Raw genomic sequence first — 72,089 nt, 5'->3', positions numbered from 1 at the left:
ACCATGTCATCAGGGCCACCATATTTAATAGTAAACTTACACTAGATCGGTGAAAGATATATGTAGATATGGAGATAATAATTTCAAAACCACTTTCTTTAAGTCTATGTATTGTATCCAAACGTGGCAATTACTCTGCACATATAAAGATAGGCATGACATTCATTGGATTAGTAACTCTATTTCACCACCCCAGTGGATACTACACAGTTTTTTAATGAAAGTATTAATGATTGTTCTTGCATTATTAACAATCATATACTTAACAATAGCCCTCATGTGGTTTTTGTAAAAGATATTCTTAGGGAAGGTACCTACTAAACTAAGAGGCTACTAGGAAATTGCACAACATGTGTTGTTTCTATATTGCATCCTTTCCCAAATGTCACTGTTGTGCTTGTTTTGCAATTATATACTTAAGTTCTAACATGTATTTGTTGTTAAATGTTGTTGGAAAATGGGCTATTAGTAAGGGCAGGTAAGTACCTACACTTAGCAATAGGCCACTAACCTCCACTTAGGTCCTGTTAGGTCTCAGTAAATTAAAACTAGCTCAACCCTTGGAAGCTTGGCAACGAGCGACATTGCTTAACTTAGGAGACAAAGTGTAAAGAATTCAAATATCATAAAACAGTAATTAAAACACAGGAAACAGTTAAAAAATATAAAACCAATTTATAAAAATAGGAAATAATTTTAGCTTTAAATTGACACCAAAATGAATAAAATCGGATAGAGAGGAACCGGAGATATGGATTTTTAAAGAATTAATGCTTTTTAGCGCTTAGAAACGAATAGCCCCAATCTGGTCATCTGGTCGCACCTTGACCGGGGCAAAGTCAAAGTTTGAGGCTGACCGCAATGGAGCCCTGCTCAGCTACAGCTCACAGGAGGCCTCAGTCAAAAGTTTACCTTCAGACTTAGTCGTTTTTCTGGAGATTTTCTTCAGCAGGACAAAGTCTCCAGTCCAATCTGACAACCTGGAACTTTTCCTTGGATAAACGTCACGGTAGCCATCGGTGGAGATTTTTACCTTTGCACGTAGTCATTTTTACCTTGACTCTTGAATCTTGATCCAACATCCCTGGAGCCCTCTTCGGATACACTGCCTGGGAGGTCAACTTCCTACATTCGGACTTAGTCACTTTTTCAGAGATTTGCTTCACCGGGATGAACCTGCAAGTCAGGCCGGGTCACTGCTGAGTCAAGCCGGCTAGAGTTGCCGCTGCGGTTCGGTCCCTTTATGGAGCTATTTTCCAAAAGTTCGCCAAACTTCTCCAAACTTCTGGATCTTCTTCCAGATATTCCTTTAAGGTTCTTTTGAGGTCCACAGCTCACCCCAAGGTTCCATAAGCTCTGAGATGCTCATTGAGGGTGCAGACTACAACTCCCAGAATGCACCTGGCGCAAACCCCTTTTTGGCCACTGGACAGTGGTCAGCTGGTTAGTTTCTTGAGGAGTTGGTGCAGGGGACTCTGGTTAGAAATGTTTCACCTGTAGCAAACAGGGTGTCCCTCCTTGAACCAGTTGAAGCCAGGAAAAGTCCTTCTTGTGGTAAATACCAAGTGTGCAGCGGGTGAAGACCTCTAGAGTACAGTGTCCTGGTGGAGGTCAGGGGTCCAGCAGGGCAGTCCTTCTTCTGTAGTTGTTCCTGGTAGGGATCTGAGGTGTGAGTGCACGTCTGCCAGTTTAATCCTTGCTCCTGGGTGAAATGGAGCGGTGTACTGGTTCTTCAATCAGGTGCAGGGTCCTTCCCTCTGTGATGACCCCTTCCTGGGAAGTGTGGCAAAAATCAATCGCAGGAAGCAACATTCCTCAAAAATCATTCATGCCTGAAAATGATTATTGAAGGTTACATTTGGCTGAGCCCACCCACTGGTGTGGCTAAAAATCCTAAACACACCCCTGTCCTGCCCTCTCCTAATCAAATCAAGGGGGCACCTAATTGTCTGGGTTTGCAGGATGTGAGGATGTTGCTGGGTTGCTCCAAATGTCCTTCCCTGCCTTTTAAGACTGCTTTGGCAGCCCTCCCCCTTCCTGTTTCCCCATCTGCGGAGGGGAAAGCTCCTCCCCTAGGCACATCTCTTTGTGTGGAGCCAGGTCACTTCACACATCATCAAGGAAGCCTGGCCAGGCTGCCAGAGGCTGGCCAATAAGAGCAAAGCAGCAAAAGCACTGCAGGGCTAAAGTTGGCAACTTCTGAGGTAAAGTTTAAAACTCTTTACCTGAACAAGTTATATTAAATCCAACAACTGGATGTTGTGGGATTTATTATAACAATTATTTTGATACCAATCATGAAGTATCTTTGACTTAAGGGGACTTATTTAGAACACTGCAAATTAATTTTAAATATTTTTTTCTACAGTAACTTTTTATATATGTTAAGTAAGTAATACAGATTTATTGCAGTTACAAACCTTACAAAAGCACATACAAGCATTTCATATAAAATACAATACATAATTGTACTATCTAAAAGCAATTGCAATCCTTTAAAATAATTTCCATGGTTCCTTAGCATGAAACAATTATTTTAAAAGCCATTATCAAATAATAAAATTTAACCAAAATTTCTAAATATCAATGTTGACCAATAAAACATCCAAGAAAACATTGTATATCAATAGTAATAGAACAGCTTTTACTGCTGGTCATTGCAGGTGAAGACTACCTTAAATGTTCCTGGCTTTCTTTTTCCGAACAAACCCAACTGCAAGCATATAGTGGCTTCCACTAAAAACTACGCAAGGAGAAGTAACAGTTTTTAAAATCCCTAGTGAATCTTGGTACTTCCTAAATCCCAAATTATAGTATTTATGACAGATCTATTTCCTCCTTAGGTTTTCATAAGTTGGGCAGAAGAAAAATATGTGTGCCGTGTTTTCTTTAGTGTGTAAATTACACAATTTACAGTTTATATTCATCAAACCTCTGTTATCAGTTATCCATCTTGATGTGTACTCTCTTTTGTGAAGAGTGGCATAACCAAATTTCAGATAAAGTGATTTGGCCAATAGAGGTTGGACTTCATCCAAAAAGGATTCAAAGTGAGGAGTGGGCTTGAATACTAAAAATTGCTCAGTCAGCCCAGCAGAGGTCTAATGGAATAAGTTGGGTACGAGACCCCAAAAAATCTTCTTTAACTGCCAATTCAAATGTGCTGTCAAAGCTTGAACGTGACTCCAGAAAAAGTCAAGACCCGATCTTACAAGCAAAGTGTCAACTGGTGAGGTCCAAGGAGAGCTACAAAATTAATCTATTTACAGAAGTTCCATTAATCCTTCCGTATAGCAGCTAAAATCCTGCGTGTTCCATAGTGTCATCCACAATATAAGGGGTCTCAAGGCCGCTAGGTGCTCAGTTCTCTTTAGATCAGAATCTTGGTGTATAGGAATGAGGGGAGTACTGATAGGAAGGCACCTTAACAATCTCAAAAACCGTGTTCTTCCCCCGAGTCAGCTTGTCTATTTTATTCAATTCCCATAAATCAGCTCCATAAAGAACATCTGTTTGGGCTTTGCATCTATAAACCTTGATTGCCACAGAAATGTCCCTCCTTGATATAGTAGCTTTTTGCTTTTTTAATATTGCCATGGAGCTGGGTGCCTGGGACAGTGCTGTGTTGTTTATATGAGGACCCAAGACCAGTTAGGTTCAAGCATAATGCCTAAATAGTCAAATCTGGGCACACATTCATACTTTTCTTGATAGAGCCCAATGTTTCTCTTAAAAGACATATGTGGATAAACTACCTTATATATTGTTGTAGTTGAGTTTAGTTCAAGGCCCTCATCAAAATAGGTCTTAGGTTTGTTAAGCGGGGACTGCAGACCCATTATGATCTGTGACAACAAAAGCATGTCATCTGCAATATGTAATGCAGGGACAAGGAGCCTGTTGAGCATCAGTGAATCATGTCTACCTTCTTTCAGATATCCAATGACAGGATTAACATAGATACAGAAAAGGGTGAGCACGAGCACACAAACCTGTCTCACTCCCCTGTCAATGGGTATTTGATCAGTAAGCTCGCCCTGAGGCCCCAATGTACCTCTGCATAACTGCCTTCATGCAGTCTTATTATCTGTGATAGAAGATCCTCTGGGACTCTTGGTTTCCCTAGGGCCGCCCACAGGGAAAACCTTGGGACCAGATCAAAGGCTGCCCTAAGATATACTAATGTGACATATGGATGACCCCTTTTCAAGTTAACATACTTTCGTAAAATATATAAAAACCTAAACACCTGGTCCACTGTACTGACCTGTGACCTAAAACAAGCTTAACCCCTTCGCAGCCAGGCTTTCCCCCCCCCCAGGTGCCAGGCCTTTTTTTAGCTATTTGGGCCAGGGCACACATAGGCCCTCATAACATTTTGTCCACACAAGCTATCCATGCCAAATTTGCATCCTTTTTTTCCAACATCATAGGGATCCTAGAGGGACCCAGACTTTGTGGGTTCCCCTGAAGGAGGCCAAGAAATAAGTCAAATGACAGTGAAAATGTTGTTTTTTAAAAAAAAAATGGGAAAAAAGGGCTGCAGAGGAAGGCTTGTGGTTTTTTCCCTGAAAATTGCATCAACAAAGGGTTTGCAGTGCTAAAATAACTAGCTTCCCAGATTTCAGGACCAGGCAGACTTGAATCAGAAAACACAATTTTTCGACGCAATTTTGCCATTTTACTGGGACATACCCCATTTTACGATTTTTTGTGCTTTCAGCCTCCTTCCAGTCAGTGACAGAAATGGGTGTGAAACCAATGCTGGATCCTAGAAACCTAAACATTTCTGAAACGTACGCAAAATTCAGCAATGGGTAATGTGTGTAGATCCTACAAGGGTTTCCTACAGAAAATAACAACTGAAATAAAAACATATTGAAATTGAGGTGAAAGAACTGTCATTTTTCTCTACGTTTTGCTTTGATAGGAATATACAGTTACATCTGCTTGACTCTTCTGATTGCGGGGATATATAGGGCTTGTAGGTTCATCAAGAACCCTAGGTACCCAGAGCCAATAAATGAGCTGCACCTTGCAGTGGGTTTTCATTCTATACCGGGTATACAGCAATTCATCTGCTGAAATATAAAGAGTGAAAAATAGGTATCAAGAAAACCTTTGTATTTCCCCAATGGGCACAAGATAAGGTGTTGAGGAGCAGTGGTTATTTGCACATCTCTGAATTCTGGGGTGCCCATACTAGCATGTGAATTAAAGGCCATTTCTTAAGTAGACGTCTTTTTTACATACTGTCTTATATTTGGAAGGAGAAAATGTAGAGAAAGACAAGGGGCAATAACACTTGTTTTGCTATTCTATATTACCCCAAGTCTCCCAATAAAAATTGTACCTCACTTGCGTGGATAGGCCTAGCGCCAGGGACAGGAAATGCCCCAAAACACAACGTGGACACATCACATTTTCCCCCAAAAAACAGAGGTGTTTTTTTGCAAAGTGCCTACCTAGCTCACTCAGCACCTAGGGAAACCTACCAAACCTGTGCATTTTTTAATACTAGAGACCTAGGGGAATCCAAGATGGGGTGACTTGTGGGGCTCTTACCAGGTTCTGCTACCCAGAATCCTTTGCAAACCTCAAACTTTAGCAAAACATAACTCTTTTTCCTCACATTTCAGTGACAGGTAGTTCTGGAATCTGAGAGGAGCTGCAAATTTCCTCCCACCGAGTGTTCCCCCAAGTCTACTGATGAAAATGATAACTCACTTGTGTGGGTAGGCCTAGTGCCCGCGACAGGAAATGTCCCAAAACACAATGTGGGCACATCACATTTTTCCACTGAAAACAGAGGTGTTTTTTGCAAAGTGCCTACCTGTGGATTTTGGCCTCTAGCTCAGCTTCACCCTAAGGAAACCTACCAAACTTTTGTGCATTTTTGAAAACTAGAGACCTTGGGGAATCCAAGATGGGATGACTTGTGGGGCTCTCACTAGGTTCTGTTACCCAGAATCCTTTGCAAACCTCAACATTTGGCAAAAAACAAAACACTTTTTCCTCACATTTCAGTGACAGAAAGTTCTGGAATCTGAGAGGAGCCACAAATTTCCTTCCACACAGCATTCCCCCAAGTCTCCCGATAAAAATGATACCTCACTTGTGTGGATAGGCCTAGTGCCCGCAACAGGAAATGCCCCAAAACACAACATGGACACATGACATTTTTCGAAAGAAAACAGAGGTGTTTTTTGCCTAGGGCCTACCTGTGGATTTTGGCCTCTAGCTCAGCCGGCACCTAGGGAAACCTACAAAACCTGTGCATTTTAGCAAACTAGAGACCAAGGGGAATCCAAGATTGGGTGAGTTGTGGGGCTCTCACCAGGTTCTGTTACCCAAAATCCTTTGCAAACCTCAAACTTTGGCTAAAACAAAACACCTTTTCCTCATATTTCGGCGACAGAAAGTTTTGGAATCTGAGAGGAGCCACAAATGTCCTTCCACCCAGCACTGTCCCAAGTCTCCCAATAAAAATGGTACCTCACTTGTGTGGTTAGGCCTTGTGCTCGCAACAGGAAATCCCCGAAAACACTATCTGGACACATCAAAGTTATCAAATACAAAACTACCAGTTTTTGTCAGCAGCCATCTAGGGAAACCTACCAAACCCAGGCATTTCTGAAAACTAGAAACCCGAGGGAGTCCAGGGAGGTGTGACGTGCATGGCTCCCCCAATTTATCCCACACTTTTGTGTGAGATCACCGCACCGGGACAAATTTCCCACCAACCAACGTTCCCCTCAGTCTCCCGGTAAAAATGATTCCTCACTTGTGTAGGTGAGCCAAGTGCTTGTGACAGGGAAGAGCCAAACACATGTCAAAATTGAGGGGGAACCAAAGTGGGCCCAAAGGGCAGTTTGAAAAAAAATATTTTTAGGCTGACAAGTGCAGCAGAATTTTTATCGGTATAGATGAGACAATGATGGGTGGTAGAAATTTTATGGATTCCTGCAGATGCCGGAAGGTTCCATCACAAAAAATGTGGGAACAATGTGTGCTTTCCAGCAAAGTTGCAGGTTTGCAGGGCAGTGTGGATAAGGAAATGGTGCAGGGTTTATGTGAAGCACACTACCCTGGAATCAAAAAGATGTTTGGTTTTCAGATGTGTATAGGTCTTGTGGATTTTTAAACATGGCATAGACCCAAAGTAAAAAAAAAGTGTAGCCCTCACAATTCCAAGTGGGACGATTTTGAGAGTTACCCAGCTCTCATGGCCCAAATGAAAACAAAGAACAAAAATAATCAAATGTCCTCTTGCTTGCCATGGGATAAGATGTTTTAGTGTGCGGGGGAGAGCTGAATGACTGTTAGCCCCTTCAGTTCAGGTGAGGGCATACCCAGGCCCATACTGGTTGGTAGCCACCACCCCACTATTTTATTTTTTTTATTTTTTATTCCCTGGCATCTAGTAGACTTTCTGTCCCCCCGGGGTGTTAATCGTGGGTAATTGCCCAATCTTCCCACTGGTGGGCAGAACAACTTTGGCCCCATTCATTTGGGGTGGGGGTATGGCCATACCCCCAACCTCCTATTTTAAAACAAAATATTCCCTGTTCTCTGGTGGGCTTTCTGCTTCCCTTGGGGGCAGATTGGCCATCCCTAAATACGCCAATCTGCCCCCAAGGGGGGCAGTTATGGCCAACAGTAATGTGCCACCATGTGGAGCGACCCTTGCCCAAGGGGCTGCCCCCCAAACAAAACACACACATATACACACACCAATCCATGGTGTCTAGAGGTTTCTGCCCCACTTGGGGCAGATTGACCTAATAAAAATAGGCAGATCTGTCCCCAAGGGGGCCAGAAATGGCCTAAATAAAATGTACCCCCAGGGGATCAACCCTTGTCTAAGGGGTCGCTCCCCATACATAAATACATAAAGTAAATAAATAAATATATATATGTCTCCCTGGTGTCTAGTGGTTTCTGCCCCCCTATATTAGGCCGATCTGCCTCCAGAGGGGGCAGAAAAGGCCTAAAAATATTTTGCCCACCTTGGGAAGTGGCCCTTGTCAAAGGGGCTGCTCTCCTTATGAGTTAGTATAAAACAAATACAAATTCCCTGGTGTCCCTGGGGGCAGAAATGGCCTAAAAATGATTTGGCCCCACGGGAGCGACCTTTGCCTAAGGGGTCGCTCCCCACACATAAAAAAATAAAAATAAATAAAAAAAATTATCCCTGGTGTCTAGTGGTTTTCTACCCCCCCTCCCGTGGGCAGATCGGCCTAATTATGTTATAAGTTTCAAGGACTGTATTTACAAGTACGGAGTCTCCCCACATAAAGAGGTAGGAATGTACTCTCTTTTTATGTGCAGAGACTCTGCACTCGTAAATCCCTTTGTGAATACCAAACAATCATAAATGTACACAAAGGTATAAGTTTACCTTTGTGAATCAGGTCCTACGTGTATTATATTTGGTAAATGGTTGGTGTGCCTGTTATTCTATTGGAGAATTTCAGCATGTTGTTTGACATAAGACTCTGGATGATTGTCAGCCTGGTTTTGCAGGAATAATATGTTTATTTACACAACACATTTTCTACAACCACAAAGGTATATTTAAGAAACTACAAATTATATCTAGTAACTGAAAAAATTATATTTATAGAATAAAATATGTTTATTTGAACCTGGTATAGAGTGAACAAAATAAACTTTGTTTTCATTCACAAATATGATCAACGGGTCAAACACAAAATTGACAATCGTGGTGTATATGATCTTTAAAGTTTTAGCTCCAAATGCTTGAGGTAAATTTACAGTTTACAAATTCTCCACATAACTCACCTCTCTAATATGAACAATATTTCTACAAATTACGTGATTTGTGATTAGTGTAATTGTAAATGCCATTATTTTAGAAACAATAACTAATTGTTAACCCTGACAGCATTAGGGTGGTCTCTCCCCTCCAACTTTCTGCCTGCCTCCGTCAATGGTCTGACCTCATTTTGGGATGTTTTAGTACTCTCTGTACTTTACCACTGCAAACTAGTGCTAAAGTGCTTATGCTCATTCTTCTGAAGCATGATAACATTGGCTCATATTCAAATGACACATTTAAATTACCTTTAAGTCCCTAGTAATGTGCACTACGTGTGCCCAGGGCATATAAATTAAATGTTGTTAGTGGGCCTGCAGCACTGATTCTGCCACCCACTTAAGTAGCCCCTCAACCATGTCTCAGGCTTTCCATGGCAGAACCTATTTCACAAGTGTAAGTTCTTCAGGAGCAGTACCCTCAATATGCCCACCTTCAGGCAGCTGCAACTGTGTATGAATTGTTTGCAGAGGTTCAGAGTGGCCAGACAAGGGGAAGGGTTAGGGGGAAGGTACTGTGGGGAGGGAGATCTGGAACAAGATGAGTATCATTGTTAACTAGTATCTCTCAAACCCATGACACATGTATCGGTAGCCGATTTGAAGGGAACCTCTTTTTGCAGGAGTTTGGTTAATGGGGTTATTGTAGATGAAAAATGACCAATAAACCATCAATAGAAATTTGTGAGTTCAAAAAACCACTGAATGTCTTTGACGTTCTTAGATTTGGGCCAATCCTGAAAGGCTTGTATTTTTCTTTCAACCATGGTAATTCCTTGGGTTTGATAATAAATCTTAAAATCATCACTGTGGTTATATGGAAAGACATTTTGATCATTTACAAAACAATCCATGTTCTCTTAGGGTTGCTAGGATCCTTTTAACATGTGCTTCATGTTCAGACTGAGATTGAGAATAGATAAGGATATCGTCAATATAGAAGATCACAAATCTGTCCAGGTACTCTTGTAGTACATCATATACAAAAAACTGGAGTGCCGCCTGTGCACTACACAATCCGACTGGCATTACACAATATTCAAACAAAACATAATGAGCGCTGAATGCTGTTTCCACTCATCTTCTGAGTGAATATGCACTAAATGATATGCTCCTCTAAGATCTAATATTATGTAGATTTTTGCAGTTCGTAAGTGCTAGAAATGGGTTCTTTGGTTGGAAGTCAGGTTGTCACCTGTCCAAGCAAGGACCCTCATTCTAGTCAGGGTAAAGGAGACTCACCCTCAGTTAACACCCGCTCACCCCTTGGTAGCTTGGCACGAGCAGGCAGGCTTAACTTCAGAAGCAAAGTGTTTGTACCAACACACAGAGTAACTCAGTGAAAACACTACAAAATGACACAACACAGGTTTAGAAAAATAGATCATATTTATCTAAACAAACCAAGACGAAAAGGACAAAAATCCAACATACACAAGCCAAGTTATGAATTTTAAAAAGAATAAGGGTCTTAGGGCGAGATGTATCAAAGATCCGTTTTGCATTTCTTAAATAGCGAATTTCAAGAAATTGCTATTTAAGAAATGCAAAATGGGATGTATGAAATTTGCGATTCGGTAATAGCGATTTCTTAAATTTTGCAATCACTATTACCGAATCGCAAAGAGAGAGAATGCAACACCATTCATCCCTATGGGCCTATAGGCCCATAGGTGCGAAAGGTTTTGCTTTTCCCAATTTGCGAATTCCAGTTAGGAATTCGCAAATTAGGTAATGCAGCCCCCAGGATGCTGGGGGCCTAAGGCCCCCTCTGATGCACCCGAAAAAAATATTTGCGGTCATGCCCTAGGGGCATGTGTGTGCCACATACCATTTTAAAAAATGTATTTATAATGCATTTTTTAAAATTGCACATGCTTACAACTAAATTGGATTTGGTGGTAATTGCATTTCCTAAATGTCCAATTTGCATTTAGGAAATGCTTGATACATGTGCTTTGGAAATCACAAATAGGAATTTCCTATTTGCGATTTCCTATTTAGAGAATTGCAATTTGTGATTCTCTAAATGGGTTTGCAATTTTAAGGAATCGCTATTTTAGCGATTTGTTAATATTGCACAGCGAATGCCTTTCACAAATCTTGAAAGGCATTTTTGCATTTGAAAACGGCAGAATTTTGCGAGTCTCACTGTTTGCAAATGCAAAATTGCTTGATACATCTGGGGGCATATTTATACTCCGTTTGCGCCGGAATTGCGTCGTTTTTTTTTACGCAATTCCGACGCAAAACTAACTCCATATTTATACTTTGCCGTTAGACCCGTCTAGCGCCAAAGTCCATGGAGTTTGCGTCATTTTTTTGCGTGGACACCTACTTTGCGTTAATGAGATGCAAGGTAGGCGTTCACGTCGAAAAAATTGACTCCGAGGCATGTGCGCCGTATTTACACTCTCGAGCAAAATTCACGCCCGGGAGTGGGCGGGTCCAAAAAAATTACGTACGGCTGCTTTTGCGCCGTTTTTTAGAGCCTGCAAAAGGCAGCCGTTAAGGGACCTGTGGGCTCTGAAGGAGCCCAGAGGTGCCCTCCCATGCCCCCAGGGACACCCCCTGTCACCCTTGCCCACCCCAGGAGGACACCCAAGGCTGGAGGGACCCATCCCAGGGACATTAAGGTAAGTTCAGGTAAGTGTTTTTTTTTTTTTTTTTTTGTGGCATAGGGGGGCCTGATTTGTGCCCCCCTACATGCCACTATGCCCAATGACCATGCCCAGGGGACATAAGTCCCCTGGGCATGGCCATTGGGCAAGGGGGCATGACTCCTGTCTTTGCTAAGACAGGAGTCATTTCTATGGGGGTTGGGAGTGAAAACAAATGGCGCAAATCGGTTTGAGGCGAAAAATTTGCCTCAACCTGACTTGCCCCATTTTTTGACGCCCAAGCCCCATATCCCCCTACGCCGGCGCTGCCTGGTGTACGTCGTTTTTTTCCACGCACACCAGGCAGCGCCGGCGGCTAACGTCATTGATTAAATACGGCGCCCGCATGGCGCTTCAGAATGGCATTAGCCGGCGCTAATTTTTTTTACGCAAAACTGCGTTAGCGCAGTTTTGCATCAAAAAGTATGAATATGGCCCCTGGCCCTTAATCCTTAGAAAATAGTGAAAACGCTCTTAGCTCACAAAGGTACCTGGGTAGTGTCAATATAAAGCTGCACGTGTGAGTGTGAATCCGAAAAGGCCAGCGATGCGTCGATTTCTAACTCGCAAGCAAGAACGTGCACCATTCCTCCTCTGGTCAGGTTGGTGGGTGTCATTTCTTCTCTCCCACAAGAGAGCGATGCGGCAATCCGGATGGGCGCTTCAGGTCCGGGCAGGCTTTGTGTTGATTTTCAGCACCCAGGAGTGTTGTGTTAAAATCCGGTCGCAGGGGGTCAAGAAACCGTGCTGCGGGGGGGGGGATGTGTCATTAACAGCAGCCGCTGTGGGTGTTGCATGTCATTTCTCCAGCTGCGTTGTGTCAATCTCCCATCCGCGGTGCAGGTAGAGTGTTGATTTCAGCCACGAGGCTGCCGTGCATCATTTATCAGCTGTCAGGTGGGTAGTGCGTCAAACTTTTCCTTGCATGGTTGTCTTTGATTGGATTTCTGTCCTTTTCCACCAGCTGCACCTTTCAAGGGCCTAGAGACAGGTTAGGGCACCACTTGGTAGGCTGGACTCTCAGCAGGAAGCCCAGTGGTGGCAGAGAGAATCTTTGTTGCCCCTGAGACTTCAACAACATGAGGCAAGCTCAGTTCAAGCCCTTGGAAATTCTTCACCAGTGAGAAGTGACACAAAAGTCAGTCTTTGTCCTCTCTCAGGCAGAAGCAGCTACTGCAGTCCAACCCAGCAAAGCACAGTCACGGGCAAAGGGGCAGTACTCCTCCTCCAGATTCTCCATCTCTTTTCCTTGGCAGAGTTTCCTTTTGGTTCCAGAAGTAATCTGATTTTCAGGGGTTTTGGGTGCTCTTGTTATACCTCTTTCTGCCTTTGAAGTATGCCTACTTCAAAGAGAAGTCTCTGTTGTTTTCAAGATCCTGCCTTGCCCAGGCTAGGCCCCAGACATACACCAGGGGGTTGTAGACTGCATTGTGTGAGGCCAGGCACAGCCCTTTCAGGTGTGTGTGGCCACTCCTCACCTCCCCTCCAGCCCAGCTGGCCCATCAGGGTAAGCAGGCTACACCCTAGCTCCCTTTGTGTCACTGCCTAGAGGAGAGGTGCAAACAGCCCAACTTTCAAATTCACCCAGCCAGGGAATCCACAAACAAGCAGAGTCACAGAATGGTTCAAGCAAGAAAATGCCTACTTTCTAAAAGTGGCATTTTCAGACACACAATATAAAAACCAACTTCCCTAAAAGTTATATTTTCAAATTATCAGTTCAGAGACCCCAAACTCCACCTTTCTATCTGCTCCTAAAGGGAACCTACACTTTAATAATATTTAAAGGCAGGCCCCATGATAACCCATGAGAGAGATAGGCCTTGTAACAGTGAAAACCAAATTTGGCAATATTTCAATGTCAGGACAAGTAAAATACATAAGTACATGTCCCACATTTAACATACACTGCACCCTTCCCATGGGACCACCTAGGGTCTACCTTAGGGCTGCCTTACATGTATAAAAAGGAAAGGTTTAAGCCGGGTAAGTGAGTACACTTGCCAAGTCGAATTGGCAGTTCAAATCTGCACACACAGACACTGCAGTGGCAGGTCTGAGCCACGTTTACAGGGCTACTAATGTGGGTGGCACAACCAGTGCTGCAGGCCCACTAATAGCATTTGATTTACAGGCCCTGGGCACCTCTAGTGTACTGTACTAGGGACTTACCAGTAAATCAAATATTCCAATCATGGAAAGTCAATTACACATATATTTTACATAGGAGCACTTGCACTTTAGCACTAGATAGCAGTGCTAAAGTGCCCAGGGTACCAAAAACATCAAAAACTGAGTCCAGCATACATCAATAACCTGGGAAACAGAGACACAAAGTTAGAGGAGACCACACCAAGGATGTCAAGTCTAACAGTACTTGATCGAGGAGCACAGGAATAAGTGCCAGAGGGTACCGATTTTTTACGGTGAAGTCATTTAGGCCCTGTAATCAATACAGGGTTACAGCTTGTCATTCTCCTTGGCAGAAATAAAGGGGAATGGCTGCAGGAGATTTTGATGGTCTGATAAATCTGTTTTTAAATACCTATCCAGATATTCCCTTAGATGTTGGTTCTTCTTTTCTGCTAAGGTGAAGATTCTGCTACATGGTGTCTTGGCTCCGGGTCTGAGATCGATTTGGCAATTGGACTTGTGGTGCGGGGGCAACGTGTCAGCACTAACTGGCTTCATACAGGGTATAGTAGTTCAATATCCTGTTCTGCAGCTGTAGCAGTACAGTACGTATTTTCATGACCTTTAGAAGGAGCTTGATCAAGAGTTAAATATTTATGTATACAACAATCTGACTCAAAGGTAACACTTTGTTTTGCCCAATCTATGATGGGGTTATGCTCTGTTAGCCAGAGCATTCCTATAATCACTTCAAGCTGTGTGGCATCAATTTGATCAAATTGGATGTTACCAGGACTGTGGAGTGGGTAATTAGTCCGGATGTCAACTGAATACTGTCAACTGCCCTGACAATTTCTGGTTTGCCTTTTCTCTGGATTGGTATGTTTGATTTGGATCAGATGGATGCATCTCTAAAGTTTCGTGTGGCTCCTGAATCGTGCCCATTAACATTTGAACATCCAGGGACAAGTGCGGGGCTAAGGCTTGTAAGGTGTTTACAACAGTTTGTTAAGGAGAGGCTTGATGTAGACTGGATGAATTTTCCTCTCTGTTCCTTGAGTAGGTTAGTTTCCCTGTTTCTTGGTCATGTCATTGGTTGAAGATAGGAGTCCAAAGGTTTTAGGGCAAACAGGGCACTCTTTGACAATAGTTTTTCTGCAATACAGACATTGCCCATTTTTCGGGCACTGTTCCTTTTCTTCCAGTGTAAGGGGTTTTCTTACACCACCTATTTCCATGGGTTTACTGACTTCATTAGTGGAGGTCACTGGTTTCTCATGAGACCTGATATGGGATCTGAATTCCAACCTCTTTTTATTACCTTTTTCTGCCAGAAAGGTGGTGATCAAACCTTAGTGTTAGTGCTATTAAGACCTCACAGACTCTGGGTTGTGGGTCTATGGGAGCGATCAAGTCTTTGAGCTCCTCGCATAGGCCCTGGTCAATTAGTTTTTGGAATGAGCCAATTGAATGGATAAAATAATGGACCAACTCTTAATTACCTTGATGGAGTTCCAATAATTCATGGTCAGCTGACCCTGTAATTGTTCTTTGATTGAAGATTTTCTCAAATTCCATATTGAACTGCCTCTGGTAATACAACAAGGGATCATCAGTGTTCACTAGTGGCACAGCTTACATGGCAACATCTCTATTTTGATAGGAAATGAGAAACGCAAAGCGGGACTGCACATCTGGAAATGCTGAGGGTCGCAGTATGAAGTGCAATTGAAGTTGCATTAAGAATGTCTTAGCCTTTGATGGATCTCCAGCAAAATGCTTCAGTGGAGCTAGATGCGCCGTGGATGGAACTGTCACTGATAGAGTGGAGAATGAAGGTCCAGCTGGGCTATAGATGGGTGCAATTGGGAGGACTGGTGCTTGCTGTCCTCACATTTGAGCCACTTCACTGGCTAAAGTGGCTGTTTCTACTCTTACTGCATTCAGGTCTTTCTGCATGTTGCCAATCATCTTGCATAAATGGTGAAGAGTGAACATCTTGTCAATATTGCTCGGAAGGAACAACATTTGTGGGTGGATTAGTCATGATGCTAAATTCTTCAGGAGCAGTACCATCAATATGCCCACATTCTGGCAGCTCCAACTCTGTATGAATTGTTAGCAGATGTTCATAGTGGCCAGACGAGGGGAAGGATTTTGGAGCAGGTACTGCAGGAAAGAAAATCTGTCACAAGACAATTTACACTGTTAACTATCTCTCAAAGCCATAACACATGAAATTAAGCGGTTTGCATTATGAGGAGCATTAACAACATATATATTTGCATGGAAGTTTCTAAGTTTACTGTCCAAGTGTCTCTTTAATAAGTCTCTAAGGAACACCTCTGGTGTCTATTACCTTAATAACTTGGTTTAGACCCAATAGTCCAGTCTTCTATGGCATACCATAATAATTCACAATGTATGCCTTTAATACACACAGATTGGCTCTAAAAACATAATCTCGGTATTTCCATAAGATTCCCAAATAAAAGGCTCTGTATAGCCAAATGAGTATCTAAATAATTTACTGTGACTGTGATCCAAGAACATGATTGCTTGGTAAAAATATGTCCTGTGTCATCAACTCTATGTGCTTAAAAGTGCTTACATATCAACATAGTGCTACTAACATGATGACATCTCCTCCCAGGAAGTTGGAATGCCTAGAGATGCAAATCACAAAGTCTGAGTGGGCCGTTGTAACTCCAGGTCACCTTCAGTACCAGAACCCTTGAAGCTGCTGAGAAGTGTGCTCTGTCAAATTCTCTCCCCAGGAACAAGTTGCGACTCGAGGAACGATGTCAGGAGACTGGAATTGAAGGCTGGAACTGAAGACCTCAGTAATCTGTAACTAGGAACAGGGTGTGGCATACCTATTCTCACTCACCCCTCTACTCACGCATCTGTGTGTCCACGATATTGACAAAGGAGACAGTCCCCCTGTAAAGAACAACATTTTCAGGTTGTCAGACAGGGTGAGAGGCAGCAGCAAGGAGGAAGTCCCTAAGATTCTGGCCTTAGGGGTGATTGACCCCTCTAATAGTCCCTAGTCCAGCCCTGATGTGTTGGTATCAAAAGCTGCTCCACTGGGCACCACTCCAAAACTCACATTCTGTGTAGACTACGGAGGACTCAACTCAGTCACCAGTACTGATGTGCACCTCATCCCTTGGGCTGATGACCTCAATGACAGGCTGGGCACTGACGAATTCTGCTGTACCTTTGCAGGGCAAATTTTGCAGATTGCCTTGACTGAGGGAGCTAAATAGAGCTCAGCATTTTCAACTCTAGAGGGCCACTTCCAGCTTTGGGTGATGCCCTTTGGATTGAAAGATGCCTCTGCTACCTTCCAAAGGCTGGTTAACAGGGTCCTGGCTGGTGAGGAGGCCTTTTGTGCTGCCTACCTAGATGACATTGCTGCCCATAGGTCCTGCTGGAAGGGACACCTGTACCACCTCCATGAGGTGCTTCATGCCCCGCAGGCCTGACCATCAAGGCAAGTGAGTGCCAGATTGGGCAGGATTCTGTGGTGTATTTGGGACTCCTGCTAGGTGCAGCCTCTTGAGGCCAAGATTAAAACTATTGCGGCCTGGCAACCACCTAAAACCCAGTGAGAGCACTCCTATGCCTCAATGACTACTACAGAAAACTTCTTACGGGTTATGCCACCATTGATGCACCCTTAACCCACATTGCTGATCTGGCCAGAGGCTTTACAGGAAGCCTTTGACATCCTCAAGGAAGCCATGTGGGCCGCACTTCTGCTCAAGGTACCTGATTTCTACAGGCAATTCATTGTACAAATGAATGATTCAGAGCATGGCATAGGGGAAGTTTTAACCCAGCTTATTGAAAGGGGCCTAGGAAACCACTAGCCTTAATTAGATGGAGATTACTTACCCGGTAACAAAAGGGGGAGTGCCATTGCCAAATAACCTTTGCTGTGGTCTGGGCACTGAAGAGGCTGACACGAGATCTGTTTGTGACTCACCTCCTGGTTCAGACAGAACGCAGGCCCCTCATATGGCTCATACAGATGAGGGATCAAAATCCCAAACTGTTGAGGTGGTCCATTTCCCTACAGGGAATGGACATTACTGTGGTGGATCAGACTTCACCAATGCTGTTGGTCTGGCCAGGTTTTTCTACCTTAGTGAAGAGAACTTCCAAAGGGTTGGGTAGCTCTCCCTACTTTCAGCTGGAGGGATAAGTGTTAGACCTTACAGTCTTAGAGTTGTCTTCCCCCCATTTTATTGCCTACCTCCTTCATTTTCTGACCTTGATTTTGCTGGCTTTAGGACTCTTTGTACTTAACCACTTTTGATCAGTGCTAGAGTGCTTGTGTTCTCTCCCCTAAATCATGGTAACATTGGCTTAACCTAATTTTCACACTTAATTTACTTATAAGTCTCTATTAAAGTGCACTACACATGTCCAGGGCATCTAAATTAAATGCTACTTGTGGCACTGCAGCACTGGGTGTGCCACCCGGTTAAGTAGCCCTCTAACCATTTCTCAGGCCTGCCACGGCAGAGCCTGTATGTGCAGTTTTACACTGCCATGTCGACCTGGCAAAATAACCCTTTTTCAGGCCCCAACCATTCCTTTTATACATATGCCACCCCTATGGTAGGCCCTGGACAACCCAGAGGGTAAGATGCAGTGTATTAAAAGGTAGGATATATGCTTCTCAGTTTTACATGGCTCGGTAGTGAAAAACTCCCAAATTCATTTTTCACTACTGCAAGGCCTATCTTTCCCATAGGATAACGTTGGGATTATCTTATTACATTTTATACCTGTAATTCCCAACCTGGAAGAGATAAGTTTGTCAAGTTTGCTGTCTCTCTGGGGAGCATTGCCAAGATGGCAGCCACAATGGAGGCATTTTTGAGAGCTCCATGCCTGGCCCACACAATAATGCAACATCCTGTTTATTCAGCCCCCCTTGTACCCTGTACTCAGTCTCTGCCTCCAAGAACTATACAATCTCACAAATTGACCGGCAGTGAGGTGCAATGCCTGGCCTGTGTCCTTGGACCCGAGCAGCCTGCACAGTGGAATTCAGTCCAGGTCTATTGCAGCAGCCTGACTGGTTCAGGTGTCTTTCCCCCGGCTGAGACTTTGCTGAGGGGCTTCTTCTACCATCACAGAGTAACTGCCTAGCCTGCAGCAGAAATTCATCCCCCTGGATGCAGTGGACCCAAGCGTTGGGAAAAAGTGAGACAGGAGGTGAAAGCAGATGGGGATGGAGGCAGAACAGCCCTACTGCACATTAGGTGAAGGTGCTGTGACCCCCATCTTTAGCCTGACCCACCCTGAGTGACATTGACTTCTTCAGGGCTGCTACATACCCCTGGGAACTGTTGTCTGCTAACCACCTTAGGGGACAGGTGCTGATCTCGCCTGCAACCTGGCACCTGCAGCATCTTGCTAGGCCCTTGTGGCGAATGCCTGACTCCCCACCGCCCTGTGATGTTGGTGGGCCCCTGCTAGACCAGCCGCTTCCTGCATGCATCAGCTAATCAACCCCTCTCCTTCCTGCCACTTCAAAATGCCTCCCTGTTGGCTGCTGCTCACAAACCTTGACAAAGCATTGCTGTCATATTGCCATACAGCACATGGTTGCCCTCATGAATTTAATGAATCAACCTGGCTTTTCCTCATCTGAGCAACAGCAATATAGAGGGATATTGGGGGTCATTCTGACCCTGGCGGTAAATACCGCCATGGCGGAGGTTGGCGGTAGCACCGCCAACAGGCTGGCGGTGCTCCGCCGGGCATTCTGACCGCGGCGGTACAGCCGCGGCCAGAAGCGGAAAGCCGGCGGTGTACCGCCGACTTTCCGCTGCCCATGGGAATCCGCCATGGCGGCGCAGCTTGCTGCACCGCCATGGGGATTCTGACACCCCATACCGCCATCCGGTTCCTGGCGGTTCGCCCACCAGGAACAGGATGGCGGTATGGGGTGTCGTGGGGCCCCTGGGGGCCCCTGCGGTGCCCATGCCAATGGCATGGGCACTGCAGGGGCCCCCGTTACAGACACTGAAATTCGCGACGGGTGCAACTGCACCCGTCGCACCTTCCCACTCCGCCGGCTCCATTCTGAGCCGGCTTCCTCGTGGGAAGGGTGTTTCCCGCTGGGCTGGCGGGCGGACTTTCGGCGGTCGCCCGCCAGCCCAGTGGGAAACCCAGAATGACCGCTGCGGTCTTTTGACCGCGGTACGGTCTTCTGGCGGTTCCCGCTTGGCGGGCGGCTGCCACCGCCCGCCAAGCTTAGAATCAGGGCCATTGTCTTTTTGTCTTGACAATGGGCCTGGATGCTGGATGGTGGCAGGGTTTGAGAGTCTGTGAGAATATTTATTCAACTGAAGCTCTATAAAGGATTTGCATTGGTGATTGCTGCCTGTTGTTTTGTGCCCTCCTGAACCCACATACGCTGAGACCAGACCATACTGTGCTGCCTGTTTTTGCCCTACCTATGCGTACCTAAGTTAATGAACATCTTCGACTGCTGGTTATCACTAGAGGCAATCACCATCGACTGTGACTTGGAGAGACAATAGTCTGTGGCCTTCTTTGTTCTTCAAGCATGCACACTGGGATGCATACTATTTAGCGGCCTTTGTGGGACTGTGTGGCCTTCCCCCTTGACCCTGCAACTGAGAGTTCGACATCCAGTCAACTACTTTGCACCTTCTGCCCGTAACCACAGGAGTTCTCCCCAGAAAAAAAGATAAACTTACTTGACTTGGCATTGGTTTCTTTGAGCAATGCATGCCTGCCCAGTGGTTAGTGTGCATGCCTTCTCCCACCGGTGGACTTGAGAACGTGTGACTTTGGTGTGACTGCCAGGCATTGGCTGCACTTGACAGTCATCGGATACCTCTGGAATTGACAACCTGGCATACAATGATGGGGAAATCTGAAACCACCAAATCATTGTTGAATGAGCTGGAGAGGCGATGACAACCTCTGCACCTGTCGTAGTTTGGACTCTTGCTCTGGGCAAGACTGCTGGTTAAAGGATGACAGTACTTTTGCTTGTAGGTGACTATGCCTTTCCTACAACAAGTTGTAACTGTTGTCCGAACCTTACCGGCTCACTACCAGCACCTCACCAGAAACACAATAGTAAAAGGTGATTTGTGGCAGCCTTTACGCATGGACTCGAGAATAAGATATCTCAGGGAGTGTTGTGGGTAAACGGAGATTGCCCCTTTCTCACAGATATATCATGTCTCATACGAACACAGGCAATGACAAAGATGCAGTACAGTTTCAATAGTTTTTATTTAACATAACTGCATTTGGCGATAAGTTGCATGGGCTGAAATGATTAAGATAATGAATAATGCAAGAAACAGAATTGTGAAGACGAGAGTCATTATTACAAAGACCCCCACCATCTTGAAATGCATAGAAAAGACATATGAGATTAAATATGCCCTAATACCCTAATGTGAAAGGCCTAACCTCCTACCTAAAGGAGAGCTGGGTTTGCTAAACCTAATCTGCCAATGCCATGTCCATAATAGGAGCCCCCAACCCTCGTTACCTTGGAATGAGGTCTCTATCTCAGACTCCGCAGGGACACGAAGACTGGATCAGCGTGAAGACGACTGCAGCATCGATATCAGCGATGGTGGCGATGCCCTCTGGTTGGAATCCCTCTGATTATCTGTCTAAAGTGTGATATATTTATACAGATCTGCAAGGACCCCTGATGTAGGTGTGTTCCCAAACAACAGATAAAAGACATGCTTGGGACGGCAATTAATATAAACAATCCCTCAAAAGTATAGAGATGGAAAATCCCTAAGTGTGAACACCTACTGTTTGTTTGTCTTTGTTGCTTGATCTTGACGCCTTAGTGGGGTGACACTGATAATGTAACTCATAACAAGTGGCCTAACTATAAACAAGGCAGCCATCTTAGAAGAATTAAATAATTAAATGGGCTAAGACAGAGCAAGCTAAGTAGGTTAAAAGGCACTAGGTGACAGGGGCACAAGTTTGCAAGCCAGAGGCTGAGCTAACTCCTGTAATCCCATTAAAACGAACTAGGATTCACTACACACCTGCGGACAGGACCCTCAATAGTCTACAACAGCTCAAAGAGACTGTCCAAACTCCCTGTACTTGGTTCGGCAAGGTGCTGCAGGCCATCTTGGAACCCAAAAACCTCTCTCGAAGTCTAAATTGTCACTGTCTCACTAGATGTGAATTTGCTACAAGCTGACCACGGCAAACTAATGGGTAGAGTACATGACATGGAGTTTACATTAGCCGACAGTGCAAAACTTACAGGTAAGACTTAAAGGGGTGGAGGAGGACATTGGCCACCTTCACCACAGGGCTGGGGATGCGGAGGGTCAATCAAGGGGCAATAAAATCCCCCTTCTGGACTTCCCTGAGCGTTCAGAGAGACCTAGTACGGAACTGGTCTTTGAGGAGTGGCTGAAGAGGATGGTACTTGAGGATAGGGTACCAAAGTTCTTCTCTGTTGAACAAGAGCATGGAACACCTGGCAGGCCTAACCAACTGCACTCCCTAACGCACCACATCATGGCCCACCTCCTCAATTATTGAGATTTACTGCTGCAAAGGTTCCGTACCAATGGCACTTGGCAATACAAAAACACAACAATCATGGCATATCCAGACTACAAAATAGAGATGCTGCATCACCGGGGCTCCTACTCCAAAGTCAAACAACTGCTCCATGAGGTGGAAATTAAATATGCCCTTTTATTTCCTGTGAAACTTAATGTGATTGATGGTGAAATTACTCACATATTCCTCTCGCTGGAAGATGTGTGGCCCTGGTTCCATGCTAAGGGTCTCGTGCATGACCCACCCAATGGCTTCAGCCTTGGAGGCCGGCTAGTGCTCACGACCAGATGGCATAAGCTCAGATTAATTACAGCAAATCAACCAAAGATCAAGTGGCGGCGGAGTAGGCCCGAGAAGTATCTGAAGCTTCACTCCACAACTCAAACTCCTTTGCCCTTCTACGTAGTGAACACTGATTGGAGTCAGGATCCAACTCGGGTGACTTGCGTTCAACAACTGTTGGGGTCCTCCAGGACCCAAAGATCACCCCAGGGTTGGAGGATGACTTGTAAAGGGGGATTTCCTGCCTATAGGGGAGGTGGAGGTGGAGAGCATTGACCACTGTTGGATTTGATTCTATGAGGGAATAAGCCCCACTGTTTGGGAGGGGGGCTGGATAACACGCCATCTGATATGGGCCTAACTGTGCGAAAAAGTCAACATTGACATTCCCACACTTCACAAGTTGACTCTAAGATTAATTTGTTTTGCCTGTGTTATTTTCTTTTTTGGTTGTTTTTCTGGGGCACTTGGCCTGGGACTTTCAACTCATCTGACTTAGGGGGATACATTTACTCTCTTATACCACTTTGTTTTATCTCTGTTTACATGAAGAAAGTACATATGTATAGAGATCTGTGAGAGGTGCCATGGGGAGGGAAGGCAATGAGGGTTGTATTGCTGAAACATTCTACATGCCGATCATGTCTGATTTATACACCACGATCCATTAAGGGGTACATCTCTAGTTGCACTTCACCATGGGTACACACACTGAAATGCTCCCGCCACAGAATAGCATGGTTATATGGAACATCTGAGCCATGGTGACCCCATTCAAGAGCTACTGTATCCAAGCCTACCTCAAACGCTAGTGCACACACATAGCTATCTTGCAAGAGACACATTATGCATTGGAACTATAGAAGGTCTGTGCTAAATGGAAGGGACAGGTGTATGGCACGTCAGCTTCATCATATGCCTGGGGCATGCTTATTTGGATTGCACCAGGGGTCCCATATGTAGTGGAGCTTCAGAGCGCAGATCCTGAAGGGAGGCATGTGGTCTTAGAGGGTCACCTTTACGAAGTGGCTAAGCACATGTAGGAATCTACGCTCAACCACATTTCTTTGACAAGTTTACACGCACACTCTTCCGCAGCCCTGCAGAGCTGAGTCTTTGGGGTAGACCTGATGTTACTATGGACCAATCAACGGTCCCCCTATGGGGTGTGGCGGGGACTAAAGTGACACAATCCTTTAGTCAATTGCTGACACAAGGGCGCCTATATGATGTGTGGCGATTAGGCCAACCAATGGACCATGAATATTCCTTTTCTTTTCGGGTCCACAATGTTCACACCCGACTTGACCTGATCCTCTGTACCAACTTGCTGTGGCTGATGATCACTAGGTTGGAATATCTGGCTCGTTGGCTTGTGCACCACTGTAGGTGAGCTTGTGATGGGGGAGGCCACGCACACGCATCCCCATGTGGCACCTACTAACAGAAGCATTTCTAGATGCCCCCTTTGCAGAGGATCTTTCTACATGGATACTCCACTCCGAACCACAGTGTGGGATGCCCTAATTGGTGGTGTGTGGCCACTGCATGGCAGCTGCATCGGAGCCCGGCACACACTGCATGATGACTTATCAAAGGTAGAGGTGGAGTTACAGCCCTTATAAAGAGAGATAGCTATACAGGGCGTTTGGATTGAGCGTCTTTGTCACTTGCGTGCACAACACGGAGAGGTGGAGATGAGATTGGGTAGGCACAACTACAAATACCTGCTCACTGGACAACATGAGAAGGGATTGCTCAGGTAGATTGCTAATGTGGTTACTTAAGGAAACTCAACAGCACACCCTGATTGGTGCCGTCTAACATGACAATGGGACACTGGCCACATCACAGCTGGACATCAACGATTTATGGTTTTATACCAGGTTGCAGCACTTTTCTCAATATCTACCATTTACTGCAGATTAATCATGACAGACCCTTGGAGGCGTCCAGTAGGGTTACGGCATCTCTTGACATTGAAACATTCTTCAATACCATATGATGGGATTTCTTGGTGGTCACGCTACACTGCATGAATTTTGGTGAGAGGTTCATTGGGTGGGTAAAGACTCTGTATTCAGACCCAGTTGCTAGAGTGTGAACGAGGCAACTGATATCTGAAAGTTTTCTGATTCTGTGAGGTATGAGGCAGGGCTGCCCACCGTCTCTGTTGCACTTTTGTGACCGAGCCATAGGCTTGGCATTTCTGACTACGGTTGCGGGTCTGAGGAGTCCCAGAACTTGACATCTAACATTTTATCTCATTGTACCAGACAATGCGCTGGTCTATCTATGCAACATTGCAAAGTCATTGTCAGACCCAATGTTTCTGCCAGATGAATTCAGGGCTGTGTCAGGCCTCAGGGTCAGCTGGCCCAAAACTTGTCTATTCCAGGACCTTATAAGGACACCTCTCCATAATGTCGCCTACAGCAGTGCTGTGACAAGTTAAAATATCTTGGTGTCCAGATTTATCACATCCACCCGGCACTGCAAGACTGTAATGTAGGGAGGGCAATGAGATCGATACAGGGTCCCTTCCATTCTGGTGCTCACTTCCTCTGTCCCCGATGGGATGCTTGGTGATTGCCAAAATGTTAGTCCTCTCCTGTCTATTGTATTTATTTGCTGCCTTGCCAATTGTTCTCCCCAAGAGCTTCTTCAGGGAGCTGAACAGGTTTCTGTCACACTTAATATGAGGTGCAGCATGACAACGGGTAGCATTATCTATAGCACACACCCTCTCCTGGCGGGTAGAATGGGTGCCCGTAATTTCTAACTATACTATGTGGCAACCCAACTAAAGTGGACAATCACCTTACCACTGAGTGAACTGTTGTTGTCTTGAGGCTTGGCACAGTGAGCGTCTACACCTGGCTATCAGATCACACTTGCGATCCCCGCTTGATGGTAGTAGCAAGGCAATATTGGAGGCATTTCACACGTGGCCGAGCACCCACCATCCCTTTTTCGCCTTTGATCTTTTTAACAAATCTACTAGGCATTTGGGGCCTAGCTGGTCATCATGACCTGATGCTGTGGAGAACTGCAAAGATCAACTCAGTGGGTGATTTTTTCCAAGATAGTATCCTGATGTCCTTTGAGGCCATAATGGACACATATATAATATGACAGCAGAGCATTTACTGACATATCAAGCCATTAAACATGTAGTGAGAACTACGTACGTGAGTGATTGGCGAGACAGAACCGCCCCACTCATTGCCCCTTCAAATCATCCTCAGATGCGGTGGAGTACACCGGGCCATCTTACTTACATGTGGGGCTCTGCTATCTGAAAATCTAGCTGATGTGAGCAAAGCACAGGCCTGATGGAACGTACTTCCCCATCCCCTGTTAAACAAGGACTGGACATGGGTGCTCCAAAGCACCAAAAAAGCCTCTCAGTATCCCAGATTCTGCTTCATGCAACTTAGTTATATGTAGCAAGCATATCTCTCCCCCATCACACCAACAAAATGTATCTTGCTTCTGTGCCGGAATGCCTGAGATCTAGACTGTCAGAGGCCGAGTTCTATCATATCGCATGGGACTGTCTCCCTTAACAACGCAAATGGGTCGAGATTACGACCACTGTGGCTGAGATATCAGACGATGCATTCGTCTCTGCTCCTGAGACCTGCCTCCTGGGCATTCATCCTCAAGCCAAAGGTGATAAAGAACTGCACCGCTTTATCAATTTAGCATTTGTCCTCTTCAAACGGCAGATTGCAATACAATGGAAAGTCCTGACAATTCTAGATATTAGCAAGTGGCTGAACACATTATTGCAATGGGCTCAAGCAGAATCAAGAGTGCTGCACTCCTTACGTGCCACAGGTGGGGCTAGAGAAGAAGATGGAATCTGGGATGTATGCATTATGAATTTTGAAGCCATGAATGATACGCGCCCACCCTCAAGTGGATGACTGAGACCTGCAGATGACGGCCTTAACACAGGTGGGCATGAATGCCTCATGCATACCTACCACTTGCCTGTAATCCCACATGAGAGAGTCATCGGTAACCTACCCATCCGCTTACACCTTTTGATCATTGTCACTACCTACTGACTGCTCCCTGCTGGACACCACCCAGACATTACTCGCCCTCAACCCCACGAATGGAACTGTGTCATTGATGCCACACCTTTTGCCATGTTGCTTTACAGTGATCTATGCATTGCAGTGGTGGTAATTATGTTTATTTATGGCACCTTTCCAGTCATATGCAATGTGTCACATGTCTGGCTTCACCTTTGGTTGTTATTGCAACCGTTTTTTTTAATAAAAGTTTGGTGTCTCTGAATTCATAATTAAAAATCACAACTCATGGTGAAATCGAATTGCAATTCTGAAAATACCACATTTAGAAAGTTGTCTTTTTATTATCTTAGCCATTTGGCCCATATTTATACTTTTTTAGCGCTGTGTTTGTGCCGCTTTTTGATGCCAAAACGGCGCAAACTTACAAAATATAATTGTATTTTGCAAGTTTGCACCGCTTTTGCGTCAAAAAATGACGCAAATGCGACGCTAAAAAAGTACAAATATGGGCCTTGGTGTCTACTGCTCATCTTAAATACACATCTTGGGTGGGGTGACAGCTGGGCTTGTTCATTCCTTCTAGAGAGCCACACACAAATGGGGAGCTTAGGTGTGACTGATAAGCCACCAACATCCTGAAGGGACATTTTGGGCAGGATGGGTGGGAGGGGCTGACATTTACGCCTGAAAGGGCAATGTCTTGCCACACACAAAGAGCTGCATACGCCCCTGTAGTGAGTCTGGGGTAAAGACAGGAAGGGATGGGGGACCTCTCTGCACTTCAGAGTGTCTTCCCTGCTTCAAAGGCACAGCTGGGTATAAGCACTGGGGCTCTGACATCATCACCTCAGTACCCTGCTGGACCTGTAGATACTTTGCCAGGAAGAAGGACTTCTGTGCTGCTATAAGGACTGTCACTTTGATGATCTGCTACTCTTCTGGACTCCTGCTTTTCTGAGCCAACCTGCTGCCCTCTTGCCTGGGAGTGAGCAGAACAGTACCTGCATCTCTCCATCCCAGAACCAAAGTGACTTCAAGGGCTTGCTAGCTTGCCTCCTGTTCTGAACTCATGGACATCAAAAACTTCCCTTCCATGTATGAACAGCACCCGGTCTTTGCTTGCTGTACGTCTTGCCCTGCCAAGTTGTGTCAACCCAGTCAATGGCCCTTGGAAGTGAGTGTAAAGTGCTGCAACTGCTAGAACCTGTGCATCGGAAGCGACGCATCGCCTTCTGCGAGATCCGGATCAATGCATCACTGCTGCTGTAAAGTCAAGACCGGTACATTGCACTCACAAATGCTGCATCGCCCTCAAACTACCACTTCAGAACCAACGTATCACTGCCACTGCTTGAAGAAGATCAGTGCATCACCCCTTCAGTGTGGACTGACACGGTGCATCGCATTCAGAACCAAAGCACCCAGAACTGGCACATCACCGCCGTTGCTTGGAGAATGTCCGGCACAACATGCTAACTGTGTTGGGATCAATGCATTTCATGCTGCAACAAGAATAAGGGTACTGTTGCTCAGTTGGCACCGCATGGGTTCTGTAGCCGGGCTGTGCTGGATCGTGGGTGGCCTGAACTCTTGACTATGTCTGTAGGACATTGGCTCTCTACATAGTGCAGTAAAATGAAGTACTATGTGCAGAGAGACCAGTGGATCCCCAAGCATTTGCAGAGGCAAAAATAGATAGGTCTAGTGATCTACTTGTGGTAGTGTGGCGACCAGCTAGGCTTATCAAGGTGTCATGTTATGCATTTGTTGTAATCATAGAGGCAATAAATGAGACACACACTCAATAAAAAAATCTGAGACCAATTTAAAAAAATAGCATTTGCTTTTATATACGATTTGAACCAAGGAACTTCATTATAAGGTAAGCAGTGTTTAAAATACTTTTCAGTTTCAAAAATCGAATTTTCAGAGTCTTTAATGTTAACCTGTGGAGGGAAACATAGATGCAGTTTTGCAGGTAAGGACATAAGTTACAGTTACAGTCTTCAGGGTTTTACAGCAACAATAGGAGAGGTTCAGATCAGCATCAAGAGTGCACCCACAGCAGTACAGTGGCAGCCAGGTGCAGAGATCAAATTCAGAGTCAGTGTTGGATGTTAATCAATGGAGATTCGGAGGGGACCGAAGATGAACTGCTCCCAGGTGAGTAAAAGAGACGCCAGAGGTTGGTCTCCGGGATTAAGGTGAGCTCAGTGGGTGGGCCATAAGGCAGCACCAAATGTACACCCTTAGCAGCACAGGTGTGGCCAGGTGCAGAGTGCCAGCACAGAGTTGGGCTCCCAATGTTAACCAAAGCAGGAGATCCCTTCCAGAAAGAGGCTGTAGGCTCGGCCGGGGGCCTAGGAGAGGTCAACTCATGTAAGGTAAGATGCCAGGGGTCATAGGGACACCAACGGTCTAACTTCCTCAAGGCCCAGGGGCTCCATGTGCAGGAGTGTCCTTTGGCGTTGGATGCAGATTAACCGGCAAGACTCGGTCAGGGGAGCCCTCGGATTTAGGTTGCAACTGTTGCTGTGGAGTCCAGCAGGGGCCAGCTCACAATGGGCTCTGGGTCGGAAGCACTGAGGAACCTTCACTGGACTGGTGGGTTACTTGGACTCGGGCCATGGATGTTAGGTGCACAGTTGGTTCCAGGCAGCAGTTTCACAGTTCCTCAGGCAGATATCTTCTTTGGAGATGTTTCTTTTGAACAGGTCGGCTGTCCACAGGAGTTCTTGTTCTTTATTGAAGGGAGGCAGTCCTCCCTAGGCTTTTGAGATCACTGGCCTGCAGGACAGTTGTCTTCTGGGCACAGGTTTCTTTGAAGGCTGCAGACAGGCCGGTAGGGTTAGGGCCAAGTCAGTTGGTGTCTTCAGTCTTCTCTGCTGGGAGACTTTTGTTTTGTCTAGCTGTTCTCAGGTCAACAGGAAAACTGATTCTAGCTTTCAGGGGGCCACCTAAATACCCCATTTGGGGAGTTACAGGGAGTGTCAGGCGGTATCCAATGGGCTACTCATCTTTAAGATGACTACACCCTTCCTATGACCACTTCCTTTGGAAATTGGCATAGCCCTAACCCTATTGGCTTAATTCCTTCCATGCAGGATGGAGGAATTTAAAAAGTAGCTGCCACTTCAGCTTGTCTACCCTAGAGGTGGGACTGGCATGAAGTGGGCACTACTCTTTATTTATCTAATTATCTTGCCAGTCTTGCTGCCAAAAGTGGGATCAGGACCTGGGGGTCGGCCTCCTCCACCATTTGGAAAGGCCTGAGTCACATTTCAAAGGCAGCAAGACCTTGGAAGTTCGTAGCCCTAGAATGTCCATCCTGCCTGGGAGAAGAGGTTGCATCTCTGTCCAAAGCAAGCTTTGTTCTTAGCCCTCAAGAGCATTGGCTCTCACATTAGGGTGGCAGAACTCTGCCTTAAAGTGGCTGTAGTAGTTTTGACCAGTCAGTACCCATACTAGAAATTGGTAGGTTTGCGGGGGACACCTCTAAGTGCATGAATTAATAAGTCCATCACTGGATTCAGTGAGGGTTTATTAATGCAAGATGCTTGATACCAAACATTCCTTTTGTCAGTTAAGGCATCAGGTAGCTATGGAACTCATAATGATCAGTGTCCAATGCATGTACCAAATATGGCTTCACTGTTCACCTACTATGTCTGAGAATAAACAAAGACATAGCAGGGGCATTTCTGCTCATGCAGCTATGCCCTAGCATGCAATACAATGCACCCTGCCTTTAGGGCTGGAAGGCCTGCCAGGGGGGGTGACTTACATATATTTTATCCAGTGTGCAGGGGACATGGCACACAGGCTGTGTGCCATGTCATGTTTGTGGCACTGGGTGTACTTAGTAATAGGGCCCCTAAGGTGGCGCAATCTGTCCTGCAGCCCTCAGGGGCCTTCCTTTAACATCTCATGCCCTAGGTGCCAGGGGTATCATTTTCATGGAATTTACAGTGGCATCTAAAGGTTTGCCAATTGGGAAAAGCAACTGTGCAGTTTGAGGGAAAGAGATCTGGCACTTTAGACCTGTTAAGCAGGAGCCAAGTGCACTTTCAGTCGAAATTGCACCAGAATCCAGGCAAAAAGTGGGATCGTGGGTGACCATGTCAAAAGAGGCACTTTCCTACAGTGTCCCAGTCGAGCGCAGCCAGATATCTCAATAGGGGCTTCTTGCTCTTAAGCGCTACGTGTAGCTTTCATCTTTAAAAATTCATATCTGGACTTGAATTTATTGGATTTTTGTTGTTTTGGTCTTGTGTTGCTCATTAAATTCATCTCTATTTTCTGAACCTGGTGTGGATCATTTTTGTATGGTACTTTCACAGTTTTACTCTTTGAAGTGTTGCACAAATACTTTACACATTGCTTTTAAGTTAAGCCCGACTGCTCGGTGCCAAGCTACCAGAGAGTGAGCACAGATTGATTTTTAGTGTGTATCTGACTTACCGTGACCAGGTTTGTGGTTCCTGCTTGGACCGGGTGCATACTTCTGCCAACTAGAAACACAATTTCTAACCCTAATATAATATAAAATTATATAAGCCGTGATGGAAATGGCCCTTTTTGCAGGGTCATCCCTAAACCTTTGCCTCCTTCCTCCTAGGTTTTCTGACCTGTTTTTGTTGGCTTTAGGACTCTGGGCACTTTACCACTGCTAACCAGAACTAAAGTGCATATGCTCTCCTTGTAAGTTGTATTATTGATTGGATTATCCATGATTGGCATATTTGATTTACTAGTAAGTCCCAAGTAAAGTGGGCTAGAGATGCCCTGGGCTTGCAAATCAAATGCTACTAGTGGGCCTGCAGCACTGGTTGTGCCACCCACATTAGTAGCCCTGTAACATGTCTCAGACCTGCCACTGCAGTGTTTGTGTGTGCAGTTTTAATCTGCCAAGTCAACTTGGCAAGTGTACCCCCTTGCCAGGCCTAAACCTTTCCTTTTTATACATGTAAGGCACCCCTAAGGTAGGCGCTAGGTAGCCCCTTGGGCATGGTGCAGTGTATGTTAAAGATGGGCCATGTACTGATGTGTGTTACATGTCCTAACAGAGAAATACTGCTAAATTCTGTTTTCACTGTTGCAAGTCCTATCTCTCTCATAGGTTAACATGGGGGCTGCCTTTAAATATTATTACATTGCAAAGTCCCTTAGAGAGCAGATAGAAATGTGGAGTTTGGGGTCTATGAGCTCACAATTTAAAAACTCAACTTTTAGTAAAGTTGGTTTTTAGATTGTTAGTGTGAAAATGTCACTTTTAGAAAGTAGCCATTTTCTTGCTTAAACCATTCTGTGACTCTGCCTGGTTTGAATTCCCTGTCTGGTTCAGTTTGACAGTTGGACTGTTTGTGAATCCCCTCTACATAGTGACACAAAGGGAGCTGGGGTGTAGCCTGCCTATCCTGATGGGCCATCTGTGCTAGAGTGGAGGGAGGAGTGGTCACTAACACCTGAATGGGCTGTGCCTGCCCTCTCACAATGCAGGACTTCCCTTTGAAGTTTACAAACTTCAAAGGCAGAAAGGGTTATAAGTAGTGGACCCAAACACCAGACTTTAAATTTCTTCATGATCACTTCAGGATTCAAGAGGAACCTCTGCCAAGGAAAAGAGCTGAAGAGCTGAGGAGAACTGCTGCCCCTGCCTGCGACTGCGCTTTGTTGGGCTATCCTGCAGTTGCTCCTTCTGCCTGTGAAAGGGGACAAAGACTGGACTTTGTTGTGCATTCCTGCTTGAGAAGAATCTCCAAGAGCTTGAACTGAGCTTGCCTCCTGTTTTGAAGTCTCAGGGCCATCAAGACTTCCTCTGCCAGCACCTGGACTCTCTGCTGAGACGTCTGCCCTGGCAAGTGGTGCCCTATCCAGTCCCTGGGCCATTGAAAGATGAAATTATCAGACCAAGAGCTGGAAATCCAGGCACAGAAGGGTGTGTAGGGCCATTTTTGACGCACCATCTGCAACACGGCTGATAAATGATGTGTTGTCGGCTTTGCGGCTGAAATTGGTGCTCCACCTGCATCACTGGAGAAATGACTCGCAGCACCCGCCTGTGCCTGCTGATAACTTCACAAACCACACACAGCGTGGTTTTCTAACACTGTGCGACAGGATTTTCCATACATCGTCCCTGGGCGTGCACGGATCTGAAGTGCCCCGTCCAGAAATCGGCGCATCGCTCACTTGCGAGGGAGAAAGACAACGCATCTCCAACCTGACCGGAGAAGAAACAACGCACATCCCCCCTTGCGAGGAAGGAATTGACGCATCGCTGACTTTTCCGATGGACGTTCACCCGTGCAGCTTTATTTTTTCGATGCAAACCAGGTACTTTGTGCAAATTTCCATTGTTTTCTATGGAGTAAGACTCTTAGGGGGTCATTCTAACTCTGGCGGGCGGCGGAGGCCGCCCGCCAGAGTTCCCCCGACAGAACACCGCTCCGCGGGCTAAAGACCGCTGCAGTGATTCTGTGTTTCCCGCTGGGCTGGCGGGCGACCGCCAGAAGGCCGCCCGCCAGCCCAGCGGGAAACCCCTTCCCACGAGGAAGCCGGCTCGGAATGGAGCCGGCGGAGTGGGAAGGTGCGACGGGTGCAGTTGCACCCGTCGCAAATTTCAGTGTCTGCTAGGCAGACACTGAAATTCTTTGTGGGGCCCTCTTACGGGGGCCCCTGCAGAGCCCATGCCATTGGCATGGCCACTGCAGGGGCCCCCAGGGGCCCCACGACACCCCATACCGCCATCCTGTTCCTGGCGGGCGAACCGCCAGGAACAGGATGGCGGTATGGGGTGTCAGAATCCCCATGGCGGCGCAGCAAGCTGCGCCGCCATGGAGGATTCCATAGGGCAGCGGAAAACCAGCGGGAGACCGCCGGTTTTCCTGTTCTGACCGCGGCCAAACCGCCGCGGTCAGAATGCCCTGCGGGGCACCGCCAGCCTGTTGGCGGTGCTCCTGCCGACCCTGGCCCCGTATTTTGACTTGTGTATGTTGGATTTTTGTCATCTTGTCTTGTTTGACTTAGATAAATATTTCCTATTTTTCTAAACTGGTGTGGTGTCCATTTTGTAGCGTTTTCGCACCACTGTGTGTGTTGGTACAAATACTTTATACATTGCTTCTGAGTTAAGCCTGCCTGCTCATGCCAAGCTACCAAGGGGGTGAGTGGGGGTTAACCAGGTGTGTTTCTCCTTGGATCTGACTAGAGTGAGGGTCCTTGCTTGGACAGGGGGAAACCTGACTGCCAACCAAAGACCCCATTTCTAACAAGCAATTCATAGAGAAGGCAAGTTATAGTTCATGTGACCATTAAGTTAAATACACTCTGTATAGAAGTGTGCAAGTTAAAATAATATGAAGGTTTTTGTAAAATAGAAATTTACAGTATAAGTATAAGTTTAGATTATATAAGTCATATAATATATATTACCTACTGATGGTTAAGTACTAGTTTCCCTAGGGAAAGCATTTTTTGTTTTGCCAATAACTTTGGCGCAGTTTGACAAATCCTCACGAAATATTCAAAATTAGTTTGCCACTCACTTCAGCTGCTTTTTTTAATGTTTGGGGTGATTCGTCAAACAGGGGCTAAGAAAAAGGGGGGTCCCAAAACACATTTCCCCCATGCAATTTCACATGGGGATTTTAGACATGACTAAAGCCCAGACCACGGCAGGGTATTACAATAAATTTGGCAGGAAGGTAGCTCTTGGTCCAGAAAGCACCCTTTTTGTTATTTGGTGTAAATCCATTCAGTAGTTTCTTAGATATTTAAAGAAAACGTAGGCCAAAATTGGCAGTGCTGCACTGTGTCATTTTCACAAAGCAGGGATGCACCGTATTTAAGTGAATGCAGAACACCCTTGTGTTGTCCCCTGCTCTGGCGCTAAATTTAGCTACCAGTGCCAATGCAGGCATCCTTGCGGCATCCTCGTTGTGCCTTGCTAATGCCACCCCCAGCGGTGGTGTTAGATTTTGGCAATGCCTTATGAAATCTTGCAAATCTGAGGCAGCATCAAAATGCAATCGGTGTTGCTGTGGCACTGGGGACTGCCACCTCCCTGTGTCACTAATGAAAACTGAAGCACCGGGCACCAGGCCCCCCGGAGCCCCAGGGACTTCCACCTCCCCTGGGCACCAAACTAAACCTAATGCAGCACAACCCTGGGGAGTACCACCTCCCTGGGGCACTAATCAAAAGTAATACAGAAGTCACCCAGTCCACCTCACAGCCCTGAGGACTGCCACCTCCCTGGGGTACTGATGTACACTAATGTGGAGGGCGGCCTGCTGCCCCCACCACCTGCAGCCCCCACCACCTTCAACCCTGGGGAACACCTGCAGCCCTGGGGATCACCACCTCCCCGGGGCACCAAGTGAAATGAATGCAGGGGCTCCCAGACCCTCCAGCCCCAGGGACTGCCACCTCCCCAGCCACTAATGAAAAGTAATAAGGGGGCCTCATGGTCACCCCGCAGCCCCTAGAGATTGCCACTTCCCCGGGTCTAATTTAAAAAGACATAGGGGGTTCATCTCAGACACCCAGGCTTCAGGTACACAACCTACCCAGAGCTATTGTATTTGGAGAGTAGCCTTATGGCCCCATTCAAGGAGCCAAAAGAGGCCCAGAAAGCACCCACCCCCCAAGGCTGGCTCCTGCTATGTCCTGGAGTGCCCAACCCTGGGACATAGCTGTTTGCTGGGATGTGGCGGGAGCTGACAGCTCCCACCAAGTCACAGCAAACACTCACCTCAGATGAAGTGAGAGCTGTCAAACAGCTCTTACTTCATGAGAATGGAGGTTTCCTTTGTTTCCCTGTCTGCAGAGATGGAGGCAGGGAAACAGAGGAAACATTGCTCTCACGGAGAGGAAGCTGTGGTGACAGCAGTGTTGACTCCCACAGGAGGAGGGGACCTGGCTGGGACTGTGGAAGCTTTCAGGCCCGCCCTGTTGTCCCCATCATTATCACTGGGTGTCCTGGGAGCACCCAGATCACATGGCTGTGCCCTTGGAGTTGGCACGAAGATCAGCCCGGGGCGCAGGGGTAGACAAGAAATGTAAATAATTAAGCCAGGATTGGGATCCCCAGGGCTGAGATTCGCCTGGGGGGGGGCATGCAGCTCCCTCCCCCCCAAAAGAAAATAGGCTATGCCCTGGGGATGGGGTTCCTGGGGTTGGCTCCCTGTGACCAACTCCCGCTGCACACAGCCAAAGGCTGTGTGCAGCGCAGGATTGGGTGGATATAGGGGTTGGTTACAGTGCCTGGCTGCAGGACAGGCCCTGAGGCCAACCCCCGATGAGCGTGTACGAATTGTGCAGTGGTGGTTGGATTAATGTATAGTAATGAAAATTACTTTAAGTAAAGAAAAGTAGAAATTCACTTTAAAAAACAGAGGTTACAGTGACATTATAGTTAGGAACTAGAACTAAAAAAAAGATAGAAATTAATTTAAAAAAACAAATGTTACAGGGATGCTATTACTAGGCTCACATTTTAAAGGTACCAAATCTTAGAAATTAATCAGTTATAGTTAGAGTTATCTCAAGTAACTATACCTTGTCTTCTAAAGTAGCTATAACTAGAGCCCTCACCATTCACTGCTAATTACCCCAGATAATACATCTCTCATGATAACATCAATGTAACATTTGCAGTAAAAATATTTAGCAAAAAACTGTGCATGGCCAGGGGCACGAGTTAAAATTACCTGATCTACCTGTCCAATTTTCCTATGAAAAATTGTGCAGTGAAATATAATTTTTGGTGCCCCCTTTTTCTTGTCCCCTGCTTGATGGATAGTCCCTAAACGTACAAGTAAGGAGCTGAGGTAGATAAGACTTTTTTTTTTAAAGTTTCCAGAAGATTTGTCAAACAGTTACAAAGCCATAAGAAATTAAAAAAAAACAATTTCTTATGAAAACATGGTCCTAACTATAACTTCCCAAAGGTGACCATGACTGTGTAATACATACTTGCAGCCCATCAAGCACTGCTTATGAGCTCACAAATTATGTCACTCATGACTTGTTAAACTACATCATCGATGCCATCACCAATGATATCTCAATGACATAATTGATGACATTTGTGCATAGTTTTTAAGGTGTTGTACTTTTGGTTCTGAAAATTAACAAGTAAAATTTGTTTTGAATTATCAGGTTAATATTTAGAGATTAATATTTAACGAGAGCTCTTTCAGAAACCTATGGTTGTTGAGCAAGTGTACATAAAAATTGTACTGTAAAATGCCTAATTTGACACCACTTTTTCAAACTTTTCTTGAAACAAACCAGTTTTAGGTGTTTGTTGAAGTTTTGGTTTATTATTATTGTTAGTGGCGTTTATAAAGAGTAGTGTTAGCTAGGCTATCAACTTAACCTCTTAGCCTTTATTCAGACATCTCTGTATAGTTGTGATATCACCCGTGAAGGTTTCAAACAGATGGAAATATTTTCGAACCGTATTTAAAATAGATGGTTAGTTGGCAGATGAGTGTTATTTTCACTGACGTGTTGCATAAAGGTGTATTGGTCTTGCATCTTTCCAGCCTAACACTTGTGAATGTGGAAAGGGTACCAGCTTACTTCTCGGTAATGGTTCATCACATGGGGCTCAGGTATTGTGTCAATCCGTCTACCCCCTGTTAGTTTTTTCAGCTGATACATGTTTGATTTAGATGAACTTCTCATGCTAGCACGATGTTATATACTTCAAATAGCAGCTGCATTTGTAAAACAAACCAGGTTGTCCACAATTTCCTTGACAGAATGATGATCCTTAGGGTTTTGAAACTACTTAGCCCTGTGATACTGCATCACAGAGCTCAAGTCCAAATATACGAAAATAAATTTGTGATCAATATGCATGGAGTTTTGTCGAAAATAGTACACTCAGCTATATGTCAATGCCTCCACCTTGTCAATTGCAGAAGTAATCATGAATCACTAATTCCCCTTTGCCTACATAAGCAAATTTAACAATAGATTTGCATTTAGAAAACATTACCTTATATTTTAAACATATGTTTACTCTTAGGCAATTGTTCTGAACTGTCAGTACCAACACCTAAAACCTATGCTCGAAGTAGTACTTACATATGTACATTAGAATGTCTGTATATTACATTATCACTTCTGTAACACAAACAATTTCTGAAATTTAAAACACACTGTGGGGCAGATTTAAGTGAAAATGACGGTGCACAGCGTTGAGCCAAATTTGGCAGCATCTTGCACATCATTTTCAAAATGCAGGAATGTGCCGTATTTACTAGAATATGGCGTACCCCTGTGTTTCTCCATGTGCTGGAGCTAAATTTGCTGCCTTGAGCCAATGCAGTCACCTTTGCACCAAAGTGCACGGATGGCTGTTTTGAGGGGGAGATTGTTTTTGTGCAGGAAGGAACACCTTGCAGCAGACATAGAAGGAGTAAAAAACGAGGAGAAATGAAAACATTTCTCCTCATTGTGCCACTCTAATGCCACTCCTGGGTTGGCGTTAGATTTTAGCGCTGCCTCAGGTTTACAAAAACTGAGACAAAGTCAAATGCAATGAGTGTTGTTGTGGCACGTGGCACGAAAAGTGACGCTCCGGTGGCGCTCGAGGCTCTTAAATATGCCCCTGTGTGTCTCTGGATTTTCCAGAAGTATAGCTGCAAATCGGTAAGGCTTTCAAAGATATTACATTGAGGTCCGTTGTTATGCTTGAATGACTGCTGTATACTTGTTTAAGGTGATTTGACCTCAGAGTAAAATATATTTACAAAGCCAGGACCGTTCATTTAGCAGTTTTTACTTGCAAAGGACTAGACTCTATGAAGGTTTCTCAAGTGTCCTCTTAATTGCCCAGAGAAAAGGTGACTCTTCTCAGTAACCACGGTGTTCATATGCACGTGATAGTACCTTGGTGTAGCTACTACTAGAACTAAGAGAAAAGCAGCTATAAAGGAAGAAGCATGGCTCAATCTAGAAGCAGCTCGTAAAGGCCAGGATACCAGAGTATGTTGGGCAATCATAAATGCTAATAATCATAATAATTACATTACTGATGGGTTTGGTACAAATATTTGTTCAGATAGCTGGGTAGAGCACTTTAAAGGTAATTATTCCTTTAAAACAGAGGGTGCAGCTCTGGTGAACAAGCTTCCTTTTGCCTTTTCTGCTTGATAATAAATTTGAGCTTGAAGGAGTTATTGTTGACATAAATGTAGCCCCGCAGATCCAGGCGCCTTAAGGGTCCCAGTGCACCTTCATATGGACAACCTAGAACTGTAAGTCCCAATATTAAATAATGTTTTAAATGTTGTGGCCAACTTTGGAATCCCCACCTCCTAACAGACAGCTATTACTGTCTCAATCCATAAGAACAGTAGAAGGCATGACCTTCACATACATAAACCGATTTCCCTGTTAGATTCTGTGTTTAAAGTGGTGGGGTGTATTATCTTACATAGGACTGAGGACTAGGTTGTGAATACTAATGTCATAAGTGTGACACAATATGACTTGAGGGTAGGCATAAGGATGCTAAGAGCAATGCCAATATATCTCTCCTTCAGGGTCCTGAGCAGCACGTTTAGTAAGATTAACTGATCTAAGTTGTGGGGTAGTCTACTCAAGATAAGCCTACCAGAAATACTGGTGAATTACCTATGAGCCCTGCACTGTGGAGTCACTCCTTCAGTCGTATACGAGATAGAGGGGGTGTGTATTGAACACTCTTGTTTTGCGAGAGGGATTGTGTGCTTGCCCCCATTCTGTTTTTATTGTATATTAATGACCTAAGTTCCTGCTTGATTTCCTGCGTCAAGGGTCTCCCAAAGGTGGGGGGGGGGGAGGTTATGTTTGTTTTACCACTGCTATATGCAGGTGATGCAGTTTTGATATCTCACACCCCTAATGGTCTCTCTCAGAGGGCTCGTAGATATGTTTGCCAAGTTTATGGAGAATATGGACCTCGAGACAAACATTGCCAAAATGCATTATATGGTCACCAACAGTGCAGAGTAAGGCCCATCACCTTTAAGGGCCAGGACATTACCAGGGTCAATGGTTTTCTAAATCTGGGCGTGCTATTTGATTCACAAAGCTCCTGGCTACCCTGTATTTCCAACAGATGCCTTCAATTTGATTATTCTGTTGATGCCCTGCTTGATTTAGCCAGAAGGATGAAAAGTATACTTGTACGATCAATCTTAGAAATTTGTAAGGGCAACTGTTTGCCAGTTATCACCTAAAAGGTCACCATATGAGGGTATTGGGATTGCCATAAATGGCAATTGGAGGAGAATAGCTTTTGTAGGCAGCACTTAAGACTCCCCAGTGCAGTTGGCATTGTTTTACACATGAGGTGTTAGAACTTATCTGTGTGGAAAAATAATCAAAGAGGTCCCCCCTCTCTACTGGATTTCAATTTGGGGAAATCCCCTGGCTGAGATATGTTAAGAAATCTGTGGAGCAGATGGTGTAATGGTCTGTGGTAGGCTATGGCGGTACACGGGAACAGAAAGGCTGACTCCGGTAAGTATGATTCGTAGGAATTTAAGAGTACTTTATTATCTTTTCTTTTTTCCCAATTAATAGAACTAACCAATGTTCAATATTGTCACTATGGACTTTTGACGGTTCTCGTCTTGTCTTTGTTAGTCTTCTCTTCCTTTTCTTGTTTGTTCCCCTTCTTTAGGTTTGGAAGATGTTTGGTTGCTGGATCCCTCGGGCGTCCCGGGAAAACCATAAACAAAAAAATATATAGGTATGGTAAGTTGTCTGAGTACCTTGGGCGTTACTCTACTATACAAGACGGGGAGGGAGCAAGCAGGGGTGGTAGGTGAGGTGGCCCACGGTGCTCGTGCAGGGGTCTGTCAATGGTGGTACGATCCTCTGTTTTCACACTCTCTATCTCCCCTAGTGCTGCCGTGCCCTCTCTTTTCCCGCTCCCACCTCCCTTGATCCCATCCCCGGTGCCTGTATAATGTTGTGCTCCCCTCGTCCCTAGGAGGGACCGTACCTTCGATAGCCATGGCGGGTCTCTCGCGTCCTTATCTCCTCTCCGCTGTTGGTAACAGCTCCGGTTCTGTCGGCCCCGTGGGAGGTTTTGGATCCGTCTGTTTCGGTCGTCTCTGTCTCTGGTGCTTCACAAGGGTTCTCCGTCTCCGTGGCGTTCCTCCCCTTCTGGGCATAGTCCGTCTTCTCTTGTAGTCCACGGACCCGGAAGTAATTCTCTGAGACGTTGCGTAGCGTTCCCATGTTGCTATGGGAACGCGGAACGGCCTCGAGGGAGCCGATCGACTGATGCCGGCTGAGGGAAAGTGTGTGTGTGGTCACGGGAGCCCGGCTACATGGTCAAAACATTATTTATGTCACTGTCCTCTGCAAACCGAGAAATGAAGGCTATAGAGAAACCCACCGTAAGAGCTAACTTCATCATCTACACTTGTGAGGGAGTCAAACCTTACTTGTCTTTGGTCAATATGTTTGCGAATGCTCTTTGTTGTCTGGATTTTACCTAGACTCGATTGGAAGTAACATGCGTTTTCCCTATAGTCAGTTTGAAACGGATTCTATTTTAATCTCTTCTTGTGATGAGGTCTCTCCATTATCTCTAATGCATTGTATTCTCGTTTGTAAATATCATGAACCTTATAAGTGTAAATATATATTGCCTTTTTTTAAATGGCATGGATTTTATAAGCAAAAGCCTGTTTTTGTTTTCTGTGACTATTATTCAGTCCCTGCTCTGTTGTGCAGCTGGAAGATTTTTAAAAAATGCCATTTGGTTACACAACTCAAATAATTTTTAATCTAAATTACTGTAAACATCTATTTTATGTGTAGTTGTGTATTTTTAAATCAATGTATTGTGTTCATCCGTGCTTTATGTTTATTTTAAAACAATTTATTAAAGTTTAAGAATGAATAAATTAATGCAGTACACGGGAAAGGTTTCATGTGCATCTTAAGAGATGATAAACTCTCTCTGACATTAGGGAAGTAGAAAGAGTCAAGGAAAAACATCCAATCGACGGTACAGTGGGCCTTGAGGCTACACTAAACAGCAATCATAGACAAAAATAGTAGCAAGTGGGCAGCGAATGTGAAGCACTGAATGCAACGCGCACAGATAAATAAGGGAAAAATGTATTCCAATACATCCATTACTCTTAATGTCTCTTTTGCTTGCGAGTCAAACAGAGAATGAAATCACAGCAAAAGACACACCGTCATCTTGGTGACTGCACAAATGCTCTGAAATGACCACCATCTTCTAAGAGGCAAATCATGAGGCTTTACCATGCCTGTCTCATCTAAAGTATGGTCTTCCTTAAGTACGTGAGGAAGAAGCCCAAGTGTAAGATCTTTTAGCCGGTGCAAATCTTGTCCAATGTTATGCATCGGTTGTGGAAACTGTAATACTGCACCGCTCCTGGTGTGGGCGCAGTGCGATGGCAATAACAGCCTGACATCTGTGATTCAGTGGCGGGGTGCCCTTCTTCCCATTTATTTGTATTCGCTCTGTATCCTGGAAACAGTAGCCCGACCTTTCAGGTCAGCTGCGAACGCACAGCCACTCGCAACTAGACCAAATACCCCTTTATTACATTCCTCCCCAAATAGATTTAAACATGACATGATTATTAACTACATTCAAAATCAAATCTATTAGTCTTTGACTGGGCTAAAGGTTGGGCCAAAGGCTATACCTCTGCAATCGTAACCGGCCTTCATCTGATGGGGCCGGAGAGTTGGTAGTCGCTGATGAGGCAGCAGGAAGTATGTCCTCTGTCCTTCTTGACTGGTCCATACACCTAGGGTCAGAGCCCTCACCCACTGACCACTCTGGGGAGCAGTCATCCTCACGCAGTTCATTTGGGGGCTCCTCAAAGTGGCTTGTCGAAACCACAAGATGTTTCGCATGGCCCTCTCGCCTCCCCTTTCAGCTATCACCATGGTGCCATTTGTCTTGACAACAGTCCATACTCCTGGCTCGTAGGGCGAGTGGAATTTCCATCCCGGCCGCCTGTTTTTCATCACCACACGATCACCAACCCTAATATCCCGAAAGGCAACATGCCGGGACAGACTGGCTCAGTCATTGACCCTTTTTCATCTGATCTGTGCATGCTCTGGGGGGCAGGGGCTTGATTGCCATTCTGAGTGGGTGGGAATGGCGTCTCGTCACTGTCCCACGAGCGTTAAGGACCAAGGGGCTTGACCAGTGGGGCGTGCCTCTGTATTCACGCAGGAAACAATGAAGACTGATCTCTGGGTCAGAACCCTCTAAGGTGGCAATCCGAAGAACCTTATTTAACGTACGCATAAAGCGTTCGACCTCACCATTTGCCTTGGGCCATTGAGGTGTGATTCTCTGATGACAGATACCCAGACTCTGTAAGAGACTCTGTAAAAGTTCCTGAAATTCAGCCCCTTGGAATGGTGGCCCATTGTCAGTTTTGACCTTGTCAGGGAGTCCAAACATAGCAAATAGTCTCTCAAGATCTGGGTTGACATTGACAAAATCTGTTGAGTCAATCACCTCAATATTTGGGTATTTCGAATATCCATCAACAGCAACTAGTGTGATGCGGCCATGCGGGAAGCTCCCGAAATTAAGGCTGATCTTTGACCACAGGGCACTACATGGTTCTTCAGTGATGACAGGGGTAGGTACCTCTGGGACAACGGTCAGTTGACAGCCTGGGCATTTCCTCACACAGTCATCTACCCCGACTTCCAAACCAGGGAACCATACTTTCTCCCTCATGCGTGCTTTCATCTTTGCCATCCCTTGTTCGCCTCCATGTGCCAGTAGGGTCACTTGCCGCTGCAATTGGAGTGGTATCACCAGCCGGTGTCCACACAGTATCAGGAGTTAGACTCAGTTTCTTTCTTACTCTCCACAGCTTTACCAAATGGTCCTTTTCTGCTACATCCCAGTCATCCGTGCCGTGAAGAAAATCCTGCCAGGAGCCACGCTTGAGGGCTTTCTTTACTCGTGTCAGAGCGCTGTCTTCTTGGGTGCCATTAGCAATCTCTTTCAGGCTCAGTGTCTTGGGGCAACTGCTGACAGCCAAAGCTTGCACATGTGCCTCTGTGGCCTCCTCATTGGGCTGGGGACTTGAGCTGGCTCCTCTGGGTGACGTGAGAGGAAATCAGCAGGATTTTTGGCACCAGGATGGTACGTCACCTCCATGCAGTACTGCTGAAGTTGAATAACCCATTGTTCATTCATGGGCGGTGGGTGTGGTGCTGTCCCCTTAAACAACAGGACCAGAGGCTGGTGGCCCGTGACCACCCAAAATGGTCTTCCTTGCAGATATAGATGGAAGTGCCCACACGCCCACTTAATGACCAGGGCATTCCTTTCAATTTGAGAGAAGCGCTATTAAGTGGGGGTTAGGGACTTGCTGGCGTACGTGAGCGGAGCCCACTTGCCAGGCTCAGTTTCCAGTGTCAGGACGGCGCCAAACCCTACCCGGGCTTGCGTCAACTACCAGTTCAGTTTTCTTGGAAGGATCAAAGTATGCCATTGTAACCTTGCAAAGAAGTGCTTCTTTCAGTGCCTGAAACGCCTGTTCTTCTTTGGCTCCTGACACTCATGGGGCATCAGCTTTCGACAATGCTCCGAGGGGCTCAGAGAGTGTTGCCAGCTGCGGGATGAAACACCCACATAGGTGGCCATGCCTTGAAAACTTCACACTGCAGTCACGGTTCGTGGGCTGGGGCTTGTTTGATGGCATCTGATTTACGTGGATCCACCTCTATGTCTCTCTGGTTGAAAACGTACCCAAAAAAGTCAATTGAGTTCTGGAAGAACGAACATTTTTTTCCGGTGTTGAGTGAGCCCATTTTCTGAGAGCCATTTGAGAGTTGCTTTTAAGTGCTGGTGGTGATCTTCAGCAGAGGCAGAGAGAATTAAAATGTCATCACTGACATTTATGACGTCTTGTAGCTCAGACAGGGTCTGACGGGTCTAATTCTGGAACACCTCTTCAGCTGACGATATGCCAAAACTTAATTGCTTGTACCTCCTGAGCCCTAAGTGTGTTGAAAAAGTCGTAATGTATCTGCTGTCTTCCGCGAGGCTCAACTGGTGGTACCCAGCATTTAGATCCAATTTAAAGAACCACTAGGATCCGTTGAGGTCCACAATGATGTTGTCTATCGTGGGAGTGATATGTCTCTCTCTTTTAACCGCCTTGTTGGGAAGCCCCATATCAATGCAAAGTCTGATTTGCCTGGTTGTTTTGTTTTTTCGGCTATCACCATGGGCGAGACCAGGGGGTGGGTCCTGACACTTATTCTATCACTCCTTGTTCTTCCAGGCTGTTAAGTTCCTGCTCTACCAGCGGTTGGAGGTGAAACGGAACCCACTGGTGTCGTAGAGCAACAGGTTTTACTCCCTTGTCGATGTGTAGTCGTAACGGTGGTGCCTTCTGACAACCCAGTCCTGTTTACAACTCTGGGAATTGGTTCAGCACATCTTCTACTTGACATGCCCTTATGCTTCTTGCAAATTACACTAAACCTAGTTCCTATGCCGACTGGCTACCGAGGAGGGTGTCAGCCTCCCTGTCAATGATGTGGATTGCTTTCCCTTCCCTTCAGTTTTGATAGTCACGGCCATGCGTTCTCTTAGGAGTAGGGGTGTGCTGCTCCCATAAGTGAACATTTTAGTCTTTGATGGTGTTAATTGCGGGTGAGGTCGGAGTCGTCGATACTGTTGGATGCCCATGATATTCACGGATGCTCCTGTGTCAATCAGTGCTTTGATTCACAACCCTGCAATCTCAATCAGGCAGGTCGGTTGTGGTTGCCTGTGCCTCTTTAAGTCACTTGCCAACGATATCAGGAATGCCTTCTCCTCTTCTTCTTCCAGGAAGGAGTCCTCCAGCGTCTGACGGGATGGTGGATATTTGGCGTTTGTGTCCATCTGGTCACTCAATGACACCTTCTTGATCATCTGGGCAGGTGCCCTTCAGCTTCCTCTTCCTTTCCCCTCTGTATTTCCTTTGCAGACAGTGGCAAAATGGTTAGGTTTCCCACAATTTGAACAGATCTTTCCTAGAACTGGACAGTCGTTTACACTGTACACCTCCCTCCCACAGTGATCGCAGCATGCTCCTTGCCTGACTGGTGGGTGCAATCTTGAGTTCTGCATTACTGGTTATGGCTGTACTGCATCCACATATTCTGGCTTGATCGCAGGGGCCTTCTCCGTCATTGGCGATATGGCCAGGTCCATTTCTGCAGCCCTGGCCACTGACAGGTCATAAGACTGTGCCATCACTAGTATTTCATCAAGGCTGATAAGGGGTTGTCTCAATATCAGGTCGAAGTGCTTATTCAGAGCTTTCACCGCTGCGTCATAGTCGTCATTGTTGCCGGTGTTTGGGAGATGTCTGAAAAGTTTGCAAATCTCATCCCCCGCAAGGTGAAGGAGTAGGGACCTTTTGACTGTGCCATCCCATTCATGGGTAGCAACAAAATAGTTCTCCCAATGCCCAATCTAGACTTTTCACCTTGGCGATGCTGTGGCCAGGTCTTGTAACTCGCTGAAAGCGGGAAGTGCACCGGCTATGGAGTGCTGTGGGGGTGGGTGGCAGCCGGCATTGGTTCGCCTGCCATTATGATTGTACAGAGTGGAGCCCCTGGGGGGCAGAAATGCCCACTAGACACCAGGGAATTTTTTGTTGTTGTTTTTTTTTTATGTTCAGGGAGCGACCCCTTAGGCAAGGGACGCTCCCTGGGGGCCACATTGTGCTTATGCCAGATCTGCCTAATATAATTAGGCCGATCTGCCCCCGGGGGGGGCAGAAATGCCCACTAGACAACAGGGATTTTTTTTTCTTTGTGTTTTCTGATAAAGGGAGCAGCCCCTTGGGCAAGGATCGCTCCCTAGGGGGGCAAATAATTTATAGGTCATTTCTGCCCCCCTGGGGGCAGAAATGGCCCCTAGACACCAGGGAATTTTTTTTTGTTTGTTTGTTTTTTCTTTTATGTGCAGGGAGCGACCCCTTAGCAAGGGTTGCTCCCTGGGGGGGGGGCAAATTGTGCTTAGGCCATTTCTGCCCCCTGGGGCAAGATCGGCAGGGGGCGACCCCTTGGGCAAGGGTTGCTCCCTAGGGGGCCATATTATTTTTAAGCCATTTTTGCCCCCCCCGGGGGAAGATCGGCCTAATATAATTAGGCCAATCTGCCTCCAGGGGGGCAGAAATGGCCACTAGACACCAGGGATTTTTTTTTCTTTTAGCAAGGGTTGCTCCCTGGGGCGCCAAATTGTGCTTAGGCTATTTCTGCCCCACTGGAGGCAGATTGGCCTAATTATATTGGGCCGATCTTCCCCCGGGGGGGCAGAATTGCCCACTAGACACCAGGGATTTTTTTTCTTTGTGTTTTCTTTGTGTCGCTCCCTAGGGGGCCATATTATTTTTAGGCCATTTCTGCCCCCCCGGAGACTGATCGGCCTAAGATAATTAGGCCGATCTGCCTCGGGGGGGGGCAGAAACCTCTAGTCACCAGGGATATATTTATATTTTTATTTACTTTATGTTTTTATGTATGGGGAGCGACCCCTTAGGCAAGGGTTGCTCTCCTGGGGGGCAAATTGTATTTAGGCCATTTCTGCCCCCCTTGGGGGCAGATCAGCCTATTTTTGTTAGGCAAATCTGCCCCCAAGGGGGGCAGAAACCACTAGACACCAGGGATTGGTGTGTGTGTATGTGTGTGTTTTGTTTGGGGGGCAGCCCCTTGGGCAAGGGTCGCTCCCCATGGGGACACATTACTGTTAGCCATATCTGCCCCAGTTTGGGGCAGATTGCCCTAATATTGGAAGGCCCATTTGCCCTCAAGGAGGGCAGAAAGCTTACCAGAGACCGGGGAAGATTTTTTTTTCAAAATGAGAGGGTGGGGTTTTGGCCCTGCCCCCACCCCAAATAAATGGGGCCAAAGTTGTTCTGCCCACCAGTGGGCAGATGGGGCAATTACCCCGATCCACACCCTGGGGGGCAGAAAGTCTACTAGATGCCATGAAATTAAAAAGAAAAAAAAATAATGGGGTGGTGACTACCAACCATTAGGGGCCTGGTTATGCCCTCACCCGAACTGAAGGGGCTAACAGTCATTCAGCTCTCCCCCGCACACTAATCTTATCCCATGGCAAACAAGAGGACATTTGATTTTTTTGTTTTTTGTTTTACATTTGGGCCATGAGAGCTTGGTAACTCTCAAAATCGTCCCACTTAGAATGGTGAGGGATGCACTACTTGTTACTTTGGGACGCTGCCATGTAGAAAAATCCACAAGACCTAGAAACATCTGAAAACTAAACATCTAGTTGATTTCAGGGTGGTGTGCTTCACATGCACCCGCACCATTTCCTTACCCACAATGCCCTGCAAACCTGCAACCTTGCTGGAAAGCACACATTTTTCCCACATTTTTGTGATGGAACCTTCTGGAATCTGCAGGAATCCACAAAATTCCTACCACCCAGCATTGTCTCCTCTATACCGACAAACATTTCTGCTCCAGTTGTCAGCCTAAAAATGTTTTGCCCTTTTGGACCCACTTTGGTTCCCCTGTGTTTTTAGCTCTTCCCTGTCACAATCACTTGGCCCACCCACATAAGTGAGGTATAATTTTTACCGGGAGACTAAGGGGAATGTTGAGTGGTAGGAAAGTTGTCCCGGTGCGCAGAGTAAGACGTAAAGAAAAATGGCTGTTTTTTTCTGTAGGAAACCCTTGTAGGATCTACACAAATTACCCATTGCTGAATTCAGAATTGTGTCCACTTTTCAGAAATGTTTAGGTTTCTGAGATCCAGCATTGGTTTCACACCCATTTCTGTCACTGACTGGAAGGAGGCTGAAAGCACAAACAATCGTAAAAATGGGGTATGTCCCAGTAAAATGCCAAAATTGTGTTGAAAAATTGGGTTTTCTGATTCAAGCCTGCCTGTTCCTGAAAGCTGGGAAGCTGGTTATTTAAGCACTGCAAACCCTTTTTGATGCCAATTTCAGGGAAAAAAAACACAAGCCTTCTTCTGCAGCCCTTTTTTCCATTTTTCTTAAAAAAAACAAAAGTTTCACTTTATTTTGGCTAATTTCTTGGTCTCCCTCAGGGGAACCCACAAAGTCTGGGTACCTCTAGAAAAAAAGGACGCAAATTTGGCGTGGGTAGCTTATGTGGACAAACAGTTATGAGGGCCTAAGTGCGTCCTGCCCCAAATAGCCCAAAAAATGGCCTGGCACCTGAGGGGGAAAAGGCCTGGCAGCGAAGGGGTTAAGCCAAATAGCAGGGGTGGAGAAAGAGCAGGAAGTGTTGACAAGCAGAGCAATGATGCAGAAGGTATTTTTTTGCGATGGATGACCTGGAGGCTTTCTAATCCAATGTTTTAGATAGTTTCCTGATTCTAGTTTCTAAAACAGAAATTTAAGACAACCTCTGTAGAGAGCCCTTGTTGAGTCCTGTGAAGATCTCAGAGGAGTCTTTGTGGGTAAAATGTGCAACATCCTTGGGGGTCTGACAGACCTAGCAATGAAAGGGTATGGCAAATTGAGATCACTGTGACCAGAGACCCAATGACCAAAGCAAATAATGAGGACACAGGAGGTACTGTACTGGTCACTGTAAAATGTTGAATGATAAGGAAGAGTGTTGTGAGCTGCTGTTAGAAATTGGGTTCTGGTTGGCAGACAAATGCACCCTGTCCAAGCAGGGACCGCAATCCTAGTCAGGGTCAGTTAGATACACACCATAAATCAACCTGTACTCATACTCCGTTAGCTTGGTACAAAGCAGGCAGGCTTAACTTAAGAGGCAATGTGTAAAGTATTTGTGCAATGCTCAAAAAAGTAACAGTGAAAAACCAGAAAAAGACTCCCCACCCACTTAGTAAACTAGATCATATTTGCAGTAGTAAAACAAGACCACAGCAACAAAAATCCAATAAATAGAAGGACCAAATGAATTGTTAAAGATTTAATTAAACTATAGTGCTTCAAAGCATAAAGCGTCAACCGGGGCTATCGGGTCGAGCTGGTCTAGGACCAAGTCAAGAGTTCAGGCCACCCATGATGGAGCGCAGGCTGGCTGCAAGACCCATACAGGGCCTGCTGAGCAACAACACCTTAACCCTTGTCACAGCACGAGATGCGTTGATGATCCCCATGCAGTTGTGGTGTTGCACCAGGTTTCTCAATGTAACTGCAGCGATGTTTCCATTTTACCCTACTTGATTTCCAAGTGCGGTGGTTCTGAGTGCAATGCGCCAGATTATTCCATGTGGAGTGGTGATGCGTCAATCTTGTCCATGCAGTGACTTTGATGCATTGGTTCCAAAGCAGTGGTTCCAGTGGCGATGCAGTGGTTTAAATTAGTGTAGTGGTGTTGAGGATCAGGTTCTGGCAGATGTAGCACTTTATACCCACCCCCAATGGCCCAGGGCTGGATAGGTACCACTTGACAGGGCTAGACTAGCAGCAAGCAAATTCCAGGTGCTGTAGTTGATAATAGATCAAAGTCTTTTGTGTCCCTGAGTCTTCAAAAGCACAGAAGGCAAGTTAGAAAGCCCTTAGAGTCACTCTGGCTTCAAGTGAGATGGATTCAGTGCTTCCTCAGCAGGGCATAGGGCAGTGGGCAGCAGGGTAGCACAGGGGAAACACAGTTCTTCCAGGGCAGCAGTCTATAATGGCAGTCCTTGTAGCAGCACAGCAGCCCTTCATCATGGCAAAGTTCTTCACTCATCCAGTAGTGTACAGATTTGGAGGGTCAGAGGTCCAGTACTGAGCGAGGGTGCCTTCAAACAAGGATCTTTGAGGTGCACAGATGTCCTTTCTTCCTGCTCTGGCTAGAGATTCACTACAGAAAGTTAAGCAGTCCTTTGTCTGGGAGCAAAACACTACCTATTCAGGTGTAAGCTTCAGCTCCCATCCTTCCCAGGATGACCTATCAATATGTAGATGGCCATTTAGTCACACCTACCCTTCCTTTGTGGAGGCTTTCCAGAGGGAATGCAGGACAACAGCTGTCACCTCAACCCAGACATGTCTTGAAGAGAGCTGCAGGCACATAGGGCTAAGAGCAGGAAAATGCCAACTTTCTAAAAGCAATATTACAAACCACTGGAGAAACCCGTAGACCCAGTCGAGACCAGGGTAATATAGTATCATTAACAATGTCTCAATAGGTATCATTAGTAGAGTAAAAAAACATGTAACCCCTATTTCCTGGTTAAATGTAGTTGTATTATCAACAGAGGCATATCAATGTGCTTCACGGGCTATAATGCAACATCAACTATGCTTTTAAAGTGTGTCCAACTCTTCAGTTCAATCCTTTTCTGAAAAATGATCAAAAAAATGGTGCAGTGAAATCTAGTAAATTTTACTGTGCCATTTTTTGGGCCTCGCTGGATGGGAATGCCCCCCTTGCATACTTTATGCTTGGCACAAGCATAATGTGGCAGAAGGGGTTGCAAAGTGGTGCAATGCATGCATTACACCACTTTGTAAATTTGGTGCAAAGGACAGGCCACCTTAGCATCGCACAAATTATGCTATGGTAGTGCTAAGGCAGCACACGGGACATGTAAATCTTCACAGCGGCTTCTGTCCACGGCTATCTCTCTTCTTGGGCACGTTTTGCAGCTTTGCCCCGCTGAACTTTATCTTCTCAGAAAGTTTTTCTCAGCATTTCTTCTAACTCCACAGGTATAAGAGTTGACTGGGCCCAATCCACTTCTTGTATCAGAACTGCGCTCCATTGATGTCAGCAATATCTTTTTACTTTGACCTGGTCTTGCAGGACTAGACGTTCGCGGTTGGCAGTTTGATCTTTTAGGTGCAAGTTTTTACTAAAACCTTTCAAATTTATAAATCCAGTTCCCCTAATTGGATTTTTATTATTTTGGTGTCAAATATTTTATTAAAATTTACTTGAGCTTTCTAAAATGGTGAGGGAATTTTCTTGTGTCATGTTTTTACTTTATTCCTGTTTATGTGCTTCATAAATACTTTACACACTGCCTCTAAGTTAAGCCTGACTGCATTTTGTACAAAGCTTCCCAGGGTGAAGCACAGGTTAATTTAGTGACTTTTTGTGGTTCACCTTGCAAGGTATTGTGACTGTTGCTTTACCAAGGGACACCCCAGTCAACCAATAACTCAATTACTCACAACTGGGCCTTTGAAAATCCTGTTGTTGATAGATAAGAATGCCTTAACGAACTACCACGTGGTTATGCAGTCACCCCATAAAATAAAAAAGACCAACATTAATGTTGCATTTGTGAATTTATCAATAATGTGTTTGGCTGATGCCCCTTCCATCTGTGAACTAGAAGTTTTAACAACAAAATTAGCACCAAACTAAAGTACTGTGAAGGAGCAGCATGCACCCAACCAAAAAAATTACATTGACTGTATAACAGATTTCAGTGGGTGTGAAGCAAGCCTTTTATGTGTCACACGCACAAGTCTTCAGGGGTGACTACTCTTATCTTTAGAGACTCAGAATGAATGAATGATAACAGCTCAATTAAACTGGCGATAACAAAACCAACACCGTCACGACAACAGGAATACGGCCACACTATCACGACGCACGAATCAACGCAGCAGTCTTTCAACCGCGGTATTCCATTGGCGGTACACACCGCCACGCACAAAATACACACACATTTACAAAACACAACCACATTGGACAAATCGAAATACACACACCTGATACACATACACACACCACAACCACCCACACACCCAATCCAATATAAAGCACCCACCCACATCAACCACAAACCCTTACTATCAGAATTCTGAAACCACGCCAGAGAGAGACACTACCTTAAACAACACCAGCATCCACAGACACACAACACCATCACTTACACAACGTCCACGCACCTCAAACAACACACACCAACACATCCCCTCACAAATCAGAACACACACCACCTCACACATCACCCACACCACATCATGGCACCTCAACAACACCCCAGGTTTTCTGAGGAGGAACTCAGGGTCAGGGTCATGGTGGAGGAAATCGTCTGGGTAGAGCCACAGCTATTTGGATCATAGGTGCAGCACACCTCCATTGCAAGGAAGATGGAGCTATGGCACAGAATTGTCGACAGGGTAAACGCAGTGGGACAGCATCCAAGAACACAGGATGACACAGGATGACATCAGGAAGAGGTGGAACGACCTGCGGGGGAAGATGCGTTCCGTGGTCTATAGAAACCAGATTGCTGTACAGAGGACTGGCGGTGGACCCCCACCTCCTCCCCCACAACTAACAACATGGGAGGAGCAAGTATTGGCAATACTGCATCCTGAGGGCCTCGCAGGAGTAGCAGGAGGACTGGACTCTGGTAAGTCATATCTTAAATACCATATCCTCCACCCTACCTGCCAGCCATGACATACCCACACCCTCACCCTCACCCCATCACTCCAACACCTCACATATGCCCCACTATCACAATCCACCCATCCCAATACCAAGCCCTGCATGCAACACCAAATCATGGACACCCATTACCAAAGCATGTCCACTACAGATACCCATACAGCCCCCAAACCAAATATCACAAATATCACACAAGGACCAAGTCAAGAATGCAAGCACTGGAATACAGTTTCACTCACCCATTGCACACAGTGGCACACACAGATGCAATAATCATGCCTTTACACCCCTGCAGGACTCCTACCCAACGTCACCAGACAGGAGGTACCAGACATATCAAGTCCCCCCACAGAAGAGACCCACAGCGACGAGAGAAGCTCTGCACAACTGGATCAAGATGACCAGCCCGGCCCATCAGGGACCTTGGGACAGTCTGTTCCCCTGACACTGGCACAAGCCACCACAGAGCCTCCCCCCTCAGGAAACACCACCACAGCACCCACCCAGCAGGCCCATACCTCCGTCCCCAGGACACGTCAATCAGCAATGTATCCACCACTACAGGGAACCCAGGCAACCCCACTAACACAGTACAATCAGGGACCTGGGGGCAGTGGCAGTGGGCACACGGTTCAGGGTAAGAGGCTCAGGAAAACAGGGAAGCTGGGAGGACTGCTGTGCGTCAAGGGGAGGACAGGCCCAGGAACCCCACTCTCCACGAGGCACTCTCCAACATCATGGAGTTTACCATAATTCCCAGGAGATGATGGCAACGGTACTGGCCAAGTTTCAGGAGACCCAGTGGCTGCAGGAGGAACAGTATCTGAGGATCAAGGAGGACCTGAAGTCCATTAACAACACCCTGGTCACCATTGCAGGGGTGCTGCAAGACCTTGTCAACACCAGGAGGGGCACAGTGGCACAACAAGAGGCCCCTGACACTAGCCTGGACGATGAACAGCCCTCCACCTCTGCCAGCGCTAGTGGACAGGAGGCACCGCCACAGGAACACAACACCAGTACCCCACCCCCTGCAGATGAAGAACCACCCTGAAAATGGTCCCTGAGATCCAGGGACAAGACAGAGAACATTGCCAAGACCCCTGCCAGGAAATGAGAGCCCCCTGAATGTCACCCTTCTGTCCCACTTTGTCACCCTGTCCATCCTTAAACTGCTATTGCTCCACTTCCTATGTCCCTTTGGACAACGCACCTGTGAAACAAAGAGACTGGACTCCGCCATGGACATTTCCCGACAATCCCCACACCCATTTTACAACCCCCTCCACTTATTTGCACAGAAATAAACACACTTCAATCACAAAACAGTCAGTCTGTGCTTTCACAAACGTGTAATTGCAATAACCATGGAATACAGCAATGTCAATTTACTTGTAACACAGCTGTAGGCCTGAAGGAAATATAGCAGAGGGCACAAAGTGGGACACACATCTGTGAAATGGAAAGGCAAAGTGACAAGTCAGGGTCCATACACTGAGTGAAAATGACACACTTATGCTAGCTCCAATAATAGTATGAGATGTGGGAGGCAGTGACATCTTCTTACCTGTGTCTCACTGGAAGTATTGCATGATTATGTTGTTTCTGTTGTCGATATCCTCTTCTTCTGCCTCCTCTTCTTCACTGTCCACAGGCTCCACAGCTGCCACAAGACCACCAGCTGGACCATCATCCTGCAGAAAAGGCACCTGGCTTCGCAAAGCCAGGTTGTGCAGCATACAGCAGGCCACGATGATCTGGCACACCTTCTTCGGTGAGTAGAAGAGAGAACCACCTGTCATATGGAGGCACCGGAATCTGGCCTCCAGGAGGCCGAATGTTCATTCAATCACCCTCCTAGTTCGCCCATGTGCCTCATTGTAGCGTTCCTCTGCCCTTGTCCTGGGATTCCTCACTGGGGTCAGTAGCCATGACAGGTTGGGGTAACCAGAGTCATCTGCAAATATCGAGGGACAACTGCTAGACACAAACTAACCCTTAGGGACAACCCCATACCCAGACACCTATTCCCACTGTATAGGGTCCTTGGCCTTACCTATTAGACACACACGGTGCCTCTGGAGTTGCCCCATCACATAAGGGATGCTGCTATTCCTGAAAATATAAGCGTCATCCAATGACACACCATCTTCATATTCATCGAATGGTAGCTCTTCTGGTTTCTGTACACCTGTTGACTCCTGTGGGGGGTACCAATGCCACATGTGTCCTATCAGTGGCACCAATGATGTTGGGGATATGTCCCAGGGCATAGAAGTCACCTTTCACTGTGGGCAAATCCTCCACCTGAGGGAACACGATGTAGCTGCGCATGAGTTTCAGCAGGGCAGACAACACTCTGGACAACACGTTAGAGAACATTGGCTGGGACATCCCTGATGCAATGGCCACTGTTGCTTGAAAGGAACCACTTGCCAGGAAATGGAGTACCGACACGATCTGCACTAGAAGGGGTATCCCTGTGGGATGGCGGATAGCTGACATCAGGTCTGGCTCCAAGTGGGCACACAGTTCCTGGATTGTTGCATGAAAAAGTATGTATGTGACTATGATGTGTCTCTCTTCCATTGTCGACAGGTCCACCAACAGTCTGTACACCAGAGGATGCCGCCATCTCATCGCCTGCCCCAGCAGACGTGCCCTATGGAGGAGAACAGCGAGCAGAGATTCATCGAACACTGAGGTATCACATAATGTCATTTGCAAGCAATTATTAATCCGCAATGTGCCTGTAACTGTGTGTATTCCAGGCCTACATTGGTGTGATGCAGTTATTATTAATGCCATGTGGCCTCCTGAAATGGCGGCTGCCCGACCTGTTAGGTGGGACAAAGGGATATGAGGTAACTGCGCTAGCGTTCTACACCGTCGCGGCGGGCGGTCGAAGACTGCAGCACAATTCTGCATTGGTTAACATTGGGCCCTATGGGTCCGAGGAGCAAATGACGATGTACCCTGCGGTGACGGTACGCACCACCGCGGACTTGACCGCCATTTTCTGTCTGTTCACTCACTTGATACCTAACCTTCAACAGGAGAGGACCTACACTGCAAGTGCTGCTTTGACCTGTGTCTGGAAGCGACAATGGCTACAGTGTCTGGGGAAAGTGCCCCTGTCTTCACTTCGGAGGAGTTGGAGAAACTCGTGGATGGGGTCCTTCCCCAGCACACACAACTGTATGGTCCTCCAGACAAACAGGTGAGTACACTGTGAGCATGCTGCATGGGCAATGCCTGTTTGGAGTGGTGTGGCTGGAAGATACATGGGGGTGGCTGAGGCTGCATGTGCGGACGGTGAGTGTATGTGTGTCAGGGCAAGGGTGGGAACGGGGGCCAATGAGTATGATGGTCCAGACGGGTAAAGAATTTCCTTTCCCCCTGTACTATTCCTCTAGGTCAGCGCCCACCAGAAGAAGGCTATTTGGCGTGCCATCGCCAAGGATGTCCGGACCCTGGGGGTCCACCACAGACGGAGCACCCACTGCCGGAAAAGATGGGAGGACCTGCGCCGCTGGAGCAAGAAGACGGTGGAGGCCCAGCTGGGGATGGCCTCCCAACGTGTGAGGGGTGCCCGTCGCACCATGACCCCCCTGATGTTCCAGATCCTGGCGGTGGCGTATCCGGAGTTGGATGGGCGCTTGAGGGCATCACAGCAGCCACAAGGGGGTGAGTATACTCTCATTCAGCTGACTCTGCGCACATTACGAGGTATCTGGGTGGGGGAGGTGGGTAGTGGGTTCCCCTAGGCCAGGGCGATCTTGGTAGGCAAGGTCCCTTGTGAGGCAGGCTATGTGGCACCCTAACCCCAGTAGTGGTTAGAGCCAACTACAGTCAGGCTCCTGTGACTTCCAGGTGTGCAGCTATCGGGCTTAGGCCTTGTACCCCACGGGCATGTGATTAATATAGGAACTATAAGTGCATGGCGTAGTGCAGAGCGCTGCTGTGTCTGTTGCGTCCGCCAACAGCAGTGGTGTTGCATGCACTGAACATGTCTTTCTCCTGTCTCCCCCCCCCCTTTTTGTGGTCTCCCTGTTCTTGTGTGCAATAGCATCATCAGGCGGAGGAGCATTGGCAATGGAGCAGTAGGGAGCTGCATCCCAGTTGGCCCTGGAGGGCGAAGCAACGGAGTCTGAAGCCACCAGTGGGACGGAGGGTGAGGGGAGCTCCATGGGGGGACATGAGCAGAGACCATGGACAGTGACTCCTCCTCTGATGGGAGCTCCCTTGTGGTGGCGGGCACCTCTGTGCCCACCTCATCAACAGGTACAGCCGCCATCCCCCCTACCAGCACCGCCCTCCTAGCAGCCCCTCAGCTTGTGTCCCGTGCCCGCTCACCCAGGAGGGTGGGCATCTCCTTCGCCCCAGGCACCTCAGGCCCTGGCCCAGTTAGCCCTGCAAGCCCTGAGTGAGGATGCTATTGGTCTCCTGAGATCCATCTCTGTAGGGCAGTCAACCATTGTGAATGCCATCCAGGGGCTGGCAGCCCAGATGCAACAGACTAATGCATTTCTGGAGGGCATTCACACTGGATTGGCAGCCCAACAGAGATTGATTCAAGCTCTGGCCTCCTCTCTGATGGCAGCCACTGTCCCTGTTTCTACCCTCCCCCTCCAACTTCCTCTTCCCAGTCATATTGTCCTCAAACCCAACCTATCCCAAGCACACAGGCAGACAAGCATGCACAAGACAACACACACGAGTGCTACAGGCAAACACAAGCACCACACTTCATCCCACAGGCACTCATACAAACACCATCCAGATGCAGACAAACCAACATCCACTATTTCCACTGTTTCCCCTTCCTCCTCCACCTGCACCTCACTCCCAGTTTTGTTTGCACTCACACCTGCATGCACTACATCATCATCCACTACCAGCATCATCACCACACCAAGCAGAACACACACCTCACTGGCAGACACCTCCACAACAGCCATGCACATGTCCCCTGTGTCCTCGTCCACTGTGTCTGTCCCCCCACTCCTAAGGTACACAAACGCAAGCACTCAGACACCCAACCGCCATCCTCCTCACTACAGCATCCAGGCAATGCACCTGCACCCAAAATCAGCAGACAGACACCTCCAACAACCACTCCCTCTTCCTCCACTCCCATTACTTCTCCCTCTTCCCGCCCCAATGTCCCTAAAAAACTGTTCCTATCTACCATTGACCTCTTCCCTACTCCTTCCCGTGTCCTGCACGTATGGCTAGGGTGGGAAGAACCCAGCCGAGCACCTCAGCCACCAAGTCCACGGGACCAGTTGTCACCACACCCACTCGTGGTGGAAAAAGATCCAGGCCACATGTCCTGAAGGTGAAGGAGACTGTATCAGGCAGCCTCAAGGCAAAGGAGCCTGCCCCAGCTGCCAGAAAGACCAAGGAGCCTGCCCAAGCAGGCACAAAGGTAAAGGAGCCTGCCCCAGCTGCCAGAAAGACCAAGGAGCCTACCCCAGCAGCTGCTAAGAAGGTAAAGGAGCCTGCCCCAGCTGCCAGGAAGAGCAAGGAGCCTGCACTAGCAGGCAGGAAGAGCAAGGGGCATGGGGCAGGAATTGTGACAGAGCCCCCACCACCAACCATGGTTGTGCAGCCTTCTGAGGCTGCAGGGGATGGGCAGGAGCCACCCCCCACTAGCAGTACCACCACCTCCAGTTGGCAGCCATCCGAGGCTGCAGGGGATGGGCAGAAACCTCCCCCCAACAGCAGCAGCACCACCAATGAACAGCCATCACCGCCAGCAGTATGTAATTCTGCTTCCATGGGCTGCTGTGCGGCCTGCCCTTGTAAATCCAGTGGGTATGATACCCACCTGAGATACTGTGACCTGCACTCCCCAGGATCAAGAGCACAGGGCATGAGGCTTCCTCCAGAACCAGTGGCAAGTCAGCCACATAGCCAAGACCCCCAGGATCAAGAGCACAGGGCACAAGGCCCCCTCCAGAACCAGAGGGAAAGTCACCCACTCAAGAGAAGGTGGCCTTGTACTCCCCAGGACCAAGCACAGGGCATGTTGCCCCCTCCAGAGCAAGTGGGCAAGTCACCCACTCAAGAGACTGTGGCCTTGCAATCCCCAGGACCAAGCACAGGGCATGTTGGATTTTTTAAACTTTATACTACAGCAGCCATTTTGCTTCTTGCTGACATACATCATTGACCTTTATACAATTCATATGTATTAATACCATATTAATACCATATATGTGTTAGTAGCCCTGTGGTGCTACAACACAACGGCCCTGAGGAAGTCATGCTAGATGAAACATGTGTTGGCTGTTTTGGTCTTATCTGAATCAAATGTATTTTGTGGTTGAATTATATTCATAGAAGGATTACAAAAAAATTGTTTGCTTGATGTTAAAGTTCTTACTACCATTGCATTGTGAAAAATCAACGTAACGTGCTATGGCTATGAATAAATGGATTTGTTTTTAATTTAACTTGAATATAACTATATTGTACTTTGAATGTGTGGGTGCTCCAGACATTATTAGAATATTGCAGAGGTTTCTTTCCAACTTTTTAGAATCCAAATATTGTTCATAAATTGTTTTCTACTTTGGTGTATTAAAAGCGTGTTCCCCATGAGGTTCTACTAACAGCATTATACATGCCCAACAGTTTTCCATGCAGCTGGCAACCTGCACCTAACATAATTGTTGAAGTTTTTCTGACTTTGTAGACAAGTGATTCTGTTGTCTGAGATAAAAGTTTCTCATTTTAATTTTTTTCTTTTTGCTGTGCAATATTGAACTTAAAGGTAGATGACATATTGTCCGCTTCTGATGGCTGTAATATTGCTGTAAAGTAGATGACTGTGCGATGATTTGGCTTTGACAGTTTTGTATGTTTTCTTTCTTGCTCAGTTTGACAGATTTTAATAATGTTTTTGAAGGGTACAATACAGATTCCCTGTAGGTGAACCCATTTTTAAGCTATGATTTCAACAGATGTGCATTTGAGCAGCACATTCATAAAACAATCAGTAGTTTCTGAATTTGTCCCACAATACAAACTTTTTAGTTCTGAACCTGGTACATGTGAAGGGAACATTCTGTGTATGCTCTCTTAAAGTGTGTATGATGGAGTGACAACTGTGACAGCTGTATAAATCTTTCCCCATTATTGTACTTAAATGCTGCTTTTGTTCCACAGTACACCTGAATGCAAGTGCTCACACATTTGAGTGTAGATACATGTCAGTGCTTGCATTCATGTAAGTGCTTGCATACATGCCTTCTTCATATTGTAAATAAACAGATGCATTTATATTATTTTGTCGTGGGTTACTTTGTTTTTGGCAAAGATGTGTTATAAGGCTGCTGCACTGTTGCAGTGCTATATTGGACCGCTAAGTCATGAAAGCAGAAAAAAGTGGTCTTGGTTCCCAGAACCTGAGTTTGAAATATTGATAGATGAAGCTGTGAAAGATGGTGCTGCATCTTTTCCTTGCCAAAACACATTGCACATGAGTTCAAAAGAAGTTTGCCAACTGACAATACTGATAAAAAAATGTCATGATCTACATTGAGGTCTTGGTGGAAAGTATATTTTTCAAGAAGAAAGAAGAAGCCAGTAAGTACTTTAAAAGAACACTAGAGGTTCACTAAATGAGCTGAGCTGTGCTCACACATATCTGTAAGTGCATCCAGATGTGGACGTTGGTAGTTTTGAAGTTTTGCAAGGTTTGTATTCTTGTTAAACAAGTATACAAAGTGAGTTTCTTGAGTTTTATTCCTTCCTTCATAACCAAAATGATTAATCATTTTGGTATAAAATGTCTGTGAGGAAGTGCCTTTTTTGCATGGTGACTCTCGAAAGTTGGTAACTAGTATTGCTGTTTTTTTAAACCTGTACACTGGGACACTGCTGTCCAGGTACCAGTATATGTGTTTGACCCCTACAACATGGTCACATTGGCTAATCCCCAACTGATCTATTTAATTTTAAATTAAGGCCATAGTATATGCTGCAGGAAAATACACCAAGAGCATGAAAGGTTAAATGTAACCTGTAAACTTCAGCATCTATTGTGCCATCCACTAGGGAGCTAAAGAAAACATGGCTTCAGGCCTCCTCAAGTAGTTTAATCACTGCAGCTTTAAAACCTTCATCTGAACCAGTACATCTAACCTTTTTTGAAAGGAACAAACCTTACTTATAAAAATGTAATATGTCAATCAAGAAGTAGGCTATATAGCACACAAAGTAGTGTACCTAGTAATTATAATTGTAAAAAGATAGTGTTGGCATGTAACTATAGTGACTAGCCCCCAAAAGTTATTTTCACTGAGAAGGGTTGTGGCTATCGGACCTATGAGAAAAATACAGTACAATATAAAATAAAAACTGCTATCTTTGGTTTGGTCCAAGCTATCAAAATAATTCAAACACTATTTTTTGTAAAAATCCAATGAATAAATAAATAAATACTTTTGAAAGTGACTTTTAAAAAGCTAAAGATTGCCTGCCTGAACCTCTAGTAGATGCATTAACATAAGCCTTCCACAAGCTGCCTCCTGTAAGTGCTTCCCTTTAATGAGATGTGAATACTGCTCCAGAGCAGAAAGAAGGTTGTCGGCCTTATGGCAGAAGTCCTGGGCATGAGGTATATATATATATATATATATTTCCAGCAGATTATAAAGTGGGTTGGGATTGGGCGGTTCAGGAACGTCATTAACTTGAAAGGGAACAAGATGAACCTGCCAATTGATGGTTCAGTGTAAAGAGTAACCTGGCTTAGAGAAGCTTTTTGTTTCCTGGGCTCTTTAATAGAAGGGAGAGGGGGTGTTAGAATTAGTTTGGTTGAGCTGACGAAGAGAGGACAGCTCATTTTCACATAAACACACCCTTTCCTAGCACAGCAGCAAATTCTAAGGGCAGCCAAGTGCTGTCTCAGATTTGTCTCATAATGGTGCACTCTGGGTTGGTGTGCAGTAAGGCAAACCTAATGTTCTAAAAAAGCAGAAACGTTTTTCCCCAGGACTTGTTTTTCCCATTGATTAAGGAGTGCCCATGAGTCACCCCGCCTACTGGCTTGTAATACCTAAAAGCATGGCACCTCACCTAAAGCTCATCAGAACACACTCTGGACCTGCTGATGAACAGAAGAAGACTAGTTGCTGTTTGAGCCCTGTGTGGAGACATGAAGGGCTGGATTCACTTGCACTTGGACCCAAGATTAAGGAATCGACTCCAAATGACAGCCTACTGACCTCCTGCATGGCTACAGGGGCACAACAAGCTGCATGATGCCTTTTTCTGTAAGCGCCTAGCTGATTAGTAGCAGCTGGAACTGGACAGGACCCTGCCGGTGATCTCTGATGGAGTGAGTCCTGGCCTCTAATTGCTGCCTGTAGTTTCTGGGAGCCCTAGAAGTGACCAAAGGAATGTGCTCCAGACAGACTTAGAGGTTGAGACTTTCTTTCTTCGAACTTCCAAGACCTTTGGAGCATCAGAGTGACTTTGTGATAAGGGTGTCTGATTTCAAGTTTTCTTCATCGGATACAGCTTTAGGCCTTTCACACTGGAGGACTTTGACCGCCATAAAAAGCCTACATTGAAAAAGAATAAGGGTGCAGATTTAGATTTTGGGGAAAAGTGTACTCTTTCGCAATTGGGACGGAGTACCCTTTCCACCAAAGCGAAGTTCAATCCACCTCATTTAGAGTGGTTAGAACTTCAGTATGGAGACGGTGGAGACCACACTGTCTCCACTACTTACGTACACCTCGGAGAGCTAACAGAGTAAGGGCCAAACAGAGGTTTGGCCGTATATTCACTGCCATATTTATAGTGGGTGAACACAAGGCCAGTTTTCACTGTCTAGCTCCCCCCACATAAAACCTAGCTGTAAAAGGCAGTACTAAGAATGCAAAATGACCATTAAATTTGAGTTTTTCCTGCTTGGAGCATTTCCAATGATAACCAATGGCTTCAGCAGGACCTCATCCAATGACTATGCAGCTTCAAGAGAACTTCATTGGATAGGATAATTAAATGCCTTCGACTGGAACCTTACAGTCCATCCATCTCTAAATGAGTAAAACAGACCAAGAACTTGGAGGTCAGGGTACTACTAGTCCAGGTAACACATTTGATGTATTTGAACCAGTGTGAAATCACACCAGGGACTAGGTCAAACAAAATTGGTCAGTTCTGATTGGTGCTTTACTTTTTCCTGGTGCATTTTGCCTTAAATCTTTAAAAATACATATCTCCAGTTAAATGTTTGTTGTTTTGGTGTCATTTTGATCCTTAAAGTTCTCTACATTTTTTAAATATGGATATAGGATTTTTATTGGATTTTTTTTTGACTTTGTAACTGTTACTGCTGAACACTTTACACATTTTCCTAACTTAAGACTCTCTGATTTGTGCCAGAGCTACTAGGGAGTTGAACCCGAGTTTAAATACTGAAACTGTGTTTTAATCTGGCTAGTTGGATGCCTTATTGCTTTTGGTGGACTCATAGCCACCTGAATGGATAGCCCACTTTCTTACAATTCCTATTTTAAATATGTCTCTGGCAACAGTTTAATTTCACAACACCTTAAAGAAACGGATCTTCCAAACTGTTAATGAACTGTGAGGGATACTTTGGAGAATAAGAACAAGCACATGTTTTTTAATATCTCCACAGCATATTTTGCTCCTTTATGTTGCATTCTACACATGATGGTATTGTAGAATGTTTTGTGAGTACATACTGAATTTTAATGAGCTGCAACCACCTTTTGACAACTACCATACATAACACATTATCTAAACAGGATTGTGCCTTGTTGAAATGAAGACTATCAAAATAAAACATGTTGCATGTAAACAACATACAAGTAATGCTTTAAAACATCTTTCCTTCTAAATATAAACCTGTTAGAAAATGTACAATTGAGTTAAGAGGAGCCCAGAACAGTGTGGCAAAAGAGAAAATGTTTATACACATATTTCAATATTAAAGAATCTCATAATGTAGTATATGTCATCAAGTACAATATGATATTATAAAACATTTATTTCACACCGCAGATATGTTGAAAGGCGACTATTAACGAACTTCAACCAGCATGTGACCTTCTACTATTTCTGTCTCATAATTCTCACTCAGAGCTCAATGTAAAACAAGAAATTGAAGGAAGCTAGGAAGCTAGCCATGTTCACATCACATATATGTTAAAAGGGAACTATTAACACATTTCTCCGGGAGTATGACCTTTTTAAACTGTGCTGTCCAAATGAGTTAGTGTTAAAACTGACCAAATATTGTAGACTTTACATAGGTTTAACCTTTTACAGAAAGCAAACATTTTTTAAATGTCTTAATTGAAGTATTGGGTGGATAGTTTTTTAAAAATTGTATATAAATTTATGCACATCGATTAATATGTTATTTTTTTATAATGTTCATATTGGTGTTTATATATTTAAATGTTTCATAGTTTGTCGAGTTATGCATTAACTTTTACATTTGGGGTCTGGGTTTTATTGGGCAGTTGGGTGGGTAGTTTTATCAACAAACTATTTAGAAACTAAGATTAATTTATAAATATATAAATATTTAATATTTATATGTAAAAATAATTAATCTTGCCATTCAATTTTATATATATATTTTTTTAATTTTAATAAAGAGGTGTACTATTTCAGATGTGTTGTGTGTCATTTTGTGGGTTGATTGTGTTTTTGTTTACATTCAATTTGTAACTAAATAAATATTTATATTTGCTACATTTTAGAAGAAAAAATTGTTTTGTGAATAATTATTACCTGGCAGAGATTTCTTTTAATGTTTGTATTTTAAGTTTTTTGTTTATATATTTGTAATATTTATATGCTTTTAAAAATATTAGTTCAATGTCATTTATTTAAAATTGTATTTGAATGCTATTTTATTTTTGTAAATATTTTAATCCATAAATTGCTTTAATTCGGTGAAGTGAATGTGACAAATCCAACCCCACAAATGCCCTTTCCACAGTGATTGTTATATGGGAGATAGAATGGTAAATATGTCTCCGCCTCAATGTATTCATTTCCCCCAAAGTTTGTTTGATTGGGCTAAGAATAGTATATCAGTGTCCCTATTCATGTGCTTTTGCTCCAATGTTTTTAAATTAGAGTTAGAATAGTATATCTGACCCCCATGTATACACTTTCTCCTTCAATTGATAGTTTGCAGTAGAATAGTAGAACTATCCCTCCTTCATTCCCCAATGTTTGTTAGATTGGAGCTACAATAGTAGAGGTAACCTTTCCAATTTATATACTCGTCCCATTGTTTGTAAAAGTGGTGTTAAAATAGTACATTTACCCCCCCCCCCCAAATTTTGCACTTTCCTCAGTGTTTGTTAGACTGGTATTAGAATAGTTAATCTGACAAAATTAAGATCTTTCCTGAAGATTATTATATTGGAACTATACAAATAAAGCCACCCTTTGCCCCAAGTGTGCACTATCCCCAAAATGTGTTATTTTGAAGTAAGCATAGTAAATATGACACCCCCAGCCACATTGTAGGTACTTTTTCTAATATTTTTTCAACTAGAGGTGTGATAGTATATGTGACGCCCACAAATAAATTTTCCCCAGTGTCTGGTTGGCTGTACTAACTTTCTTTTATTGATTTCTCTCTAATATATGTATATTCACAATGTTTGAAGAATTGTACTTACACTAGTGTACTTGAATAGTTTTTAGATTGGAATTTGATGCTATGTTTTCCTTCAATATATGTTTGGAAATAATGTGAGGGTATTACTTTTCAAAGTATACATGTTTACAATATATGTCTTTAATATTTTTAAACGTATTTTAGTCTCTTGCATAAATCAGTTTTAATAACTTTTCTAATCTTTTGGATTGTTTAATAACTATATAGTTTGTATTGTATTGCAGTAAAGACATAAAGGATTCATATTTTCTTCTAGTTTAAGAAACACACATTTATGTATGTATGTATCTATGTATGTATATGAATTACATGTCTATCTATCTATCTATCTATCTATCTATCTATCTATCTATCTATCTATACATATAGGTGCAAAAATATGATTTTTACATTTATTTTAAAAAACATTGCTATCATTTGTTGAAGTTTATTTAGTGTTATCATTTTAATAAAAAAATGAATACATTTTAACTTCATCTATCAACATGTCTATCTACCTATCAGTCTATCTATCTATCTATTTATCTATCTATACACACCTATATAAAAATATATATTCACAGAAAAAGCAAATATTACAGGGATGTCATAGATAGGTTCTGAATTTACAATCACAAATCCATAAGATTTCAGCTTTTATAGTTAAAGTTATTTGAAGTGACTATAACTTGCGCCCCACCATGCACAATGTTATCCCCACTAATTGTTTTACAAATGTTCCAAGGATATTATCAATGATGCCATAGAAGATGTCATTAATGATGTAATATGTGGATTAATTAGATGTGCATGGTTAGGGCACGAGTTATAGTTACCTTAAGGTACACATTATAGTTACTTGAAATAACTCTAACACCTGAATTTCTATGGTTTTGTGCATGTATATTCAGAACCTAATTATAACTTCCCTGAAACCTTTGTTTTTTTCAATGAACCTTTAGGGTTTCTTTAAATGGTAATTAATAACTATAACATCCCTGTAACTTAAATTGTTTTCAGTGAAATTCTACGTTTTTTAAGGCAGTGGAGAGTTGGCCACGGCCGTGTCAAGCCCCCCCCAAAGCATTCAACCCCAAGCCGCACATGGCCTTTCACCCCAAGTGTAGCAGTAAAGATACTACTCGTAAATGCCCTTTGTGGATCCTCAAAGTCATAAACCTAGACATTTGGTGTAAGTTTAGACCAAACCTCTAAGTTTACCTTTGTGAATCCACAAGTGATGACAAGAAGGAACCCAAAATATGTGTTCTCCTCCTAGGGACCACCAGGGGACCCTCAAGGCCCAAGCAGTCCCTTCCAGTCCCCTCCCTCCCGTAGGAGCTGGCATTGCTCCCACATGCAGATAGCAGATATAAATGTTTCTCCCTGCATGCTAAAATAATCCCTTTATCTGCTTTCCTGCAAAACAGATGAAAAGTCAGTTCCCAGAGAGGGGGAGCGGTTTTCCTGTTCCCACCCACTGGGAACAGACTTGCAGTTTGCTCCCACTTGGCGGGAGGTGTCAAAGTTCCTTCCAAGTGAAAGCAAACTGATATCTCCTGAGGGTAGGCACCTTGGGAGAGAGGGAGCTGGCCCTATGGAGTGGTAGTACCAGGACCATTAATGGCCCTGGAAGGGGGCCCCCTCCTTTGCTTTGCACAGGGCCAGCCCAGGGAGATGGTGATCCCTGGAGCACAAAATGGCCCACGAAGGGGGGGCCATGTGGCCCCCTCCCAATTTATTTCGGCATTGTGTCACGGGGACAATGTGGTCCCCGTAACACTCAAGGGCCAAGGCGGGGGTGTCCTCTTTCTAATTTGACTTAATTCCAATTTGTTTAAAAAGCCCCATGGAGATGGTGGTCCATGAGGCTTTGTTGAACCCACAGAGGGGGGTTCCATATGTACCCCCTCCATAATATAAATGCCCCAGGGCGGGGTGGTTCCCCAGGGTTGTCCCCAACTTATGATGGGGTATCCGCTCCACCCCTCCTACTTTTAATTTAAACCCCAACAAGATGGTGGTCCCTGAGGCATTAGGAAGTTCAATGAGGGGAGACGTCTGCGCACCCCTCCCAAATTTATACATATCATACGTCCCTGGGAACTGGCCAACCCGGGAGCTCAGCAGTAAACAAGCATGGGAGACCACACTTGTTTTTTTAGAATTTTGCTGCAGATTTGCTGATCCTTCATGAAAAACATTGCTGACCCACAGCGGGTTGCCAGGGGGACCCCAGCACCAGGGCCAGAGCATCAGGGTATTTCTACCCTGCCCCCTTTTCTTTATTTTTATGCTTTTCTTGGGAATCAGCTGAGTCAGAGACCCAGAATGGCTGTCAACACTTCCTGGTTGAGGTTTTGGCAGCCAATCAGATATCAGCACAGGCATAGTCAGATCTGCAGAGGAATCGAGTCCCTAGATGTATATTTGTTTTTTACTTTAATTTTCTCCAAAACTACTCAACGTATTTCCACCAAATAACAAAAAGGGCACTTTTTTATTTTGAAAATAAATTATATCTAAACTACAACTTCCAATTCATTTAGCTGGCTAATAAAATTACAATAATATGAAATACATTGAACCCCTTTGCTGCCAGGCCTTTTCCCCCCCATGCGAGCCTTTTTTTGGCTATTTGGGGCAGTTCGAGCTTAGGCCCTCATAACGTTTTTTCCACATAAGCTACCCACCACAAATCTGCGTCCTTTTTTCCAACATCCTAGGGATTCTAGAGGTACCCAGACTTTGTGGGTTCCCCTGAAGGAGACCAAGCAATTAGCCAAAATACTGCGAAAATTTAGTTTAAAAAAAAAATTGAAAAAAGGGCTGCTGAAGAAGGCTTGTGGTTTTTCCCCTGAAAATGGCATCAACAAAGGGTTTGTGGTGCTAAAATCACCATCTTCCCAGCTTTCAGGAACATGCAGACTTGAAACACAAAACCCCATTTTCAACACAATTTTGGCATTTTACTGGGACATACCCCATTTTTACTATTTTTTGTGCTTTCAGTCTCCTTCCAGTTAGTGACCGAAATGGGTGTGAAACCAATGCTGGATCCCAGAAAGCTAAACATGTCCGAAAAGTAGACAAAATTCTGAGTTCAGCAAGGGGTAATTTGTGTAGATACTACAAGGGTTTCCTACAGAAAATAACAGATGAAATAAAAGAATATTGAAATTGAGGTAAAAAAACAGCTATTTTTCTGCACGTTTTACTCTGTAACTTTTTCCTGCGATGTCAGATTTTTTAAAGCAATATACTGTTATGTCAGCTTGACTCTTCTGGTTGCGTGGAAATATAGGGCTTGTAGGTTCATCAAGAACCCTAGGTACCCAGAGGCAATAAATGAGCTGCACCTTGCAATGAGTTTTCATTCTATACCGGGTATACAGCAATTAATTTGCTGAAATATAGAAATTGAAAAATAGGTATCAAGAAAACCTTTGTATTTCCAAAATGGCCACAAGACAAGGTGTTGAGAAGCAGTGGTTATTTGCACATCTCTGAATTCTGGGGTCCCCATACTAGCATGTGAATTACAGGGCATTTCTCAAATAGACGTCTTTTTTACACACTGTCTTACATTTGGAAGGAAAAAATGTAGAGAAAGACAAGGGGCAATAACACTTGTTTTGCTATTCTGTGTTCCCCTAAGTCTTCCAATAAAAATGGTACCTCACTTGCGTGGGTAGGCCTAGCACCCGTGACAGGAAACACAAAATGGGCACATCACATTTTCAGAAAGAAAACAGAGCTGTTTTTTACAAAGTGCCTAGCTGTGAATTTTGGCCTCTAGCTCAGCCGGCATCTGGGGAAACCTAGCAACCCTGTGCATTTTTGAAAACTAGACACCTAGGGGAATCCAAGATGGGGTGGCTTGTGGGGCTCTGATCAAGTTCTGTTACCCTGAATCCTTTCCAAACCTCAAAATTTGGCCAAAAAACACTTTTCCCTCACAATTCAGTGACAGAAAGTTATGGAATCTGAGAGGAGCCATAAATGTCCTTCCACCCAGCGTTCCCCCAAGTCTCCTGATAAAAATGGTACCTCACTTGTGTGGGTAGGAGTAGTGCCCGCGACAGGATATGTCCCAAAACACAACGTGGACACATCACATTTTCCCAAAGAAAATAGACCTGTTTTTTGCAAAGTGCCTAGCTGTGGATTTTGGCCTCTAGCTCAGCCAGCACCTAGGAAAACCTACCAAACCTGTGCATTTTTAAAAAACTAGACACCTAGGGGAATTCAAGATGGGGTGACTTGTGGGGCTCTGACCAGGTTCTGTTACCCAGAATCCTTTGCAAACCTCAAAATTTGGCCAAAAAAACACTTTTTCCTCACATTAAGGTGACAGAAAGTTCTGGAATCTTAGAGGAGCCATAAATGTCCTTCCACCCAGCGTTCCCCCAAGTCTACCGATAAAAATGGTACGTCACGTGTGTGGGTAGGCCTAGCGCCGGTGACAGGATATGCCCAAAAACACAACGTGGACACATCACATTTTCACAAAGAAAACAGAGATGTTTTTTGCAAAGTGCCTACCTGTGGATTTTGGCCTCTAGCTCAGCTGGCACCTAGGAAAACCTACCAAACCTGTGCATTTTGTAAAACTAGACACCTGTGGGAATCCAAGATGGGGTGACTTGTGGGGCTCTGACCAGGTTCTGTTACCCAGTATCCTTTGCAAACCTCAAAATGTGGCCAAAAAAAACACTTTTTCTTCACATTTCGGTTACAGAAAGTTCTGGAATCTGAGAGGAGCCATAAATGTCCTTCCACCCAGCGTTCCCCCAAGTCTACCGATAAAAATGGTACCTCACGTGTGTGGGTAGGCCTAGCGCCGGTGACAGGATATGCTCCAAAACACAACGTGGACACATCACATTTTCTCAAAGAAAACAGAGGTGTTTTTTGCAAAGTGCCTACCTGTGGATTTTGGGCTCTAGCTCAGCTGGCACCTAGGAAAACCTACCAAACCTGTGCATTTTTTAAAACTAGACACCTAGGGAATCCAAGATGGGGTGACTTGTGGAGCTCTCACCAGGTTCTGTTACCCAGAATCCTTTACAAACCTCACAATTTGGCCAAAGAAGCACTTTTTCAACAAATTTCGGTGACATAAAGTTCTGGAATCTGAGAGGAGCCACATATTCCCTTCCACCCAGTGTTCCCCCAAGTCTCCCGATAAAAATGGTACCTCACTTGTGTATGTGGGCCAAGTGCTTGTGAGAGGGAAGAGCCAAAAACATGTCGAAATTGAGGGGGAACCAAAGCGGTTGCAAAAAGGCAGTTTGAGAAAAAAACATTTTTAGGCTGACAAGAGCAGCAGAATTTTTATCAGTATAAATGAGACAATGGTGGGTGGTAGGAAATTTTGGGATTCCTGCAGATTCCAGAAGGTTCCGTCACAAAAATGCAGGAAAAATGTATGATTTCCAGCAAAGTTGGAGGTTTGCAGGGCATTGTGAATAAGAAAATGGTGAGGGTGCATGTGAAACACACCACCCTGGAATTACCCAGATGTTTAGTTTTCAGATGTGTCTAAGTCTTTTGGATTTTTCTACATGGTAGCGTCCCAAAGTCCATAAAGTGAAGCCCTCACCATTCCAAGTGGGACGATTTTGAGAGTTAGCGAAGCTCTCATGGCCCAAATGTACAACGAAAACCCCAAATAATCAAATGTCCTCTTGCTTGCCTTGGGATAAGATGTTTTAGTGTGTGGGGGAGAGCTGAAAGACTGTTACCCTCTTCAGTTGGGGTGGGGGCATAACCAGGCCCATACTGGTTGGTAGCCACCACCCCACATTTTTTTTATTTTATTCCCTGGCACCAAGTAGACTTTCTGCCCCCCCAGGGTGTGGATCGGGGGTAATTGCCCCATCTGCCCACTGGTGGGCAGAACTACTTTTTCCCCATTTATTTAGGATGGGGGTATGGCCATACCCCCACCTTCCTATTTTGAAAAAAAAAATCTTCCCTGGTCTCTGGTGGGCTTTCTGCCCATAAGCCAATCTGCCCCCAAAGGGGGCAGCTTTGGCCAACAGTAATGGGACCCCATGGGGAGCGACCCTTGCCCAAGGGGCTGCCCCCCTCCAAACAAAACACACACACCAATCCCTGGTGCCTAAGTGGTTTCTGCCCCCCCCCCCGGGGGCAGATCGGCCTAATTAAAATAGGCTGATGGGGGCAGGAATGGCTTTGCAATCCGGCTGCTAAAATGCTCAGAGAGACTTCAAAGGTAAGGAAATTCCTCTCCTTCCCTTTGAAGCCTCTCAGGCCTCCTCCACGTTATCGGAAGAGAAATGCAGATAATTTTTCTTCCGATCGCGAGGAGGCCTCTGTGAGGTCAGCACGCGATCGCGTGCTGATGTCACAGGGGGGTTGAGGGGGGTCGGGGGGGCTGGCGGGGTAGAGGGGAAG

Source organism: Pleurodeles waltl, chromosome 9, assembly GCF_031143425.1.
Source record: "Pleurodeles waltl isolate 20211129_DDA chromosome 9, aPleWal1.hap1.20221129, whole genome shotgun sequence".
Taxonomy (NCBI): domain Eukaryota; kingdom Metazoa; phylum Chordata; class Amphibia; order Caudata; family Salamandridae; genus Pleurodeles; species Pleurodeles waltl.
This window is presented reverse-complemented; position numbering follows the sequence as displayed.